A 62135-nucleotide genomic window follows, 5' to 3' on the forward strand; every position below is an offset into this window, starting at 1 on the left:
AAACTTTTTCTGTAATGGATCAGTTAGTAACTATTTTAGGCTTTTCCATAAGGTCTTTATTGCAACTACACAGCCATTATAAGAGCAGCCAGAGGCAATATGTAAGTGAAGGGGAATGGCTATATTCCAATATAGCTTTATTTACAAAAACAAAACATGGGTCTCATTTGGCCCAGAGCCATACTTTGCTGGTTTAAACAGGTGGAACTTTATTATTCTCAGGTAATGGGATACCCACAGGTAGCAACTATTGTGTTAGAGGCTCAATTCAAGTTAAGCCTGAAATTTTTTGGCTTTTCCCTGTGGTTGCAAGATTTCTGCTGTCTTCCAGCTGTTAGGATGACACATAAGATAGAAATAATAGGGAAAGGAAAAGGGCTAGGTCACTGAAGAGTATTAATAGAAGTCCTCATGGCAGTGTTGTATGTCTCATCGGCCATAACTCCTAGATAAAAGGAAGGCTGGCAACACCAGCATTAGACTTTCCAATCTGTATTGTGAGTCATGGCAAAGGCTTTGGGGGAAGCTGGTGTCTATCGCAAATATGATGGTCAGGACAATTCCTGTCCTTAGGGAGTTAATAATTTGCTAGGGATGATGAACAATTACTAGGTAATTCTACAAATACATACAATGAAAAGGGTCAGTGTGGATTCGTATAGGAGCAGACAGAAAGGGTATAGGGATAGCCATGGTGGGGAGTTAGGTTTTGGGGGATGTTAGGGATGCCACATCTAACTTGAGTTATCAAGGAGAGGAATGGCTCTTCGTAGGTGAACGTACTAACTGCCATAGTTATGGTGGAAATGAGGAGCTGTAGACATTCAGAGGGAAAAGAGATCAGGTGAATTCTCTGGGATAATTTTATCATTTTATTTGAGTATTGCTCAGGCTATCAATGGGGGAAGATGATACAGTTAGCATGTTTTCAGGTGGTGGGAATGGAGTTAGCTGAGATATGGAAAGAGAAAAGGAATTGGGGTAGACAGGCCCAGTTCCTTCTGGCACACCAAGGGTCAGTCCTGCATTTGGATATCATGGCCAGTAATTGCTAAGGGAGGAAGAACAGTGCACAGCTATCACTTGACATATGATTCCAGCCAAACAAAGCCAAGCTGGTGCATATTTGAGACACTGAGGTCAGTAAAGTCAGGAAGTAAATTACACAGGTCACCTGGAAGGCAGAAATCCAAGAAAGTTTAAAGCTCAGAGCAGTTACAGAGCAGGGTACCCATTACAGGTAGGGATAAGGGCAGATTTTAAGCTGCTATAGTCTAGGTCCCAGGACTGGCTGGCTGAACCATGTTAAAATTGATATTGTAGTCTGTGGGCTTCTCCCCAATGCATTAAATCAAATATTTATCTTTTATAACAAAATACTTACTATGGGATGTTAGGGAAATACCAGAAAAAATACAGCAAAAAAAAAAAATCAGTGATTTGTAGATATATGATTGTCCTTTTCACACAATTGTCTGCTGGTTTTGTCCATAGTTTTTTATATAACATTTCACTTGATATTTGAAACTCTTTATAAACATAATTTTTAATGATCTAATGTTCCATTTCTCAGATGTACTGTAACTACTCCCCTAATAATGAATATTCAGTTTTTGTATTTTTACTGATTGACATGTGTATAATACCTCAATAAATATCTTGGAATGTACATTTGTATTAATGTTTCTGTGGAAGTTTAAAACCGTGGCCTTTATATTCTTTGATAATTCTCCTATCTAGAGATAGGTTCTAGGTCCCTCCCTTTAAATCTTGGGTTAAAGGGACTTGGGTCAGTTTCAGGGTCTATGCTTTAAGACACTAGCATAACCCACTTCCTGTCTTTGGCCTCCAGACTCCATGCTATGAAGAAGCCCACGCAGCCTGTGGAGTAGTCCATATGCAGAAGTCCACACTGGGACTGCGGGGAACTGAGGACTTCAGAACTAAGCCCGTCCCAGCTCCCAGCTCCCAGCTGGCTCCAGTTTATTAGCTTTGGAAGTGGCTCTTCCTGCTTCAGGTGCCTCAGCTTATGCTGCACGAAGCAGAGATGAGCCTTCCCAGCAGAATCACACATTTGTGAGCTAAATATGGGTTACTATTGTTTTAAGCAGTTAAGTTTTGAAAGGTTTATTACACAGCAATAAATAAACAGAACACTTTCTGTTTGTCTTCTTAGATTAGATTCTTAGTAAAGGACTATAAGAGTATAAATACTTTAAAAGCTGTTGATCCATATTGCTTTGCAGACCTTGAAAAGGGCTGTATCAATATCTACTCCCATCATTAGTGTACCAGAGTCTGTTTCACTGTATACCTGCCAGCACTGAATATGTAAAAATCACTTCTCATTTTTAAGTGTTAACTTGTTTACTTAATATATTTCTATTAGCTATTTTATATGAACCATTTTTCTTTTTGTAGAAATATTTTAGTGTAATGTTCTTTTTATCTCTTACTAGCCTCAGGAACTAGAATAAAGAGTGAAAAGGCAAAAACAAAACAAACAACAAAAAAACCCAGCTTCTATAGGGCAAATCTTCTTGTATAAAAAAAAACATTCTGGTGAGTCCTTTAATAAAAGGATACTACCTTATTATATTTGTTGCACATTTCCCTAGCTTATTTGCTTTTAAAACTTTTATCCTTTTAATTCTGTTCATAATGTTTATGTTAATGAATTTGTAATCAAGCCTATTGTTATTTCTCTCCATGAAAGAATAAGCAGAGAAGATTAATCCTTAGAGAATGGCCAGAAATAATACCTGAGAATCCTGTAGAGACAGCCAGATCATAAAACAAAGCAATCTGTAGACATCACATGTATAGGAGCAGGCAGTGGTAAGCTGCTTTCCAGAGGCACGTGCTTGTGGCTGTGATTGCATCACCAGGGAAGGGCTAGTTCCTTTGGGGATTATCAACAAATGAAACTGCAGAAAACATAGATGAAAAAACATTTCCCAAGTCTATGGATTGGTTATACCAATTAACAGATTATCACCTCTATAATAATCTCTGTATGTAAACAGGCTAGCTCTACGAAGCAAATACTATTGTCCTATATAGGAATCTGCATTTTAATGTAGATAATGTAAAGATTGAGACAAGCCCAAGCATTTATTAACCTTTTATCTATTTCTTTAAAATTATAAACTTAGAGTGTAAATTCTCAAAGAAGAAATTATGCATTTCCAGACATCTACCTATTAATATTTTTGGTAAATTTGTCTTCTTTTCTAAGCGTTTCTAACATCTGAATTCTTTTTTGCTTAAGCAACAATGTATCCTGCACTTCTCACTTAACAAAAGGAAGTGCTTTCATTTAATATTATCTAAAACTATCCATAAACATTTTAACAACGGCATAATGTATATTCAGTTATTCATTTTGTAGCCTATTTAGCTTTTTTTCCTTTTTGTCACTGCTACAGGTAAACTTGTGATGAACATCTTCCTACTTTTCCTGCCTTTAAAAAAAAATTATTCCTTAAGTGAATTCCAACAGTCAAAACATGTGAACTTTAAGTCTCATATGTATAGGACAAATATTTACTTTCTCAGAAAGAAAACATTGCTGTTTTCCATAGATCTAATTTTGCCTGGCTCACTAAATTTCTGGTTTAGGTTTAAGGACTTTAGGTTGGTGTGTCGTTGCTAGCCTCAGACTTTATCAGAAGGAAGGCTGAAAGAGATGGGTAAGCATGGCAGTGACCCAGAGGATGGGTTTCAGATGAAATTGTCTTCTGAATGTTTTGGTGCTTGGAGGGGTTGGGGGGGGGGGGGGGTCGGGCTTATTCAGTGACTTCCCAAAGCTTCCTTATACCAGGCAGTGATTTGGCTGGGTTATACCACTAATATATAGGCTTTTCAGAAGCAACAAAGGTTCTACTGAAGACAGGTATAAATGAACCTGTGGACCTTGTTGGCACAATGAATCAGCCTTTGCAGCACCAGGCCTGCCAGGCTCGTGCTGATGTATTGGAAGCCCCATGTCCCTGCAAGTGCCTGTGGACAGACATATGGAATGGATGGCCAACTACAGATAATGCATCCATACTTACAGAGGAGTATTTGCCTACAGGAGCTGCTGAGGGGAAAATTTATTTTTAGGCAAGAATTTACTTTGTAAGTTACATTGAACATTGTGGAATTAGCCAAATTTGGAAATTTTCTTTAAGTTCTTACTTGGCTTGGCAGCAAGTTTTTCTTTTTCCCATTGTATAGCTGTTCTTAATCTTCACTGTGGACCAAAATTGCCCATGGAGCTTATGAAAATGTGTGCTCAGGCCTTACCCCTAGAGACTGATTCATTAGGTTGGGAGTTGGGATCCAGGAATTTGCTCTTTTGGGTGATAGTGATACAGGTGATTGTTTGCAGGTAGGGAAACACTAATCTGGGGCTGTGAGAGACAGCCAGTTCTGTTACCCAAATCATCCTTCTAAAAAGGATTGTTGCCCCAGCCATTAGGAATGCTATCAGCAGAGAATCTTGAGTTCTGTGACCCTTCAGAGGATTGCCTCTCCTGCAGAAAATTGCCTCTCCTGTGTGCCACTTACATTTGGCGACTCTAGCCAGGGAATACAAAGGCCAATTCATCCAGTTATAGGCCAGTCTGATGGGCCATTTAGCTCCAGAGCACCCTATGGGGTCAGCTTAGGTGGTGGGCCTTGTTTCACAGCTCAACTTCCACCAGAATCGATCCTGAGGGGATATTTTAAGAAATTTCTTGCACATTAGATTCTGTCTCAGAGTTGGCTTCCCAGAGAACTTGATTTTAAACAGGTGTTCATTCAGCTTCTGTCCAGAGGACAGAAGAGAAGAAGGCTCATCAAGGTGCCTTCTACTCCATTTGTAAGCCTCATCTTCCCACCTCCCACCACCTCAACCTCTGCCACTTTGCCCTCTGCTATATGCAATATCTTGTCCTTTATTTTTTGCAGACTTCTCTTTTCACTACCCAAGATTTATATTTGGTTCATTTGCTCATAATTCAACAAAACTTTGTTAAATAAATTTTTGTGAGAATTTTCCTGTTTGAAAATATTAGAGTCTGGAGAAATATGGAATACACAATGAGATTTGTTCCAGGATTCCATCCCCTCTGAAGAGATCATGGTTTATAAGTTTTTTTCTGAATTTATATGAGTCACAAAGTGAACTATTACAAGTCTTGAGTCTACTGGTGCTTAGCTCATCCATCTTTCATCTAACTGTCCATCCTCACTCACGCCACCTACCATCCATCATCCAGGATGGATGCTAGAACAATGATTAAGAACAGAGACTCCAGTGTCAAACCAACTTGAGATACATAGGACTTCAATAACAATTGAGCTAATATTTATAGAGCATTCATTCTCTATGATGCACTATTGGTTTAATCCTCACATAGTTTTATGGGGTAAATATTATTCACACTATAGATTGAGAAACTGAGGCACAAAGAAATTAAGTAACTTCTAGGTCACATAGCTAGTAAGTGGTAGAGTTGAGATTCAAACTCAATTTTCTGTAACTATTAAGCTATCAAATAAAATATAGTACATGTTATTAATAATTATGGAATCACCATCATTATTGTTAGTATGTGGAAAGCAACTACCTTTTTATCAAACATCTCTCAGTACTCTCAGAAACATTCCTAATTCGTAAAGTCAGTGACCGAGGTCTGGTCTAACAAAATCCACTTGTCATTAAGCAGTACATTTGGCCTATTTCCAAGATTATTGGACACGGGGTGATACTTCAACAGGCTTCATTCCCATTACCCAAGTTGTTAAGGTTGCTATTCTGAGAAACATACATTTTTACAGAACTTTGTTTTTCCAAAGCTGTATTTTGACACTGGTTGCTCTCTGCATTCTATCTGTAATTGGTCTCCCATCCAACACCTAAATGTTCCTGGAAAATTGGTGATGGACTGGAGTTTCAGCAATACTTATAATGAAAACACACTTTAGAACGCCTTAGATAGTTGCTTTTGGTTTATATTTTCATTCTCTTAGCCCATGTCCTTATTTATACCAGGCCTGGAAAAAGGGGGAAAAGCCAAATTCTGAAGCAAAACTTTGGAAATGAGTTAAATTCCATCTGCTTCAGCAAAAGGAAGCAGCTGTATTCAAGCAAAGTAAATGATAAAAACTGGATTGCCCTTCCTTGCTAAGGACCAAAAGAGCTTCAAGATGTTTGGGACAAAAATGGAATTATTTTTTTATTTTTAATTTCAGTTTAGCTTAAGGCATTCTCTGAAATGCAGATATTTTAACTTCATTATCCTCCCATGGAACCAGGATAAAATGGTCTTTTAAAAAAAAATGACCTTTAAAGATAGATAGAAGATAAAGATGATTGGATAATTTTTATCTTTTAATTATAAGTGAAAAATGTTTTAAGTAGCTCATCAGTAAGTACTGGAATTGTCGTCATTATAATGGACAATTGCCAATTACTGAAGGTTTACTGTGTGCCAGTCAGTGGGGTACATAGATTATTTCTTTCTACATCATGACCATATCTCAATATCACTAACAACTGACCTGACTTTGCACAATATGATTCTTACTCTCCTTTGTTGAAAATATCGTAGTCACCAGATAATCTCCAATTAATCAGTTTGCTCACATATTAATCCATTTATTAAAGAATTATTGAGCATCTATTGTTGAGTATGCACTAGCACTGTATGAAGTGCTTGTAACCCTAGGGGAGATGGACTTATGCACAAAAAAATCACAGTGCAGTGAGATCTATGCTTTAATGTGTGCACTCTCCAAAAGGAGGAAGTGGTCATTGCTGCTTAGGAAATGATGTCATGGGGGTAAAGGATACCTTATGGAAGAGGAGATGGAGAAGGAGGAGATGCTGAGTTGGTCTTGAATAAGCAGAAGTTTTCTAGCTTTTTCTCAGAGCTTAATTATCTTACTGTACTTCATGGGCCTTGAACACTGCTCAGACATGTTTTGGGGGTACCTGTCCAGCCAATGCTCGCAATGGTAGGTCATGTTTGTATGACATGGCTGTATCTAATCACCCCAGTTGATTGCACCAAGAATGAATCTCTAACCTTGGCTGCACTGATGAGATTCTCTCTTTTTTAGACTCTTAATAGACATACAGGCCATGGTTGAGGGATAGAGAATACTGGAGTGAAAAGATCAAGAGTAAAATAATTTCAGACTTAACTTTTTTCTCCCTTGCATAAATTGTTAAGAGGGGCTCAGGGATATTATAGCTTGACCCCAAAAAAATCAACAAATGAATGATCATATGGTGGTAATATAGAGCATGAGATTTGGCAAGGGAAATGAAGAAATTAGAAGTCATTTTGGATGGTGTGGTTAGGGGATGGAATCAATCTTAGTTGGTGTGGTTAGGGAAGACCTTTCTGAGTAGGCTGTGTTTCAGTTGGGGTCTGAAAGATGAGGATTAATAGGCTATCAAAGAATGGGGGGCAAGTGTAGTCCAGGGAGGGGCAACAGCAGGAGCATAATCCTGAAGTCAGCAGCATGGCTGGAGCAGTGAGAAGGAGAGAGAATCTGAGCCAAATGACCCAGTATCTATTGGCATTTGGTATTCTCGATGCAACCAACAGCCAATAATGAGTTTTAGGCAGAGCACTGACACTAGGTAGTATTTTAATTTATTTCAAGTTCTCAGTGACCTGACAGTGGAGTCCTAACACATGCTGTAGGCTGGTATGATCAAGCTGTTATGCTATATGTGTCTGGACTTCACTTGGCCCAATCTGACCCTTTTTTTTTCTCCACCCATTATCTAGATTTCCAGCATTCAGTGGCATAGGAAATTAATGATAATCATGATAGGAATATTTATAGATTCCTTTTAATGTGTTGGGGTGTAAATATTTTCAATATAACTAATTTTACTTAATCTACATGTATTAGGTCAACTAAATATTAATGTATACTTGGGGATTACTATTATCCCCATGGAAAGAGAAGTTCCATAATTGATTTACATATACACACAGTAAGTAAGTGGTGGAACTGGGATAGAAGTTAAGGTTGGTCTGACTCTGAAAGCAGAATATTTAACCACTCTTTCATCCTGTTTCCTGTTCTGTTGGAGGTGACTGGGACTTCTGAATCAAGTCCTATACTCTCATTTCAGAAGTAAGGTAGTCCGGGCCAATTTTTAAGTGGTCTAGGCAAGGTCGAACAGCGGCTAGTTGGTGGCTTGGCCTTGTTCAAGAATCTGTACTTATTAGTTCTCACAGGCAGCATTGAAGTGCATGTATCCTGGTATTCCATGTACTAGTGCTAGGTACTTACATTATACCACAAGAGTCTTTGATTTTTGTGATGCTTAGAAGAGACCATTTTTGCACCAATGAGAAAATAATATCCCTGAAGCATTAAGAAGGAAAAATGACTATCTGGGAAGGAAGTCAGGTAATATGTCATACAAAGGTAGCTCAGTATCACATGGTCCTTTACATGTCCAGAGCAATAAAGACTTCCTGTGTAATAAACATGTCAATGATTTTGGCCGATCTGCATCTTATTCCAGCAAGAAAACATCTGACAAAATTACAACCCCCATCATCCTACCACTTGATTTTTCATTTGTGAACACCAGTCAGTGGTAATTTTATTTTTAATGCTATATTGCTCCTAGGCTCTATCATCTCCCTATGACGAAGGAGAAGTTAATTATGAAGATCAGAATGATGTTGGGTCAGTCCTTCCCAAAGAGTGTTCCTGGAATACGAGATCTGTAGTATGCTAAGAGGCCTTATAGGGAAAATATTGTCTGGTGCAAAGGGTCTGGACAGGTCTGAGCTTTATTGAATTAGGTAGTTTTTACTAATAGGAACCTTAGGGTCTTTAATATGTATTGTGAATATCAAAGACAGAGGGATAGAAACCTTCTCTCAGGGTTTCTCCTAAAACTTACAGAACTGTATGTGCCATCCAATCTCTGACCTAATTCTCAGGCACATAATCTGCTACAGCCAGGCTTGCTCTGTATAAATAAAGCCTGCTCCAAGTATAATGGTAAGAGTTGATCAGTTTCTTAGCCTTTATCTCCCAGACTTTTTCCCCTCATTTTTCCCCCTTTGTAGTATCGGCATATGACAATTTTTTAACTTAAAAAATGCAAATTGATATACAGGTGAAAAAATATCTAGTCTGTGTAGTATACTTTCAGAAACACAGAAGAGGTACTTTTGCTCAAACATATCTGTATTTTTCTTTAACCCATTACATGACCTGAATGATATACTTAATGATTCCTATATATAGCTTTATTAGTATTGCCTTAGGAAGAATATATTGTACACAGTGATAGCGTCTGGCAAACTAGATTTTCTAATTCTGTTTTCCCCCTGAAGGGTTTAGAGATGGGCCTTTGAGAGGGTGGGAATTCTGATGAGGACTATGACAGCTATTGCAGTTTCTCTTAAGAAACTTCTGGCCTAATTCTTTATCATGTCTACTCCTCCTTGGTCAGGGTGCTCCTTATTACTCAATCCACCTGATTTTGATTCTGGAGAATCCCATAATGTGTAGTAGAGATCTGCAACTCTGGAACTTGATGAATGTTGAAGAGACAGATAAATCTGCATATTGACCTTTTAGGTCAAACAGTGATACCAGTTACCAAACCATAAAGTCAGTTTATTTTGATATCATCTGATTTTACATGATATGTAAAGTGGCTGGAATCATGGTTTAAAAGATGCATTTGAACATTGAGCTGTCTCCTGGGGGATGCTGTTAGGTAGCTAATAGCAACCTAGGTAGTATATGGCTATTTCATTCAGCATGAACTTCTTTCCCTGGTTGTTGGCTCCAATAAGAGGAGATGGGAAGGTGGGTAGCCAATAGGTGTAGTAGGGTAGGAGATTAAAGAGTTTGCTATCCTCAGTCATGGAGACAGTGTATCTCATAACTAGAAGGGACCTTTACATTGAGGTTAATTGCTATCTTTTAGAGATTAATCAGACCAGAGAGAGTAAATGACCTACCTACAGACACTCCTCAGAATTTGGACCAGAGCTCAAGTCTTGCATTCTGTTTCATTAGACTATACTTCCAGTGACCTACAGACTGGGTGACTTTGAAAAGCTGGTGGAGTCAGGAGAAAATGTGTGCAGAGTGGTCTCTTCTCTACCACCTCCATTCTCCCACTGCCCCCTCAGTGTTCTTCTCTTCACAATTTTCCTTCCTTTTCTATTTGTCATAAAATCTGCCTCTTTCCCCCTGTCTAGCTACTTTAGCTTCTTTCTTTTTCACCCATTTCTTCACTCTTTTGTATTCCTTTCTCTGCCAATAATTTTATCTGTTCATTCATTTCTGTCCTATGTCCTGAATGTTTCTCCCCCAGGTGTCAATTCCTACAACTTAATTGATTTGTTCCTTGGTTCCATTCAAAGTGGTTGTAAATGGCCATATATTTGAGCACTGCAAAACTCCAGAGGCTGCAATCCACACAAACCTCAATATGACCAATGTGGTCCTCTGGTCTCATCCCCACACATCCCTTGTGTAACAAAGTGGGGGAGAAGTGAGGCTTCTATTAGCTATGACAACTGCTCTCTATGAAGGGTGGAGCTTATATGGTCCTGCTGAAGAGTTTTTTGGGTTTGGTGAATAAAGGTAAGCTGAAACAGTTTTGTTATCTTGGGAAAATTGAATAGCTAGTCATAACTCAAGGAGAGGAATTTGGAGTTCCATGAAGAAGAGGTGAAATGAAATAGGTTGGACAAGAAAACCATAAAAATGGGGGTGAAGAAACTGGTCTCATAAAAGTAGCTAGCAGAAATTTCCCAAGGTGAGGTGACCACAAGACCTCTTAAGAACTGGAATGCATATAAAAGTTCTGATAAAACACCCTCTTCTGTCTCCCCTCACCCAGGCCTTAGGTTCATTGAGTTATAGTCGTATGTGCTTTGGGGATGTGTTTGATTGAGTGAAAATTGCTTATAAGGCTAAGTTTGACATTTGGGGAAATTCAGTGCCGAAAAAGAGGAAGCACATGAGAAATAGCCTTGAGCAGAGGTGACAGTAGGATGAGACTGCCTGGGAAATCAGAAGGAAAATTTGGAGGGAGGCAGATGTTTTACTAGTCATGGAACAGAGATTGAAGCTGATTGTCTACATTTCAAGGGGCCAGGATTCCTCGGCCAACATCTGGTTTACACATATATGATTAGAACACTGATGGGTTTCCCTGGGTCCAGCTTATAACCACGTAGCATCTGCTTCTCATAAGCTGCTGAGAAAGAAGGTCAAAGAGGCTCTTATCCAAGGACAATAGCATGTTTACTTTTCATTTAGAGAGAAAGCCTTGGAAAAAATCAGATGGATAAACTTGTTAATACAGAAAATGTGAAAAACCTGAGGAGGAGTCTCTTAACTCAAGAGCCCATTGCCAGCTGGCACATGGCAGTTGCCTGAAGGCTTGGAGGGGGCTGGGAGGAAGATTAGAAACCGTGTCTACTCACAACTGAGCCAGGGATGGCAGGTAGTAAAGTGTTGATTTCCACAATGAGAAGATACTTTTCCTAATGAAATAAAAAAGGATTTATTTTTCCTTTGGAATTGACCCAAATGGCTCTATATTCACCATAACCATTACCCTTTCTTTGATTAAAACAAGTGTTGGGGAGCTGACCTGGGCTAGGGTATTGGCAAGCAGGACACAGTGGTCCTCCGTTTCTTTCATTGCAGAGCAATGAGAGAGGTTCCAGCAAAGAGGGCATCTTTAATTGAGAATGCTTACCCATTAGGTACATATACCAGGCTTTGTGCTAAGTAAATTCATCACATATATCAATTAAATTTAATTCTTAGCATGGGTATAATTTGTGGCTGGTGGAGGTCCTGTGGATGTCCCACCTGAGCAAATGTTAACTTTTTAGGACTTTGGAAATGACTGAAGCAATCTGTCACCATCCCTGCTGACTGATTAAGTACCAATTAATTCTTACTGCAGTGTCCTCACTCAAAGAATGATTCAAATACAGCCACATATATATATATGTGTGTGTGTGTGTGTGTAGTCGGTAAGCTGCAAAGGTCTGCTTTAAAAATATGGACTACTTTATTGATTACTCCTGAAGTCCTTGAGACAGATCTGTGGAAGTAGGAAAAAGAAAACCCAATCCTGGGACAAAGCCAGGAAACTTGGACTGTGTAACCTTGGATAAATTAATAATATTTCTTAGTCTCTGATTTCTTATCTGTAAAATAAAGGATTTGAAATCTGAAATCTTGCTCCTCCAGCTGAAAAATGTATTTGTGTTTTAAAGCCCTGAGAGCCATTACTGTCTGTTTTATGCTGATTTGCCTGATTCCTGACACTGGCCCTTATAAATAAGGGATGAAGTATGGATTAATCATTCAACTGAGGAACTGAGGATCAGGACACCTGATGTCCCTGAAACCAGCCCAGCAGTTTTTTTTTTTTTTTCTACTCCTCTTTTTTCAATTGGAAATGGAAGCTGTCCTCACTTTTTCTAAGTAACAATGAATAGGATACATTTGATCTCCTTGAGTTCCACAGAAGAGAGTCTACATAAACAGGACATCACAGCTAACATGGACAGAAGTTCTGAACATATTGTTGCAGAAAAGCAAGTCACAGAATATGTAGATTGTAACACCATTTATGTGACATGTGTAACAACTGTGTGTGTGTGTGTGTGTGTGTATGCCTATACATAATGTATAAAAAATGATTGGGGTAGTGGTCAGAGAGAATTTAAGGCTTATCTATGATTTTTATAAGAGGAAAGTTTTGGTTTTTTTTTTTTTTTTTTTTAAGATTTATTTGAGGAGTAATTGAAGGCAGAGAGGGACAGAGGCAAAGAATCTTTAAGCAGGCTCCCTGCTGAACACAGAGCCCAGCAGGGCCTTGATCCTAGGATCCATGAGATCATGACCTGAGCCAAAAGCAAGAGAACTGGACAGTGAACCTACTGAGCCACCCAGGAACCCCAAGAGGAAGGTATTTTTTATTTAAATAATTAAAAACAATAGAACTATGCTATAATTTTTGCTGGTGATAAAATGATTTGCCATTTTTAGATGGAAACTATATTGGGTCACTGAGGATGGACCAGAAGAAGTTGGTCACCTATGTGAACAGAGGCAGTTGGTGTATGTATGGTGGGAAGGAGAGTGGGTGTCGGAAGCATATTATAACATGGGCATTGTGATATAGAGAAGTGATACAGGTGTGTATTGCTCTATTCTTGAGTACCAGCCTCATATTTTGCTGTTTCTTTGTCTTCTTCTGAGGATTTGGTGCAGGTCATTTTGGAATGTGGGCTTTGGTTGGACTCGCCAGCAACTCATTTGGGATTATTGAAGTCCTCTCAGCCTTGCCACATCAGCTGGTCTCCACCTCCTTACCCCGAGAGCTATAGCTATCTCCTTGAGTGTACCCAGCAAAACTCCAAATGTTAGCAGACAGTGTAGAAATAGTAACCTAAATAGCACTAAAGTGAATCTGCCAATGTCTCCAGATACTTGAACGATGTTGCTTTGAGGAAAGAAGTTGAGAATGTTTTTCTTGAGAGAAAGGGAAGATGACATTGTGTCTATGAAATAGAGGACCGGTGTCAGATGTTAGAGGAATACTGTACCTCGTTATGTGCAGGTTGTATAGCAATTAATAGCTAAACATTTTTCAAAAAATTCCCACATACATTTTACCCATTAAACAATCTTATGGATGAACATACCCAATTTTAAGGAGAGGAATCTGGGATCAGAGAAATTAAAAGATTTGCCTGAAGATATTCAGCATATAAGTGACAGAATTAGACTTCTATCACAATTCACTGTATCCGTCACCAGCCTCCTGGTAGCTCAGCTCTACTGTGGACTCTGAGTTTGGCCTGATGACCCAGCTGCCAGCAAGGGGTTACCAGTAAAGGAATTAGGAAATAAATAGCACCGGGTATCCTGCTGGCCATATGATTGATCCAGAAGAAGTGGCAGTTAATATTCTCGTTGCTATGCATTGCTCCAAATAGTTGAATTTCAGAAAACAATAAACGATTCTCTTGACTTTGATAAGATTTTGATATGGTTCTGCAGTCTCCCCACTCCTTCCCACCACCCCTAGAGTTCCTTCCCTTTGCTTTTTAGATACCTTGATGAGCACAATTTACTGTTTGCCACCACCAGAGACCTGTTGTTGAGTTTCCCAAATAGTTTGGAGTCCCTGACAAAGATTGAGGGCTCTGGCCTTAGCTGTTTCAGGAGGCAGTGGTGTGCATCTGAATAAACTTGGCTTAATCACGGCAAGTCATGGTTGGCGCAGTTTATCAGTGACATAACATCAAATGAATAAATGGCTCCTGGAAAACAGCTCATTCTAAAGCCAGCTGCTTTTATTGCTGAGCTCTGATTTCACTGTGATTAATGAGAATGTGTTCCCTCATCCTTGGAGATCAGAACAGCAGCTTCTCAACCCTCCTCCCTCTACCCCAGCACTATCTTGCATTAATCTATATGACTCAAGATGACTGCGTTTCATGAATACTCCTTGGCTTGGGAAACTCTCCTGCTTGAGTAAATAGGATGGTAATAATATTTGTATCATTTTAAGACTAAGTCTCCCTCTGCTAAGAGAAGTGTAGCTTCAGGATAACACTGGTAATAATCACCTCCCATCCCCCAACCCACACCTCATATATTTTAGCACTCTGCAGTACCCTTAAAGGAATTCACTGGTACTGAAGAGGGGAGACTTTTCCTTCAAGAAGGGTTCTAGTTTTGCTACATAACTGGGGCCTGATCTCCATGTTCTTTGAATTTTTCCTTTGAATTTCCTCTGGGCTTGATCTTGTTGTGCTCTTTATTATGACTTCAGTTATGACCTAATACATTCTCAAATAAGACTGAAACAATATGGAAGCATAGAGAGCAAAACCTACAAGTCCCTCTCGTTTCTCCTTTCTCATTTTTGTTTCTTAGCCCAGAGGTAGCCACTGTCAGTGGTCAGTACGTGTCTTTTAGGCCTTCACTAATACATTGACATACATGCATCCATCTATATGCCTCCCATTTTATTTGTTTTGCAGGAATGTGATCATTCCAAATATATCGAATGCAATATATTGTATTCAGCAATATATTAATACTCAGATTTTAAAAAATAAGGTATTTCAAGAACATAGAAAATATAGACAATAATATAAATATCCACACACCCCCAACCTAAGCTTTTTGAATGGTTACATTTTGCTTCACTTGATTTGCATATTTTAGTGAAGTTATATATTAGCGATATTGATGCTTCATTTGTACCTTTCCTTTTTCTATTGTCACTTCAAAAGTAATCTGTTTTGAATTCAGGGCTAATTGAACTCCAACGTGTGTTTTTATACTTAATATGTAAAAATGTTAGCATTATTTTGAACATAGTTGAAATTCTGTCAGTGGTGAACGGTACGTAGTCTACAACTTTTTTTTTTTTCCCCCACTCTCTGTTACATTTGTTCACATGGCCAAATAGAATTCTGGTTCATTTATATACTTCACGGTGTTCTATTGTGTGAACATACTGCAAGTTATTCAGTCATTCTCCCATCTGGGCATGTCGGTAGGGTCTCCAATACTTGCTCTAACAAACAGAATTGTAACAATTGCTGTTGGTATTTTTCCTGTGCAAGACTTGAGAAAGTTTCTGGAGAGCACTGACCCATGAGTGGAATTGTTGGGTTGTAGCTTATGTGCTATTCAGCTTTAGCAAAGAGTGCCAGATTTTTGAAGGAGTTAAAGGAGATTTTGTAATTTTAAGAATTATTTTTGTTCCCCACATCTTCCTCAATACTTGGTATTTTCAGATACTAATTTTTGCCTATGACTTTCTTGCTTTAACTTGCATTTCCCTAGTTGCTAGTGAGGTTATGAATATTTTTATGTGTATTAGGCATTCAGATTTCTACTTCAATGAATTGCCTATTTTTATCTTGCTAATTTCTTATTTCCCTAATAACACCTAACACAAAGCACTTGTTGCAAGTCAGGCAAAACTTATAGGGCTTTATATATAAAGTCATTTAACCTGAAAAAGAATCATATGAAAGACCTCAGCCAAGCTTATCTGGGCAGTTACGTGGGAGAACAAGGATTCAAACCCATGAAATCTAGTTTGAGAGTTTGTATGCTTAAACTATGCTATGGTGTCTGGGTAGATAGTCTTGTTCTTATTCATATTCTCCTCCTTTATATTTTTCATGGCTATTCTTCGCCCTTTTCCCTATGAGTTTTAGGATTACATACCTGCTAGATTTTTCCAAATTCTGTTAGAATTTTAAATTCCGTGGAAATTATAGTTTGGGAAAACTTAATACTTTTACACCATTGTTTCTTCCCATGAGTGAATGCATTCTTTCTCTCCTCTTAATCATCTTTGTCTCTTTAAATGATTTCAATGATTTTTAAAATAATCTTCATGAAGGGATGGCATCGCTCCATTCTTTAAATTTATTCCTTTAAAAGACATATTTATTTGAGAGATAGTGTGCACAAATGTGGAGGGAGTGGTGCAGAGGGAGAGGAAGAGAAGGAATAGTAAGCGGATTCCCTGTGGAGTGTGGAGCCTGACACAGAGCTCAATGCCACAACTCCAAGATTATAACCTGAGCTGAAATCAAGTTGGATGCTTAGCTGACTGAGCCACCCAGACCCCATTTAAGTTTATTCCTGAAAAAATGTATTGTTTTTGATGCTGCTGTAAATAGTAATTTTTTTTACTAGTTTATTCTTAGTTTCTAAATTTCTATATAAAAACACATTTGCATAATATATATTTAGTTTTTATGTAAGATATTTCCTATTTTTTCCCATTAGTTTTACTAGTTTGAATATAAATCTTTTGGATTTTCTAAAATCTACAATTATAATTTCTATGAAGGAAAGTTTTTTTCTTCTTTTCCAAATCTCATACCTTTATAGTCTCTTATGATCCATGTCTGATATTGAATCCAGGCTTTACCTGTCTCTTAAAAAGAGGGAGAATTTCCCTTTTCCCCCCTCCATATTGTCAGGAATACTTTGCATAATAATATTATCTATTCCTTGGATATTTGGTAGAATTTGTTTGTAAAATCACCTGCGGCTTTTTTCCCCTCCCCCAGTAGGTAGATTTTACTCTTTCATTTCTTAAACTGTTTTAGGTTTATTCTTGTTTTATTTCTATTTTATCTTGATAAATTACATGTTCTTTAGAAAATTGTCCATTTCTTCAATGTTCACAACACAAAATTTCTCACAAATTTTACTCTTAACATTTTAAGCCTATTGAAAAATATATGGAAAACAATATAACAGTCATATAAAATCCCATCAAATTAGGTTCTAACTATTTGCATACTTGTTTCAGATCTCTCAAAGGAAGGAGTGGAGGAAGAACGAAATAAGGAATGGTGAAAATATTATAGAAATTGCTAAAAATAATCCTTTACATCCCATTTCAGTCTTCTTTCCTGAGATAATCATTAATCGGAAGCAACTGCACATTTATGGTTATTTTTAATACCTTTGCTATGTATATGCATAATTAAATAATATATACTATTTTGTGTGGTAAGCCAGACTTAGATATATGAGAGCTAGAGGAAAAATAGTATTCAGGAATTTCCTGGGAACCAAATTCATCACTTAAAAAAAAATCTTTTTTTTTTTTAATTACATATGAATGTATCCTTAACAATATGCCATTCCATTTTCCTTAATTGGGCTTTGGTATTATGCTGTGTGTAGTCTTCTGAAACTTGCTTTATTCATGTAACTTGTATTTCTAAGAGCCATGTATGTCTTCCACATAGTTTCATTGGTTTTTCATTATTAAATATTTTTTGTGTATATACCACAATGTATCCACTCAAAGCTGGAAAAGAACAAATATCTTTTTTTTTTTTTTTTTTTTATGATAGTCACACACACACACACAGAGAGAGAGAGAGAGAGAGGCAGAGACATAGGCAGAGGGAGAAGCAGGCTCCATGCACTGGGAGCCCGACGTGGGATTTGATCCTGGGTCTCCAGGATCGCGCCCTGGGCCAAAGGCAGGCGCCAAACTGCTGCGCCACCCAGGGATCCCAAGAACAAATATCTTTTCCAGCTTTTTGCTACTATGGACAATGCTGCCCTTCCTTCCTCTTCTTTATTAAAAGAAAAAAGTGTTGAATACTAATATGCCAGGTACTATTCTAAACACTAGGGATGGAACAGTAGACAAACCAGACAAAGATCTCTGTCTTTGTAGTTAGGTTATAGAGGGCAAAGAGCTAATAAATAAGACAAGTAAAACGTATATTCTGTTATATGGTAATAAATATTAAGGTTGAAAAAAATACTTGGCAGAGAAAGGAGAAAGGAAGTCCTGGAAACAGAGGAATTATAATTTTGGAAAAAAATGCCAAGGAAGTCCACACTAAGGAGGTGTACTCCTTGAAGACCCAGAGGAGTGGGGAGAATGAACTATGCATATATCCAGGCAAGGAGAATTCCAGGAAGAAGCAGCTGCGAGTTCAAAGGTCCTAAGGCAGGAGCATGTCTGGGACACCCAAGAGCCTGCAGGGAAGCTAGTATGGCTGTTACAGGGTGGAGAGAGAGGGTGACCAGAGGTAAGTTTAAAGAAGTATGGGGGGTGAAGGAGAGGGAGAGAGTTCAAGTCATGGAGGACCTAAGATATACAAGAACATTTTGGCTTTTGCTTTGAATGAGATAGCACATCCTTTCCCTTACCATTTCTATCAGGATCCCTTTCACTACAGTGTTGAGAAAATCAGTAGGGGCTAGAGTAGAGGCAGATTAGGAGGCTATTCCAGGAATCCAAGAATGATATGATATGGTGGCCCTGTCAAGGTATATACTTGATCGTAGGTGTTTCTTACAACCACTTTTTAAGGTAAATATCTTATTCCCATTTAACAGGAAGAAGTTGAGGTTCAGAGGAGGTCAGTTCTTTATCTAACTCTGTTCCACAGAAGTTATGTATTCATGCAGAAGAGGACTTGAATCTATTTCTGACTTTAACTACTTTGCTATATTGACAGCAAGAGTTCACAATCACTGCAAAACCCTATTGCCTAATTTAAAACTTAAAATACTCACAAGAGATCTTGCAATGGACTAGATTATTTGAACCAGGCGTTTTGCAGAATGTGTCAGCTGTAGTGTTTTACCTTTCAGATATTCATAATACATAAGGAAGAGGCATCATCCAAAGGAAAAGGTAGCCCAAAGCCTGTGAAAGACACTATTAGAATCGTGGCTGCTGCACTTGTCTACAGGCTCAGCTTTCAAAGATGACTCAGCAAAGGCGTGACTGCAATTAGATTCATTGAGCAATGTCTGCTCTTTTCTGCTGACTACTCTCAAACTTTCAGGAAGAGCAGTGACAATTTGTTGCCCTCCAGGTTCAATATTTGTAATTGCCTATTGAAAGTAATTGCTGACACAATGTTTAATCAATAGATTATAAACAGGATTTTGTGTTTTAGGATTTCAAAAGCTTCTGTGGTCCTGGGGAGCCATTGCTACAGGGTGTATCACACAGTGTGGTTTTCAGCAGTGGAATTCACATGGTGTGATAAGGTTGAAAGCAGGAAGAAGCTCACAATTACTTGGTGTTTTGTCTTTATTTTATAGAGGAAAAAATGGAGCCAAAGAGAGCCTGTTTAAAGGCATTCATTCTTTTTTAAGATTTTATTAGAGAGAGTGGGCATGCACAGTTGGGGAAGGGGCAGAGGGAGAGAAGCAGACTGCCCACTGAGGGTGGGCCCGGGGGATGGGATCCACCTGAGCTGAAGGCAGACACTTAATCAACTGAGCCACCCAGCTGCCCCTTAAGGTATTCATTGATCTAGAACTGAGCAAAAATGTTTGGAGAGGTGCTCCAGTGTAGTTCAAGGAAAACACTTTCAGACATCAGATAGACCTGTCTCTCTTACTGTCTGGCTTGGGAAAGTCAGTTAACCTTCCTAAGCCTCAGTTTTTCCATTAGTAAAAGCTAGATAGTAACTATCTAGCAGAATACTTGAAAGAATCATAAACATGTCAAAAGCTCCCAGGCACTGCCTGGTACCAGGTAAGTTCTAGCTATACATTTTGTTTGTTTGTTTGTTTTTTGTTTTTAGTAAAATTGTCTTAAAAAAAATTCTTTTTTTTTTTTTTATTCATAAGAGACACAGAGAGGCAGAGACACAGAGGGAGAAGCAGGCTCCCTGTGGGGAGCCTGATATGGGACTCCATCCCAGACTCCAGGATCATGCCCTGAGCTAAAGGCAGAGGCTCAACCACTGAGCCACCCAGGTGTTCCTAAAACTATCTTTTCAAACCTGCTTCTAAATTACTTTCAAGTCTAAGTCCAAGCCAAACCTCAAGCCTCATATACACTGACAAAGAAAGCAACTTTGAGCCATATGTATATACATATATAATTTTTCACCTAGATATTTAGATACATATTTTAGATACATAATAGTGAATGAAATATTTTATGAAGGGCTTAGGGCTCCAAAGAAGAGGGAGAAAAGAGTGACTGGTATCGATTATACTTTCTTAAATTGAGGTATAATTGACATACAATATTTTTTGGTGTGCAACATAATTATTTGATGTTTCTATACACTGTGAAATGATCACAAGAAGTCTAGTTATGTCTTCCTACAAAGTTAATACAATATTATTGACCATATTCTGCATGCTGTACTTCCTTGTGACTTACTTATTTTATAGCTGGAAGTTTGTAACTTAGTCCTTTCACCTATTTTGAACCCCACAATTCCCCTCACCTCTGGCAACCACCAATCTGCTGTCTGTATCTATGTGTCTGGGTTTTGCTTTTTCTTTAGGTAAGTGATATCTCATGGTACTTATCTTTCTTGGACTTAATTCACTTCGCACAATGACCATCCATGTCACAAATGGCAAGATTTCTCTTTTTTTTTAAATGGCTGAATTGTATTCTATTGTGCATGGGAGGAGGGAGAGCGTGTATGTGCACACATATCTTGGCTATTGTAAGTAACACTGTAATGAACATAGGGATGTGTATATCTTTTCAAATCACTGTTTTTGTCCGTCTGGATGTATATCCAATAGTGAAATTACAGGATCATATGATAATTCTGTATTTAATTTTTTGAAGAACCTCCATTCTGTTTTCCACAGTGACTGCACCAACTAATAGTCCCACCAATAGTGCACAAAGATTCTCTTTTCTCTACTTCAGAACATCCCAGTGAAGGGACTAGATAATGACTTTTTTCATAGAGAAACTGTGTAATTTCCCATTTTCAAGGGACTGAGATCTCACATGTGTACCCGGCAAGGATCTTTGCCTTGGTGCCACAAGTATTTGGAGTGTCTTGTTGTTTCTAAATAGGTTTTCAGTGTACTGTAGGGGATTTGATTGCCTAGTCTACCTCATTGCACACATTTCCTTTGGGTGCTAGAATGAGAAATTATCTAATTCACAAGTTCACAAGTTTGAAGTACACTTATCAAGGCTTCACAATAATATCTGCCTTCTTTGTTCTGATATCTGCCTTCAAAACTACCGTTCACCAGAAACACAAAACATAAGCATGATAGTAGTGGATGCGTTTGATTTGTCAAGAGCACACAGTGCTGTTGGAGTAAGACTGAAGAGTACTTAGAACATTTTGTCTTTTCTGCTTTAAAAAAAAAAATACTGCTGAATGAAATCAACTATATAGCTAGCTTAGCTAAAGCTTCAGTATGTATTTCTTGGTGGGGATGCTATGGGTTAAGGGCAAGAAATAGCTTTCTGGATTCAATTTTCCCAGAGTTCCAGGGGCTTTTAGCTATTGACACACACACCAAACCCTCAAGAAATATATGATAAACTAAGAGGTTGATCTATTGATTTACAGTGGGGCCAATGCCTTTCTCATGAATGGACTAATAATGTATATACCAAATAATGCATTTGGTATCCAAAATATCTTCTTGATGTGTTATTTGGCACACCAAATTAATGATCATAAAGCTGTTTTCAAATCGTGGAGTCAGAACAAAAGCAAGAAAATTGTCCTGAAAAATATGCTATTCAGATTTTTAGAGCAACATGATGAATTATGAACCATGCCTGTTCTACAAACAGATAAGACCTAGAAAGTACCTTACCTAGAAAGTATCTACCAGCAGATACTTGAGAAACCTCTGTGCATATCACTCAACTTCCTTAACACAGTCTCTCCTCAGATAGGTTTTGGGACAAAGGATTCCTTTATAATTTTCATTAATTGCTGGCAAGCTATACTGATCTGGGGGGTTTCCCAATTCTTCATCAACAGTGTGTTTGCAAACCACTTTTTAAAAGATTTTTAAAGATTCAATTACTAAGATTGAATTTTAGTAATTTCCTTTCTCAGGGATCACTTTTTCTTTAAATTTTAGGAACCAGTATTTTCTGAGACTCCTGTACTGTCTGATTGACCCTAAATATGCAAGTCCTACATTTGGATGTCATCATGTTATTTATAGGGCACATGCTACAGACTTGGAGATCTAAATACCAAAAATGGTAGACAGGAGGTGGGAGTGAGGCCACATGGCCTTAAGTGAACAAACTAAAGTAACTATTTTACTGATCACCACCCATGTATAAAACCAATAAATATTCTGCCCATCTTCCCTTTGCGGGCCACTATCCCACACAGGCTTCAAAAGTTGGTGAAGAGCCCTCAAATGAGTTATACAAAGTAAAGCAAAATGTATCTCTGAATCTTTTTAAATTCAAGTAAAGTTAACATATAGTGTTACATTGGTTTCAGTTGTGAAATATAGTGATTTCCAACAGTTCCATATATCACCCAGTGCTCTCATGATAAATGAATTCAGTAAAACTGAAGGATACAAAATTAGTGTGTAGAAATCTGTTGCATTTCTGTACACTCATAATGAAGCAGCAGAAAGGGAAATTAAGAAGATAATCGCAGGTACAATGGCACCAAAAATAATAAGATACCTAGGAATAAACCTAACCAAGAAGATGAAAGACCTCTTCTCTGAAAGTTATGACATTGATACAAGAAATTGAAGATGACACAGACAAATGCAAAGCTATTCCATGTTCATGAATTGGAAGAACAAATATTGTCAAAATGTCCATACTATTCAAAGCAATATACAGATTTAATGCAATCCCTACTAGATTACCAAAGGAATTTTTCACAGAACTAGAACAAACCACCCTAAAATTTGTATGGAACCACAAAAAACAAAAACAAACAAAACAAATAGCCACAGCAATTTTGAAAAAGAAAAGCAAAGGTGGAGGTATCACAATTCCAGACTTCAAGTTCTATTACAAAGCTGTAGTAATCAAAGCAGTATGGTACCAGCACAAAAAAATAGATACATATCAATAAAATAGAATAGAAAAGCCAGAAATAAACCCATGATTATATGATAAATTAATCTTTGACCAAGCAGGAAAGGATCTCTGAATCCTTTAACTTCTAAAACCCAGTGGCAATGGATATTCACCACTCTTTCATCTAAAATAAGGTTATGACCATATTAGGAGAGAAAAACCGTTTTGTTGGTGTGCCATGTTTTGCTTATAACAAAACAATTTGTATTTTAAAACATCTTACAAAGAATCAGACATCAGGAATATTTACTTAGTAACTGCTTCACTAACCCCACCTAAACATTCCAGAATGTTCTGTCATAGATTGTTATCACCCATTATCATATATGAGAGTCATCTTTTCACAGTAAAGACTAGAAATGCTAATAAGATGCAGTGAAGGCAGGTTTCTGGTCGGTATGTGAGAACTTCTCCTTTACCTCCCCAGGTGATAATAGAATAATTCTACTGGCTGATTTCAGCAACACCTGGCAATGGGTGGGGTATTTAGGTGTTTTAGTGGAACTCTACCACTTGATGAATCTCTCCTTTCTTTTCCCAGGATTAATCTTGTTATTCTATTCCTTCCCTCTTCTTGTTTCCCTCCCCGGGATTAAGAATGGAGAGGAGTGAGTAGAAGAAAAACAGATGCTAAACTCTTAAGAACCTATTTCCCCCTATCCCTCACTCATAGTACTTGGGGGTCTTGCTGCTAGTTTATCAGAATTGGTAACAGACAAGTTGGGTACTTTTAGGGCAATATGAACACAGGGCAGCCATAGTATTAGAGGAATATCACTATAATACCCCTTTCTTTCCAGGTCAAATGCTAAATTATGTAGCATTATAAACATTTGTGGCTTTTAGTTTTTGATGCTAAGTGCAATTTCTTGGGTGTGAGTAAGTCTGGCTGAAGAATGAAAATTTAATAAAAGAGTTGTGGCTGCTCAGTTCTGCAAAAGGGCCAGTGATGAATATTTAAAGTTTGTAACTGAACAGCTCAGAGACCAGAATAACAGGACTTTTGAGTATAACAGGACTTTTGAGTTCACTTCCATCTTTTTATTCTTGTGAGCATTTTCCTTTCATGAGGATAAAAATGGATTCATTCTTTAATATTTTGAGACCTAATTAAAAATAAGTAAGCATTGTTTTCTCACTGAACTCTGTCCTGTGTAGGCATTTGAGGAATGTGTATTGATGAAGATTTTTTGAAAGGTGATAGGTAAGAATAAATACTACATTTTTAAACCTTTGTCTGATGGAAACCCCTCACATCCTAGCAATGTATTTTCTTGCCCTGCACCATTTTTTTTGTTTTTTGCCTCAGAAATCATAGTTCTCTGTAAAATATGGCAAAGTAGCAGCTCTGTAACAGTGCTCACTAAGAAGACAAGCAGCTTTATTGTGGCTCCTCACAGAAGCAGCCATAAGTAAGTTATAAGTTGGGACTGCAGAAAAAAGTTTTATGGTCTCATTTCCACCCATTCTTCTCTGCTGCCAACTCCATGCCCACTCCCATGTGAGTGCCCCCACTTTTAACCTCAAGATATTGAGCTCCTTGGATAGGTACAACATTGCTAGGCCTCTTGTTCCCTACCCCTCATCCTTCATGATGTCCATTTGCCTATTTCCCATCACTTCACTCAGTGTTTCTGTCATGTTCAAGCTGGGCCTCTGTGTGTTGTCTGCCCATGTTGGGGTTTATTATGCTCCTCTTGTTTGGGGCCAAAGTATCTTTGCTAGGAAAGCATCCCCTATATTATTATAGCCTGGTAGATTTTCCATTGTTTCAAGAAACCCGTATGCTTTTTCCCTTGATGGAGAGATTAGGAGAGGCCCTGTTGATATCAGGTGTTCTGATTCCTCAGAAGCTGAGGTTATTAGATTTACCTTCATTTTATTGTGAATATGCTTTAGCTTCCTGGTCCATGAAGAATTCTGTAACCCAACAGCAGGATGCCTTGGGTAAGGGAGGAGGTGAGGTAAAGAATCTACATTTCTTTCTTGAAGATTTTATTTACTTATTTGAGATAGTGAGAGAAAGCACAAGCAGAGGGACAGGGAGAGGGAAAAGCAGGCTCCCTGCTGAGCACAGAGCCTGACTTGGGGCTTGATCCCAGGACCCCAAGATCCTAACCTGAGCTAAAGGCAGAGCTTAACTGACTGAGCCACCCAGGTGGCCTGAAGAATCTACATTATTGAAGATAAGATAGGCCTTGTGAGAAGCACCTTCAGTCCACAATACAGAACTAGGGAAACTTTCCACTGTGTGCTGGAAAGGAGGATCCTGGTGTGATATTTACTAAGAAATTTTGATTTCTTCAAGTAAACCATTTGGTTAGTTGTGGTTTGGCAAGGTTGATTTGCATACCAGTAAATTCCTTCTAAAAAAAAATGTCCCCCTGAAACATGTATGGTGTTTGTGGACTAGGAGGACCTAATATTTTGGACTTAAAGTCCTGAAGGCTGATGGAAACTTCATGTCTCCTCTCCATAGTATTTCTGCTATTCAGTGCTATGTACAAGTTGACTGGAACTGACATGCCCTTTTCCCTATTACCTTCTTTCCTTTCCCTTTAGCTATGAGGCGGGAGAGTGAATTTGTGTATGTTTGTTAAATTTTCTCAGTGTAATCAAAGCCATTCTCAGATGCTTGCATACCAGCATCCATCAGACCTTTCCCAGAGCTTCCAACTGGCTATAGCATAGCATGCTTTTTTTCCAAGGAATCTCTGCAAATCATACTTATCATAGTGCCTGTGTGTGGTCCTGTTAACTAAAGATGGACTTTATTCTTATGTGTTTGTTTGATGGTTTTGGTAGAACAACTCCAACACTGCCATCCCCTTGATTTCTGTTTTTCCTTCCTTCAACCAATTTTCACTTGGTTATTGGCTTTCTCCCAGAAGAGACTTATTAGCCTGACTTTCTAAAGATTTTGCTCCTATTTCTCTTGACCTATTCCTCCTCCACCAATGCCACTACTTCCCTTTTTTCCCACATGTGTAACATTCATCTATTTCTTTGTCTGTATCTTCACCAACTCAGCTTGAGTTAATATGATTTTTAGAATTGAGAACTTTACTGACAAACTACTGTATAAGCTTTTCTTGAAGAGCTGTGTCTCTTTTGTGAGATAATAATATCTTAATCTTTAGATGCCTGTAAAGACAGACTGGATCCAGTAGACCTAGTCCAAACTATTTTGAAATAGAAGAGCCTACTTGGGTTTTATGGTACTAAGCTCAACCCTTACATGTGCATTGGTCAGTATCTTTATGAGGTTTGCTTTGGGGATCAAAGCTTAATCAGCTAAGTTTTTAAGAATAAAGACTAATAGAAGGAAAAACTAGGACTCAAAGGGGACAAAAGCAGAGCTTCACACTTACTGAGAAGCCTGCAGAGTATAAAATAGAACTTTGAGAATGGTAAGCTTGGTTCAGGGTCAAACAGGATATACCCTCTGACTGAGAATGCTACAACCTTTGCAAATCTGCAGAGGCAGGCACACAAGTGACCTGGAACACAAAAGCCATTGGCGCATCCCCATCACTTTGTGAGAAAGAGGATGCTCAAGATTGGTAGCTGGCATAGTCCATTCTCCTGGGTAGATCTGTTTTTTCTTGTGAGTTAATATGCTGGGTTTTGGACACACATGTTTTATTTTTCCTTCAGTGGCCTACATGAAACAGGGTTTGATGATTCCTTGAAGATGATTTTGATTTGTAACCGTAACAGAATATCCTCTGGGCCCCAGCTAGCCCTCCTGTCAACACAGTGGTGCAGGGCTTAAACTGATAAGGTTAAAGCTCATTGATAATACATTTAGCCTCAGGTGTCAAAATGTCAGGATAATTAGTATTTGAAGATGGTGAGTTTTCCCTTCTTACTAATGAGATTGAAAAAACACTAAATGGGATGTTTTTGATGAAAAAATGAGAGCTTACATGAAAATGTAACAGGTTCGTAATCTCAATCATTTAAACCCTGAAATTGTGTTAATATTGCTTTTTTTTCTTTTTTTGGTACAAGTCATTATCACCATTATCAGATTCATCAAGAAATATTCACTGTGAACTAGCTTTGTGCAAGGCATATGTCAAACACTAGATACAGAGAGATCAGACATACCCCTGCCTTCACAGTGCTTACACTGTGGGGGGGCAGGCCCTGTGAACTGTGACTATAACCTACTGGGACTGCTTGTGAGTGACTTGGGGACTTAGTCTTCTTTGTGTCCATTCCATCATAACTCTTCAAAGAAGACTCCCATTTTTCTAGGATCATCATGATGAATCTATCCTTATCTATACTTCTTTCCTACTGTAAGATATTTTGGTATCTATATATTTCTCTTTGTCCTAGAGGGACAGTGGAAGTTAGAAAGATTAGAGGAGTATGGGATGGTGGGGTGGTATTTATGAAAGGAGAAATGTTATATAAAACAAAGAGAGGGGATCCCTGGGTGGTGCAGCGGTTTGGTGCCTGCCTTTGGCCCAGGGCGCGATCCTGGAGACCCGGGATCGAATCCCACGTCGGGCTCCCAGTGCATGGAGCCTGCTTCTCCCTCTGCCTGTGTCTCTGCCTCTCTCTCTCTCTCTCTCTCTCTCTCTGTGACTATCATAAATAAATAAAAATTTAAAAAAATATATTAAAAAAAAAGAGAAAGTAATGGCTTTTTTTTTTTCTGAATTGTTTGAGGATTATCGATTCTAGCTCATTGTAGGTAAACCTGATTACCCTGGTGTGAGGTCTTAGAGTGATAATAATCACTAATGATTATTATTACTAATAAGTCATCTACTTGAGTGTTCCTGAGACTGATGGTTTAAGTCAAAACAAGAGGAAAAATCTTGTTCTTCTTCTGCTCAAAAGTCTTAAATCACTACTCATTGCCACTAAATTTAGAAAATATGTTAAGAGAAAAAAAATGAAAGCTGATTTAGGTATAAATTAGGTTGTTTATTTCAGATTTTTCTTGCTTCTTGAGGTAGGCCTGTATTGCTATAAACTTTCCTCTTAGAATAGCTTCGGGAGCATCCCAAAGATTTTAGACTGCTATGTTATAATTTTCAATTACCTCTCTCTATTTTTTTTATTTCCTCTTTGATTTCTTGATTGACTCATTCATTGTGTCATTGCTTGTTATTTAACCTCCATGTATTTATGTTCTTTCCAGATTTCTTGCAGCTGATTTCTAGTTTCATAGCATTATGGTTGGAAAGGATGCATGGCAGACCTTCAATCTTTTTGAATTTGTTGAGACCTGTTTTGTGGTCTGACATGTGATCTATTCTGGAGAACGTTCCATGTGTACTTGAAAAGAACGCACATTCTGCTGTTTTAGGATAGAATGTGGGACGTTGGATGGTTGGTCAGCTTTCCCTAAGGCTCCTGACAATGGGTAGGGAACTGGGTTATGTTAAAAAGAGAGAGAGAGAAGAAAGATAGATGAGCATTGATTTTTTTTTTTTTTTTTTGGAAGAGAACTCAAAGTATTTGCTTCAAAGAAGCATCCCTGTATGCTCCGAAGTAGCTCCGCGACCTCCCATTCAAGGGCAACCCAATCCTGATTAACTCTGCAGTAAGCTGAGTTAGTTCTGGATCATAAACTCCTTGAGAACAGGGATAAAGATTTGTTCATAGACTTATTAATTATTTATGCTTTGACTGCTTTCAAAAAGGGCTTGAAATGACTTACAATAAAACTCTTAAAACCATGGTAACCAGAATCATGTTATGAAAGGGTGGGAATAAGATTCATCTTTTTTACCTTTTATATCACCTAGCTTAGTGCTTTACACACATACACAAATTCTTAAGAATAAATATTTAAATAAATGGCCATCTCAACCCTTGGCTGTGAGCATAAATTTTATGAAATACCAAGAGAATCATCTCACATTTAGCAGCCAGTGCTTCCCTGAGGAAAGACATCAGAGTTGCTTATCAGGCTAAGGTTGAGCAGATTTTTTCATGCTAAGGGCAAACAGTACAAATGATGATTGACCTTGCCATTGGCAGCCACAGATAGATGGATTGTTGTTCTTAACACTTTCTTTTCAGTGAGGCACCATTAGCAAAGAACCATCCAGACAGCAGCATCTACAAAACTCTACAATAAAAAATATATGTGTCAATTAACAGGGACAAACCAGTAATGTATACATATTATCTGTATATCCAAGGGGCTCTAGAAAAATCATTCTCACCTGCTAAACTGTAATTTAAAGCATCCCACATTTCCTCCTGTGTTCTTTAACCATCCCTACCTTCTCAAAATGTATTTCCTTGAAATGTAAATGAGTGACAGGCTTAATATACTCTTTGTTGGTGTTTAGATTTTAAGTAGGAGCAAAGTCTTCAGCCAAAGACATCTATCCAATGGGTGATATTCCAGGCACTTGGAGTTCATTTCTGATAATGGAGAACTAAGTCATTTGGGCCAATCTTCCCTCTGGGAATAGTGGAAAAACTGGATGAACTATGGAAAACAACTGTTCTAAGGCTTAACAAATTTGTAAGACAATGACAATTTAGGGATCAAAGATCTGGGAGAAGAACAAAACCCAAATAGATGAGGCTAGGCTTTAAGGGCTGCTTTCCTCAAGAGATTTCTGCAGGAAGAAATTCAAAGGCTGAGAAGCTTACGAAGAGCTTTTATAATCTTATAGGGCTGGTGAGACAAAGACAAGAGGGTTCACCAAAGAGGGAGCTGTGTCAAACTCATCAGGTTTTGTGTTCAAACCTCAAAGGTGCACTCCCTAGGAGGAAGGGTAAATTGGAAGTAGATAGGTTTTTCAGTCCTATCAAACCTTGATTGATTTATGGTAATCTGGAATTATGAACATCCCTAACCTAGATCCAGAAGCAAATTTAAAACTCCTTAACAGGAAGATGCTGTATTGCAGAGCCTTAAGTTTTCTCTACATTTTCCCACATAATATGAGGAAACAAATTTGTGACCACAAACCAAAAGAAACAAGAGACAAAGGAACGAGACCCACAGAGGATCCAGATACGGAGTTAGGAGACCCTATGAGACTTTAAAATAACTATGCTTAATATTTTCAAGAAAATAAAAGGTGAGATGGAGAGTGAGAAAATACGACAATATTTGAAAAGAGATAAGTGGTGTAGAATTTTCCAGAAGTGACAAAAACCTTCAAGCCAACAGATACACACCCCAAGCAGGATTGGTACAATGAAAACAAGATAATCAAGAGGAAAACAGACTAAAGATAATACATTCAATAAATCTGAAAGAATCCAGGGTGACGTGGAGGGGAGAGAAGAAAAGAACACAGACCAGATGGAACCAGTAGACAGTAAACAGTAATATGGTAGTTTAAACTCAAATACATGAGTAATTACATTTGAAGTAAACATGCTAAAAATACTCCAATTTAAAGACAGATTGTCGGGTAGATTTTAAAAACACCAAAACTCAATGACATGTTGTTTATCAGAGATCGATCTCGTAAAATGTATGTATACATTAAATATAAGAATATGGAATTTGAGACACTAAGGAGTTAAGTAAGGCAGGGTTTGGGACAGGAAACATTTAGTATGCCTGAAGGAGCTGCAACACAGAGCTGCTCTTCTACCTGTTGGACTGCATCTATAGCTTAATGGTGATTTATTAGGGCATTGGGGAACCTCTGACTGACCAGATGCTTTGCCCCAGATTGCACTGTGAGTGTTAGCAAGGAATATAGATTTAGGATTCCTCATCTTTTCATGATGACACAATTAAAAAAAAATGTTTCTGAAGTCTTATGTCATTGGATATTAGGCAAGAATGGAGGTAGCCGTGGAAAGATGGGGGATTTCTCTCTTCTCAAAATCTCTGAAAACAATGGGGTGAGCCTTAAGCAGTTAGATTTGGGATTAGCCAGGGGAGTTAACCATATTTTTTCAGGTTAAAAGAAACAGTGAATGTGTGGGTGTTTTGGTGATGAGTTTATTAGAAGAGTAGATGAGGAAGTGAGAAAGCACAGGAAATCATCTCAGTAGGAATAGGAAGAAGTAGGCCTATATTCAGTGCCACTTGGGGGTCCAAAAAGGGTCATCTAATTTTCTCCTTAGAATTATTTCTCCAGACTTTTAAATATGTTTCGTCTTAATCCTTGCCATGGAGAGAATGCCTCTTATTGGAGGGTAGGGGAAGCAATTTCAATTGTTATGATTGCTGTTAATAATAGAAACTAGTTTTTAAGATTTACTTTTTTTTTTAAATTAAGATTTACTTCTATAGTTATTACTGTGATATCAGCCATACAGTTTGATATAATTCTTTATAATCATTATAATAATTGTCCATGGTAGTAGTATTAGCATGATAATTTGTATCCTAATAGGGCTCTGATATCCCTCCTACACACTACTGCTTGTTTTGTGTGCCTGGGGATAGAGGACATGAGAGGAAAGACAGCTTTGGTTTTAATAGAACTTCCTCTCTCTTCAGTTCCAGCTCATCTACACTTCAGTTTTAATTAAGTTCTGCTTTCATGTCAGTGAATGCTCCATCTAGTTTATTAAAACCATAAGGTTAGTTCACTTGGGGATTCTTCTAAATTGCGGTTGCTGGTCTTGGAATCCAAGACCATTTGGAACAAAAGGAAATCCTAGATCTTTATGTTCCTGGGAGGTAAGGCTACCCACTGCTTCTATACCTTCTTTCCACACCTCTAGTATTTACCACAGCCAGGCCTTCCTTGTAAGTTTGTTGAATTGAATCCAGAGACAGAGTGTCTGAAAGAAGGAGCCTTTGGACACAACATTAATTTCATCCATCCCATTAAGTCTTATCCCATATTTTTAAGGCACTAATGCACCATTTGAAGGAAACCTTCAGAAAATCTTACGAGGTAAAAATATTATTTTAGTAATAAATCCTTCACTCCTTCTTCCAATACATAATTTGTACACAGACTTTGGGTTGAAATTTTAGAATTTCATAAATTGGATTTCCCTAAAGTGGGGAGCACTTTTAACTTGAAATGTTTTCCAAAAGATGTTCTTTCCTTCAGGTCATTTACTTATTATATTTATCAGTATTTTGGCAAAAGACTAAACATTTTGAAATTAGATGAAAAATAGAAGGTGTGTTGCTCTTCTTTTTTTTTTTCATATTAGATACTGAGATCCAATAAAGAGAATAAATTTTTTTTTTTTTTTTTTTTTTTTTGTAAGAGAGCACATGAGCTGGAGGAAGAGGACAAGAGTGAGAGAATCAAGAGCCAAGATCAAGAGTTGGCACCTACTGAGGCACCCAGGTGCCCCCAAAACAATTTTTAAAGATTTTATTTATTTATTTAGGAGAGAAAGTGAGACAGCCCAAGCAGAGAGAGCAGCAGAGGAAGAGGGAGAAGCAGGCTCCCCACTGAGCAGGGAGCCTGATGTGGGGCTTAATCCCAGGATCCCGGGATCATGACCTGAGCCAAAGGCAGACGCTTCATCAGCTGAGCCACCCAGATGCCCCCAAATTATTCTTCATAATCAGGGTAAATTAGTTGATGTATGTTATTTACATTGGATCCAACATGATTTCCTAATTTTCCTATCCTAGCTGCCCACAGGGAACCTGAGGTTTTTAAATATGGACCAATGAGATATAATATCACTTTTCCAAAGCCATCTGTAAATGAGAGGAAAGAAAGCCACATTAAATCGAATCCTAGTCTCTCCAAGCCTGCTCTGATGGTCTTTCTGGTCTTTCTGGGATTGTGGGTTGCTACTCACTGAGGTGTCACAGCAAGGACTAGGTACAGCCATGTCCCTTTGTATAGTTCCACTCAAGACTTGCCACCAAATCTGATTAAGTCAGTTTCTTGTCTTCATTATCATCTTCAAACTGGATCTTCCTTTCTTCCTGGGATATATGATCTATTAAAAACACTAGTTAGATTCAATAAACACTTATGAGGTTTCTGTCATGCAAATAATGGTGCCTATAGATGGGAAAGCGCAACATGATTAAGACTTGGTAGTTTCCTTTGTTGAACCATTGAATTTCCTGTATGTGAAAATGAAGGAAAAAGATTTAAGCTTTTTAAAGGCTACTTTAGCAAAAGGATCCCTTTATTCATATTCTTTGGCTTTCTAGTGAGAAAACAGTGATAGTTTCAAGCTGGCTGTATCCCACAAGCCAAAAAAGGAATGATTTCATCACATCACTAGAGGGTAATTCCTCCCAGGGCTGTCTGTCACATGTACTCTTTTGCTAGAATAGCCAGAGCTGTTGGCGGGGCGGGGGGGGGTAGTGGCAGGAAGATGACTATGACTCGAATGGTCACCAGTAGGGTGAAGCCAAGTCAGATGGGGAAGCAAAACTCTGGAACTGTGAGGTTTAAGATGGTGAATTTTTGAGAAGATCTCCCACTGGAAAAGATGATTGTGATTTCTGAGCCAATATTGGGAAGAGTGTCCAGCATACTTTGAGTAGGATTGAATTTGAGTTCTTGTTCTACTGCTTAAGAATTCTGGGGACCTTGCAACACCTGGGTGGCTCAGTGGTTGAGCACCTGCCTTTGGCTCAGGGCATGATTCCAGGGTCCTGAGATCGAGTTCCACATCAGGCTCCTGCCGAGAGCTTGCCTGCTTCTTCCTCTGCCTATGTCTCTACCTCTGTCTCTGTGTCTATCATGAATAAATAAATAAAATCTTAAAAAAAAAAAAAAGAATTCTGGGGGCCTTAATCTCTTCAGATGTGAAATTGGAGTAATGAATGCCTAAGGATTATTGGAAGTTAAGAATAGTGTATGTAAAGTGCCTAGCATAAAAATAGCCTCAAATAATGTGGATGATGACAGTGGCAACTATTGATAATATTAGCTTTAAAATGCTGAAGCAGCTTACATCAGGACATCTGATTCCCATGGATTTATGCTTGTTCTTTCCTGGAATTAAACTGGACTTTCCCACAGGCACAATTTACTGTTTATCACAAAGAACCTCATTTTGCTTTCCTTTCCCCAATTCTTCATGACTTATTCACACCAAATTTATGAATCTCAGTGCTATCTTTGGAAAATAACCAATTCCACAACCTTAGAGGTTGAAAGTTTATTCAATTAACAAATATTTATTGAGGTCCTACTATGTGCTAAGTGTCGGTAATTCAGTAATAAATAACAAATGTAACTTGGTTTGTGCTCTAAGGCACTTATAGCCTGGTAGTAACCCTCTGGATATGAGACTAATCATTCAAGTGAATATAAAAATACAACCATAATTGCTATAAAGGGACCACATGTTGCTATGAAAGTTAATATAGTTTGGGAATGGGAGCTGGGATCTAGGGAAGGGAAAGTTATAAATTAGTGGGTATTTTCAAAGTTACAGCAGAATTCCTGACATGAGTTACTAAGAGGAAAGGCAAAGCATATTCACTAAACACTATTCCCTTGACAACTGCTTGTGATGTCATCTGATGTTTTAATTCCTAAGCAGACTTCTCTCAGTAAAACCTCTAAATGTTAAGAATTATTCACTAGTCCACTACCAACATATATCACTCTCCCCTATTTTATGGAGAATCAGAGGACAGACTCCTATTACTCTTATTTCTAGGTTCTAACCTATAAAGTGCATGACCTGCAGAAGATGGTTCTGCTGTTTTCATTAAGGGAAATCCTAACAGTTCTATCATATTGTATCCACGATGCTTGCTGGCTTTTAACTGGGTTAGCTTGGGAAAACTAGTAAATTAACCTTGATTTCTTCAGCTTTAGTAACCCTATCACGAATATTTAGCATAGGGAATTGTTTCAAAAGGCTTAGTGTTCTGACTCCTTCACTTATTATCAACACAGTTTCTGATTTTGATGGACTGGCCTTTGTGTACTTTCCAGTTTATGAAAGCTATTTTTCCCCTAGCATTTGGGATATATTTTTATGCACAAGTGTGGCTCCTTCAAGAGCCTCCTGCAAAAAAAAATAATAATAAAAAGGAAATAAACATTTTTTGGCTTCTTTTAAACCCATAACATTTTCAGACCCCAGGGCATGAAGGGAAAAACTAAGCTGGTTCAAGCTAGCAGGCAACCCATTCAACCCTGGTGGTAGAGATTTTGCTTTGTTCAGCATTGCATCACAGCATCTTGAAGAATGTCTGTTCTTGTAGGCACCCAAATAATTGAATGATTAGCAAGCTCCAAATTTGATGTGATCATAGGCTCATTGGCACGTTTCACTTCTTTCCTTTCGAATTGTGAAGACCTCAAAATATGGCACAGAAATTTGCACTTTTCTGTCTCAGCTGTGTTGTATTTTCTTCTACCTATTCACCGTTGATTTCATGTGTGAATCATGTCAGACTTTCCATTGTTGTTGGCTGCTTTATCAACTCACTCCCTATTTCCTCATTACCCTCCAGTTTCTCAAATTGAGCTGAAACTGGGCAACATTTCAGACTGGTTTTACTGAGGTAGAGAGCTTAGAGAGTATGGCTCATAAATACTATATTGTGAGCTAAGGAGAGTGAGTAGGAAAATGCATAATCAGGGTGCCGCTGGCTGGAGAAAACTACTCAGTGCCTTTGAAGACAGCTCTAGTTAAGGTTCAAGAGCAGCCACTGCTAGCATAATTACTATCAATGAAAGTGGCAACACCCGTGGTGAGTTCCCAGAATAGCTGAGATTCTAATTGATAACACACAGAGAACACAAGCAAATCAGGAAAAAAGGCTATTAATTTTGAGTATAAACTACATGAAATGAAAATGAAGACAAGGAAAATGTGTTTTAACAGAAAGAAAGGACTCTGCTCAGAATCGGCTTCTTCCTTTTATGGGTAATTTATTATATTTTAGTATAGTGCTGTTTTACATGCATTATCTCATGTGATCCTTTAGCAGTGCTATGGCCAAGGATTGTTGGGTCTCCATTTAATTGATAAGGAAATTGAGGCTAAGAAATCTTAGGTTAGTGGACAATGGGAACAGTCAACCTAACTAAAAAAAAATCCAAATTTTAGCCACTTTGCCATTCTGGGTACCTTATCTGGGTCACAGCCACAGTAGTATTTGATCACAGCTTACCTTGATCACAGCTATAGTAGTACTTTTCTTTCAGTTATTTCTTGTTGCTCATTGAGGATGATGTAGTTGTATATATTTTTGGTTCTTTTGAATTCATAGTTACCTTTGGACTTAGCCTAAAACTGGGTACTTGGGCAGAAGAAGTACAAGGTCATTTTTACTAGTTAACTTTGACTACCTTTCTCTCAATAATTTTGGGTAGAGAACATAGCACTCAACTCAGAGGAAGGAGAACTGAGTTTGAATGTAAACAGAGGTACTAAGATGTAACCTATGAAAATATCTTGAATGGTGCCTGGCACATAATAAGACCAGGAGAAGGTGAAGTAGTGATAGCAACAGGAAGGAAGAGAAACTGGAACATATGTCCAAAGATGTAGGACTCCATTAGGTAGGAGTCCATCAACCTTCTCGGTCACCCCTTTACCTTTGTCCTCTGCAACTTCTGCTTCAAGTTAGTCATAAAGACAATTGAAACGTGAATTTCTCTCCCCATCTAATAAAGATTCACAGTGAACTTTAATTTTGAACCAAACTCCAAATGAAGGTAGTGGTCTATGGAGCAAAGTTCCAGGTTTGTAATCTGCCCCTCTTCCCTGATAGGGGAACGCTCAAGAGAAAGAGTGAAAAGAGGACAGAGTGGGGGACTGAGGGCACCCGAAGAGAGTAGAAGTTTTGCTGACTTTTGCATGATCAGTCCTAAATGGATACTGTGCTTCAAGGGCAGAGGGAGATGGGAAACATTTTCCGGAAGTTTTCAATGCCATCAAGTGTCTGAGGCTCTTTCCTGGGTATTTGAGAAACCATGAAAATGCTCACCTTATTTTTCAAATATCTATTAGGTTATAATGAGCTAGTTTAAATATGGAAACAAAGATCATAAACTTGTGTCTGACTCCAAAGTCAAAGCTATTATGGACTCCCTTCTGTTCCACTCAGCCTCCCTCCTTGCTTTCTAGATGCTGAGCTGAAAAGCTCAAGCTACATACTAGCCACGGGGCAGAGGGACAGTATTGTTAACAGTGCCACATGTGATAGTCAATTGAGTCAATTCTTCAAATTTCTCAGTATGTTTGGAGTCTTGCCATAATAAAATGTTCTGGTTAACTGAAAGGTACTAGCTGCCCACAGATGGACTGCCAATTTTTGAAAAATACCACAATTAAACTTAATTCAATTTTTTTCTTTGACGATAGAGCTTGAAGATCATGCAATTAGTGTTTCTGTCATCATTAGGAATATAAATACTCATATCAAAAAAAATCGTGGAAGTAGTGGCTCATGGAGAAATGTATACTAAGGGAATACTTATACTAAGAAATGTCAATGAACTAGTATTTACTCTCTGAGTGTAGCTAACATTGGGGAGATTCTGCTGGTGGCAAAGGATGTGATGCTCTAGAGGGGGTGGGCAGAGGAAGGCTCTGAATTGTTGCCATCATTGAAACAGTGCCTCCTTGAACTGATTTGTAAACTAACAACATTGACTTCAGCCATCTTATGTTTCTGGGTACTGTGATGAGTTACAAAAATCCACTGTCACTTTACAGTGCTCTTCTAATGTTTACACTTTAGTTGTATGGCAAACACTGATTCAAAGGCCTGGTTTTGAGTCTGTGTTGGTGCTGGCTCATTTAAGGGAACAAATTTTCATTATGGCTATGGTAAATTAAAATCTAATTGAATTCCACAGACATTTCATAGTGTGTCTAATGTGGGCAAGGATCTATAGTAGGTGATGGAAAGTACAGAGATAAGGTTGGTGCTTGGTAATCCAGGTTTCCTGGTTCCAAGAAGCTCTTAGCAGATTATATTATAGACAGATGTGAACAAGCTCCTGACTGTGAAATGTTGACTTTCTCTCTGTCTTAATTCACATCCTCCCAAAGCAGTCCCTGCTGGGAGTAGTTTATGTGGGAAGAGATCTCAGGAAATACAGCTGAGGAGATGGGGAAAGGAGAAAAGCCCCCCCCCCCCCAAAAAAAAGGATGTTGATGAGCAGGTCCCAGTTTGGACAGGTGGGGGTGGATCCCACTGGAGATCTCTGAAGTACTCTCTGGTACATATGCCAGAATTGTCCTACCCGAGGATGGGGAGTTTAGAAATTTACTGACTTCCATTTCCCATCAGTTAGGGATTGGCCCTGAGGTCAGCAACCCCACAGCACTTCAGGTGCATGACGCTGAGCAAGTGCTCCGGGTGTTTGAGAAAGCTTTTTGACAGAGAAGCAGAAGGAAATAGGAGCTGTGGCAGGCTGGAAACCATTTGTTGGTGAACTCACCTCAGCCTAGGAGAGTGCTATTTATTATAGCAGTTACATGAGTTCACCACAGAAAGTTTGGAAAATAAAGAACATTTCATATCCACTTCTCAGAAATAACTACTGTCATCATTCTATTGGACTTTCTGTGAAATTTTTTTTCCTACTGTGTGTGTATTCTATATGTGTATATGGCAGGGTTTTCCTTTGTTTTATTTGAGACTTTGTTTTTCTTACCTTTTCCCCATCTTCAAGGAACTCAATCCCTAATATTTACCTCAGAGTTTGGAAGAATTGAAAGTAGACAGTATGAGGTTAGGACATCTTCTTGTCTTTTGTAAAGACCTAAAAATGTTGTGGAGATTATTTTGGATATTCTGGAGGAAAAGACAGGGCACCAAGGAACCCCTGGGTCTTAGTTTGGGCTACTATAATTGAATACATAGACCAGGTGGTTCATAAACAACAGAAATGTCCTAGTTTTGGAGGCTGAAAGTCTAAAATCAGGGTGTCAACATGGCTGAGTTCTGGTGAGGGCCTCTCTTGATATGCAGGCTGCCAATCTCTAGACTACTCCTATAACAGAGAGTTGTCTGGGGTCTCTTTTATATAGGCACTTATAAAATTCCATTTCTTGAGTGCTAATCCCACTCATGAGAGTTCCCTCCTCATGATCTATTCACCTCCCAAAGATTCTGCCTCCAGATACCATCATTTTCAGGGGTAAGATTTACCATATGAATTTGGGAGAGGCACAGACATCCTGTCTATAGCACCTTGACAGTAGCAAGGGAAAAGGAGATTCAACCCAAGATTGGAGGGATGCTACAGGCCTGAAATTCTTAGATGCATCAGACCTCTCCCCAGTCTATGGCTATGCTTGGGTAAATGACCAGAGTAGAAAGACTGACCTGGGGCACAGTGGCTCTCAGCCTGACCAGTGCTCCCAGGACCCCACAAGAAACAGATCTGCCTTTCTTAAAGTCTCAAACCTGTTGGGCAGTGGTATATGGCGATGGGAGTGAGTGACTAATGCAGGCCATGAGTGATGACCTTGGGGCTCCCTGGTGCTTGGCTCTACATAATGCTCTAAGACTTTGCCAAAACCTTGAAGAGGGGGACTCCCAGAAATGACTGATATGAATTATATCACCACCCCTGTGGATGTGGGATTATCATTGACTTTAGTTTGAATAAGAAATACAACTAAGGAAGGATTTAAATTTTAGATTTTCTACTTTTCCTGGGAGATTTTCTTGTGGCCTCCATGGCTTCTGTCTCCCAAGTCCAGCCTACGGCCTCTGATCCAGACGTGTAACTCTTTAATCACTTTCCACCAAGAAATAAAAATTACTTATCCTGCATCATCTGATCGACTTTATTAAAGACTGGGGGGTCAGGGAGAGATCACATTATGTGGAGTCTCATGCCATTTCCCCAACTATCTTTTTTTCATTCTATGTCTCCCCTTTCCTCTGGTAGCAAGAATGAGATGCTGTGGCTGCCCTGCCTCTTTAGGCTGGTGTTTGTTCCTATTTGGTCTGTTCTGATTAGTTATTAAACATATTGTCTTTTCTTTTTAAATATTTATTTATTTATGAGTGAGAGAGCATGCACGAGTGGGAGGGGGAGAAAACCTCAAGGAGACTCCGAACTGAGCCCACCTGATCTCATGACCATGAGGTCAAGACCTGAGCCAAAACCAAGAGTCAGGTACTTAACCAACTGTGCCACCCAGGCTCCATATTGTCTGTTCTTGATCATCCTTCTAAGAAGCAAAACAAATTTCTCTTTTGCATTTTATGTTACTAATGACATTTTGGAGCTTAATCATGCCCTTGAGAGTTTCCTATTCATTCACATAGTTCTTAATATAGGAAATAGTTCTAGATATAGATAGTGCCCTTCTTAAAAGGCATTCTGTTGATTAAAGTTATATTTATCCTATATAAAACAGCCTCTTTAAGAATTTTCAAATTAAATGATTGAGAACATTATGGCAGAAACACCAAATTCCATTTCATTTTTCTCTTGGGCACTCAGGAAGATTCCCTGGCTCCCCTTGTACTTAGGATGTAGCTATGTGATTAGTCTGAGTTCTGAGCCATGAGCAAAGATGATACATGTCACTTCCAGGTGGAGTATTTACGAGGCAGTGTGCCACTCTCCAGCTCTCTCTGCTGCAGCACCTGTGGAAGCTATGTGCTGAGATAGTAGAGCTGCAAAATGGAAGCAACCTGGGACCGGAGGTCCTCCTTCTGGAGAATTGCTTGACTGAATTAGACTTTGTGATTTAATTGAGAAATTAGTTGTTATCTCAGGTTACTAAGATTTAGGGTTATCTTGTAATAGCATATCCTAAAGTAATTGTTAAGCCTAAATCATAATTGATATGACCAACTCTGGAATCAGCCTTACTAGACTCCATTCCATGCCCTACCGCTTTCTAGCTGTTTGACCTTACAACAAGTTAACCTTATGAAGCTTCAGTTTCTTCATTCTTCTGTAACAGTACCTTATGTATAGAATTGCCAGGAGACAACCAATATGAGGTACTTAATATACTATCTGGCACATAATAAAAAATGTTGAAAAAGTAATAGCTTTTTGATGACAATTATGCATAAGGATGATTAAAATCTAAAACAAAATTGTTAGAATAAGCATGTAAGTACTCCCAAGCAATTTTAATGTCCATTTTTTGTTTATATTTAGAACCAATTATTCATCATAAGAAATAGCATTAGGAAAATTATTGGTTGAGTCAATATGTGTTTACTGAGGTCAGTAATAAAATGTTTGAGCCTGAGTTTTTCACATTTGTTGCCACAGAATTGCACGTAGCACTCTCATTTTAATCTTCTACAACTCACACAATTTTGTATCTTTATCATTTCTGAGCCAAGCCTGTTTTTGCTCCTTTTTCCCCCTCTCTAAATCTGGTTTGTTTTCACCATATCCTCTTTCCATGAAGAGATAGCCTGTTTTGCCTTTTTTATGTGAGTGCACATGGCAGTACATTCCTGACTGTCCATCTCCCTTTTTTACGTTGGTGGTAGGGGTGATCCAAGAGGGTTGGGGAGGGACCAGAGAAGATGCTCCATGGTTTAATGCTTGGGGAGGCTGGAAATTAGGCAGCGACCATGGTGAGGTGTAAAGGAGATGATGAGCTAGGTTTGTGTTTGTCATGTATGAGACATGTGCACTCTGGGGGTTGGGATTTCAGGAACATCAGCACAGAGCAGTTTTGTCACTGGAGTTCGTGGTGGTCCATTAGGATGGAGATAGTCCATGGCCTTTTAGAAATAACTCGAATTTTGGAGAGATTGCTCCTGTAATTAGGAATTAACTCATTTCAGAAGCTAAAAACAAAGGGATTAAGAGAGAACACAAAAAGATTCCTTAAGGTATGGAAGAAGGAACAGGAACCAATTAAGAGGATAGAGGAGGACCATTGTAAGAAGACATTGCTCTGAAAGCTAAGGAGGGAAGAGTTCATGTCTGGCACACAGGCACTAAATATTTAATTATTACAATAAATGGAAGGGCATTCAACCGTACTAAATGGTACAGGCTAATTTAGGAAGAATGCAGCCAGTCTCTCTCCTGGCTCTGGTTTGCATCCCTTTGTGCTCATTTGTTAATTTTATTTCTTGTTTGGTTTGGTGTTTCCCCCCAACTTAGTTCTAATTTATTTTACCTTGCTGCATTAACCCGTTTTGGAACAAAGTAAGATATTTATAAAAATATTTGTCCCCCAAGTAATTCTAAGTGAGCAAGATTTGAAAAAAAATAAAGAAAATGTCTACTACAATTCTAACCTCACCAAGAGATTTCTACTGAAAATGACATTATTATAAAGCTCTGAGTAAGCACATTGTCATAAGGATTATACCCCAGATGCATCTGGATAGCGGTCCTCATTATAAAAATAGATGTTCATTCATATAATATTTCTATATAACTTCTATTCCAATGAATGAATATGGTACTATTACATAAGGGTCTATATTTAATACCACGTTAAGAAAAGATGAGTGTGGATGACATTATATATGCACATATATATTTATATATAGAGAGAAAGATGAAATTAATAAATCTACATACAGAGTATTTCTGGGAGGATCAAGATGTGGCTGTTTATCCATACCTTGAAAATTTTCTTTCCTAGATATTGAAGAAGTTAGGATTTTTATTTCAGCTACTGCCAGTCCCAAAACTTTCCTAACTCTCCACCCCACAAGCTGCCTCTCCTGCCTTTCTTTTGATTTAAAATCAAAGATCCTGCCTCCAGCCAGCTGAGTCTACAGACTTAGTCATTTCCACCCCTTGCTGCACACAAGTGGCAGCTCCAGGGGGGCAGTGGCTAAAGGCTGCGGAAAGTGTAGCTCTCCTGCTGGAGGCTGCTGGCTATCTACCTCCAGCTAGAGGCACTGGGCATTTTGCTGCCAGAGGCCAGTTTCTCTTTCTGAAGGCTTTTCTGCTTCTTTGGCAGCAAGACTCAGAAGTTGGGTGAATTGGTAGTGGGCCATGGGGCGGGTTGGAAGGGAGTGGGACTCTCACAGAACCTCTTAAGCATGAGGCTGTTCTTTTGACTTGGCTATTCCCATTTATATCTCATATAAACAGCAAAAAAGATGGGCTGGAGAGATCAAACTAGGAAGAGCATATTCCTTTGATAGCAGATACTTCATCTCTATCCCATGTTTTCAGAGTACTGTTGACAGATATTAGCTTAAATAAATGTTTCTAATTCAACATATGAGTCAATAGTAATGCAAACAGACATGGCTGATAAGTGCAGTAGATAAGGTGAAATTATTATTATTTTTTTAAATTTTTATTTATTTATGATAGGCACACAGTGAGAGAGAGAGGCAGAGACACAGGCAGAGGGAGAAGCAGGCTCCATGCAGGGAGCCGGACGCGGGATTCGATCCCGGGTCTCCAGGATCGCGCCCTGGGCCAAAGGCAGGCGCCAAACCGCTGCGCCACCCAGGGATCCCGATAAGGTGAAATTAAAGGTATTTTGTGAATCTTCAAGATATGTATATACTCTCATTTCATGTTTTTCCCATTTTAGGGTGGGTAAAAAACAGATAACATATAGGAAAAGCACCCAAAATGAAAGAAACTTGTGTGAATTATTGCTAGTGCCACATCATTCACATTTCATAAACTTGGATCCCTTAGGTCTTGCTTTTTACGATCTTTCTGTGTTTTAGAATTTAGAGCTGACACTTATGTACCACACATACAGTTTCATTCACATTTAACACTAGATAAGAATTTCTTTTTAAAAACCAAAATTATAAGTAAATATTGTATATTACTGAATGATTTAAGCTCAAAGTTTCAGAGTTCTTTAGTATTGGAGCTTTGAATGTGATAACTGAGCAATTCCTGTTGCTATTTATGAAAATTCCTTAGTGTTGGCAATGATTTACCTGTTATTTCATGTTTTTTGTACTTAGTAATCAGTGTTTAGCTTTCACGTAGTATCTTTGGAACTAATAAACCAATGTCAGTACCTTGATGGGTGGGCTGTTTCACTTTTAATATATGTAGTTAATTATAGTAGCCTAATTGAAAACCAATAATTGCCATATTGCTTAATTTGGCAAGTGGTTCTCTTATTACCTCTTGTCGGAAGTGTATCTTCTCCAGATCATTTCAACTGAATTTTTTTTTACTGACCTCTGGATCTTTTGCTGGCTGATATCACACCTGTCATTTTATGTTGAGTCTACATTTTTTCAAGCTTTTAGTGTATTTTTATTTAAATAAAAGATATTAAGTTTAGAATTTTCATGAGTAAGCAGTCTTATATATCAATGTGAAGTAAGAGAGAGATGAATTGGAATCTCCCTGTGGTGCCTAGGATGGTTTTGGAATCCCAAAGAATTTGAGTGATATAACTGCTCCTTTTGTCTATACCTTCCAGGATTTTTGAATATTTTTTCTTCCACTGCACTTTTAACTTATTCTGCACCTGGTAATCTCTCTGAATTCTGATAACAGTTGATTATATGTGATTATCTGAGATAATCCAAGTAGTTAATCTTATAGATATATTTTATATTGAATGTAATTTTGTGATTAAATTTTAATTGCTGTATCTAGAGTTGTGGGAATTCTCAGTATTTCTTCACAAATAATGTCACCAACACAAAGAATGTTAGGAAATACCCAGGTTCTCCTGCTTCACCATTTCTCAACAAATCCATTTTCTTTCATTTGTGTTGGCAGTAGGTCATACTAGTCTCAGAAATAATGCATAGAACCAGTCCAATTCTTTTTATTTTATTTTATTTTTTTATTGGAGTTCAATTTGCCAACATATAGCATAACACCCAGTGCTCATCCTGCCAAGTGCCCCCCTCAGTGCCCATCACCCAGTCACCCCAACCCCCCGCCCACTTCCCCTTCCACTACCCCTTGTTCATTTCCCAGAGTTAGGTGTCTCTCATGTTTTGTCACCCTCACTGATATTTTCACTCATTTTCTCTCCTTTCCCTTTATTCCCTTTCACTAATTTTTATATTCCACAAATGAATGAACCAGTCCAATCTTAAGTGACCTATACTCCTCTTCCTTTGTCTTCATCCCCATCTCAACTCAACTTTGTGTGTGTGTGTTTTTCTTTTCAAATTTTTAAGTTTTAGTTAACATATAGTGTGATGCTGGTTTCAGGAGTAGAATTTACTGATTCATTACTTACATATAACACCCACTGCTCATCATAACATGTGCCTTCCAACTCAACTTTTTATTGGAATAGGGGAGAATATCAAATGTTGTTTCTTATGTGTTTTGACTCCTGAGCTAAAAAGGCTTCATAAAAAATATAACAGGTTTCTGATTGCAAGAAACTATCTTGACAAAAGGATGCTTGCCATCAGGTTGCTAGGAGGGAGTCCTTGAAGTAATAGCTGTCTTATCCAAAACTGGCCAATGGACAGCAAACCAAGGGAGTCCTGGAGGTGGAATAGCCAGATACCCAACTGGGGTCACATTGCAATGCCACTTTGGCCCAAGTGCCACTGCTCTTCCATCATTTCTCATCAATTTTACATCTAAAGGTCTTTCTGTCTTGGTGGTAGTTGCTCAAGATTCTGGGTCCCAGGAGCCAAGTATCCAATGGACTGATCATAGATCTGATGAGTTTCCATAGGTGCTGGTACAGGCAGGTGTTAGAAATTACCCTTCCAAAAGGCCCCACAGAGAGATGGAGTGCTGATTGGAAGGGATGTAGATAATATGCTAGATAACCACAAAGAAGTTAATAAATATCTGATAATCTTTAGAATCAAAAGTCTAGCAAATAGTACTTGAGGAAAAAGCCTAAACTGTACCACACTGAGTATTACAGCTAGCTGCCCAGTGGAGATTCCTTCTCAGGGGCTGACCCAAACTCAGAGCTGAACCCAAATTGCAGTTGAGGAAGGTGGAGAGGAATCTTGACCAACCCACATGTGCAGGGTATCAAGTTCCTGCTCACCCTTTTGAGTCATGCATCAGCTGGTCCTTCATAGAACCAAGAGCCCCTTGCTCTGTTTCAAAGCCTTACTGCCTCCTCTGCAAGGACACACTATGAGGTCTGGTTTCCTACTATCCTAACTCTCTTGCTTCATATTATTATCTCAGGCATCCTCCCAAAGACCATCTAATCTGCACATCTGTGCTTTCTAGTAGAAGGAGATTAAGGGACATGTCAGAATTCTTAAGAAATGTTAGAAATATGGAAATCTAGTTAACTCAGATTTCCTATTAGGAAATATAAATTTGCCTCCTTTCAGCTAGGATTCCCTAATCTTTGACAAGGGGCACCTGGATGGCTCAGTTGAGTAAGTGTCTAACTCATGGTGAGATCAGGCCCTGCCTTGGGCTCCCTGCTCAATGAGGAGTCTGCTTGAAATTCTCTCTTTCCCTCTGCCCCTCCCCCTGCTTGCACCCGTGCTTAGTGTCTCAAGTAAATAAATCTTTAAAAAAATCTTTGATGTAAACACTTTAAAAATACTTTTCTTTTTTCATTTCTACCAATCTTGTCTTTGTGCCTACACATTATACGCATCAGCCTTAAGATCAGCCATCTGGCACCTCATGTCTCAGTTGGCTAGAAAAACTGAACAATGTATGGCATTGTTCCATGTAATAAAAATGAGTAATTTATTATTTAAAATTCAAATAATTTAATATGCTTTCTAAGAAATTTTCTGGTTTAGACAATTATGAAGGAAAATCGAAGGAGAAAAACCACAAATAGGAAATGTTTCTGGCCTAAAAAGGAGAATAAAAGTTGAGCTTATTTTGAGTAGATCTCTCTAATGATGAGTCAGAAAATGGGAGAAGGGCTTTTGATCTTCCAGTCTGTTCTAGTCACTGTAGCATTATCTCAGATTCTGAGACTGCATGGCATTATTTTCATTCCTTAAGGCTTCCAGAGCATGATTCTACTCCTTTGCTTCTCTGAGGCACTGAATTTTGGTTCCAGCATCCTCTAATCTCTGTCTGTCTTTGCTATTATCTATTGACCATCTAGTTTCTCCTCTTCATTGAGTTTTTAATTCTGACTGTGGTTTCTCTTTGCTCCCAAAGTTCAGTCCTTATCCAGGGTGATTTTCAGGCTCTGTGGATGACCCATCCAACACCTTGATCTGTTTTTTTTTTTTTTTTTTTTCTCTCCAAGGACCTCTACCTCCTTTAAGTTTCATCCTTGCACACCTATAGTCTGGAGCCCATCATCAGCCAAACCTGTTTCAAAGTCATAATTTAGACTCATCATGACATTTTTTATTCTATTATATTAGGACTTCTCATTCATTGTCCCCTCTACTCTCTGCCTTTCCCAATACTCTTTTCTAGCTTCTGTGCAATATTCTATCATTTCAACTACTCTCTTCTTATAATTTAACCTCCCATGTCTTGTGTTCATTACACCCTCTTGGAGAAATCCCCAAATCCTAGATGAACCACTCTTCTCTTTTCTTTTCTTTTCTTTTCTTTTCTTTTCTTTTCTTTTCTTTTCTTTTCTTTTCTTTTCTTTTCTTTTCTTTTCTTTTCTTTTCTTCTTTTCTTTTTTTCTTTTCTTTCTTTTCTTTTCTTTCTTTTCTTTTCTTTTTTATTTTCTTTCCTTCTTTCCTTTCTTTTAGATTTTATTTATTCATGAGAGACACAGAAAGAGAGGCAGAGAACATAGGCAGAGGGAGAAGCAGGCTCCCCTCAGGGAGCGATGTGGGACTCTATCCCAAGACCCTGGGATCATGCCCTGAGCCAAAGGCAGACAGACACTCAACCACTGAGCCACCCAGGCATCCCCACCCACTTTTTCATGTACTTGTATCTGCTCTCTTGGGTATTTCTTGAGAAAATGATTGGCACCGCTATGAATTTATGGTCATCATCTTAATCTGAGTGTACAATACTAACCAGAATATTCTTTGAAAACTGCAAGTCTGATTATATTCCTCCTTCTATTTTTGTAGTTTAATAGCCTTCAACTACATATATTTGCTCCTAAAATTAAATCTAAAACTTAAGCAACCTTTGCCTACTTTTCCTATCTCAGTGCCCCCTGCTCCCATTTAGCCACTTGGCTACCTACTGGGTATCTTTTAGTTTTCCTGTCTCTAGGTGTTTAAACATGCTCTTTCCTACAACACTCTTCACCATCCTCTTCTACTTTGCTAACTCCTATTAATTCTTCATGCTTGGTACTACTCACCCCTTCTTCAGATAAACTTGATCTGACCTCCAGGCAACTTTTGCCATTATACGCTTCCATAGCACTCTCTGCTGCCAATTTCATAGTACTTTTCAAATCTTTAAAAATGATGCTATATTCCATGCTAGCATCAAATCTGGGACTCTTACTGTAGTTTCCCTAGCATTTATAATAGAAATCTTTGCTGAGTGAAAGGATGGATGTGTGGATGGATGGTTGGACAGATGAATGAAATACTCACCAATATGAATAATTCATGCCATCCCACTCTATTAATATAGTTGACTTTTATATTACTTTTGTTGTTTCTCCATCTTTCTTTTCAGTTTCTGAATTCTCATTTTGCCAGTCTATGAAGTGTGAGATAAGCTGAGATAGACAAAGGAATTGGAGATGTGATGTCTGTTTTTATGTTAGTAACCAGGATTGCTTTAATTCCTTGCAAGTCTTCTACTGAGACATGTTCTTCTGACCTTGGACATAATCAGATCTGAAATACCTTTGAGTCTGTCCAGTGATTCTTAATGCAAAGCACCTTCTATCTCTTTGTATGTGGTTGGCAAACTAAGGGTGAGTTTTTGAAAAGTATAGTTGATAAATCCATCCATTTCAATTGTGGTTTAGATTAAATCATTTCCTGAGGGTTTCATTTTTACTGCTGGTTTCATTGGCAATTGGCAAATTTGTCCTTATATTAAACTATGTAAAAACAGTTCTAAAGGAATTGGCTCCAGAGGCCATTTTAATATTTTTCATATGAGAGACCGTTATTGGCCACATTTAACAAATTATTGGCCAACATCTCTACTTAATGTACATCTCCAATGTTACCTTTGGAGCATTTTAAAGAAAAGAAAGCTGAAAAATCTCTTAAGTATGATATATAGATTTCCTTTTAGCCTCTTGGAAATGACAGTGAAAAAGAAATTGGACAGAGAAACAGAAAAAGTGTGGGAGGATAAAGACATTATTTTTCTTTGTATTTTTATTAGTTGGCCAAATATCTTAACCTGACATTCTAAACCCTCCTTCAAAATGATTATGGAAGTTTAACCGTAGATGAGTTTTCAGGAAAAATTGGGGCAGTGGGGGGACTGATCAATATTACCTTGAGGCATCAGGCTAAACATATAGAAATTTAGAGGCTGGGAATCAGTTATGTGATGTGACTTCAGGGGAATCATCTATGAACAGATTTCTCCCCCAAAATACCACCATCAAGAACCTATTACAGTACTAGGAATTTTGCCAATAGTTATTCATTCCTCCAGGATTAAGGGATTATATACTTAGCAGTCTTCTTTAAAAATGCGGAGTTTTTTCCTATGATGTCTTAGAAGTGTGCACAAATGTGCATGCACACCCCACTTCCCAGTTATGGATTTGGAATTAGTTAATCAAATAGCTATCTTTATGGGAAGGAAACACCTATAAGGGTTTCCTGATAGGTGAGACCAGCATATAACAGTTCTTTAGATGGAAGCAAAAGAGAAGTTTTCTCTGTTAATAATAACTTATTGGAAGGACACTGGTGTGCAGCATTAGAGGAAGAGGCAGCCAATCAGGCCTTAAGAAGGACAAAAATCAGAGTAAGTCTGGGAACTTAGGCAAGATGATACCTCCTTATGCCTCAGATTCCTCACTTAGGGACTTTGGAGACAAATATAGTGCTAACTTTGTGAAGTTGCTAGTAGGATGAAAGGAGTTAATACTCATGAAGTTCTTAGAACAGGGGCTCACATATAGTAAGCACTCAGTAAAAGTGATCTCTTAGTCTGGATGCAGAAAGTCTCAGGGTCCGCCAATGGAAAGACTGGCTAATGGAGAAATGGCATGGGCCAGGAGAGATGGTGGTGGAGGTGATAAGAAATAATTAGAACACCACAGGTAGAATGCCAACAGTATTTGCTAATGGATTAAACATGAAGTATGAGCAAAAGAAGAATAAGAATGATGTCATGGTTTTGGACCACAGCAAATGGAAAGTTGATGGTTGTCACCTATTGAAATGTAGGTGATTGGGACAAAGAGGCTATCTTTAGATATATTAAATTTCAGATGCTTATGAGACTTCTCAGAATAGTTATCAAGGTCAACAGGATACAGAAGTCTGATGCTCACTAGAGAGGTCCAGGCTTGAGGTCCAGAATATATATAGAAGCTGAAATAATTCTTTACTAACTACTTGCAAGGGTCTAGTTGTTATTAATTAATTTTGTTTGACATTACTGATTCTTTATTCTCCACCCCCTCCTCCCCCCAGCCAAAGATTTAACTGGTTGGGTTTCTTTGTCTAATGAAATGATCTAGACTTTTATTGGAGAGGTTTCTGGGACTTTGATGGAGCTATCAGTTGTAACTTTGCTGGAGTCTTTCATTAGCATTTCCTGTTGGATGTGGTAGATAAAGGTGGTACTGTTTGGATGTGTCTTATGCAATTTTGTAGAGGAGAACTTGGCAAAATAGGGCCATAGGAAGTACCTTGGGGGCAACAAGTACTGGGAGTGGGGAAAGGATGAAGACAACAAGAAGAGAATGTTCTAAAGACAGGTTTTTTTCTGCCCTCCTGATCACTGCTCAGTGTCTTTAGGGAACTGAAACAGTCTCATATTACACTCAGTATTCTTTCTCTCTCCCCAGCCCTTGTACTCAGTGGGAGACACGGCCGAGGGATCACAAGAAGACCTGTCTCAGTCCCCTTCCACTTCAGCACACAAGGTCAAAGCATGTCATGCATTTCTCTTCTGCTATTAATCTTCATTACCCAAACAGTCATTAAATGAAACTCAGCCCACGTTTTTTTTTTCCTGTTCAGTTTTTATTACCACCACCTGACTAATTATTAAAAAGCAAGCAAGCATCAATTAGATCCAGACACATACATGACAATTACACTGGGGAGACACGACAGGGTTGAACAACACATCCCCCTGGAGTGCATAATAATCTGGCAGAGACCAGAGCTCTATGTATAAGCAACAAATGCATCTAATTGACTTCCTGGGAAGCGAGGTCCTCATGTCAAAACATCTGGGTACAATTTTCTGGGCATTTAAACAGCTCTGACTCCAAAGAGACATGGAGTAGGCCCTGGGCTGCATCTAGACTGGATTTACACAACCCCCTAGCACCTTATCCTTGGTTCTTGCCCCACATATGCCTTTTTTCTTTAGCTCTTGGTCCAATTCACCTGTTATAGTTTGAAGTGATACACTTTTCTTCCTATATTTCATCAGCCAATCCTGTACCACACTGAATTTCTGGCCATCCCATGGACAGGAAAGGAGGGTCAGTAGGCACCTTACACATGTTCTTTCCCCCCTTGTTTTCCTAAAAATGTGCACTCATTCTTCAACTCCTGGTCTAAATGTCACTGAGTTAATGTAGTTTTTACTGATTGCTCCCAAGCATTTAGCTGCCTCCCATTTTCTTTTTTTTTAACTTATTTATTTATTCATGAGAGACACAGAGAGAGGGAGAGAGACAGAGATAGAGACAGAGACACAGGTGGAGGGAGAAGCAGGCCCATGCAGGAAGCCCGATGCAGGACTCGATCCTGGGACTCCAGGATCATGCCCTGGGCCAAAGGCAGGCGCTAAACCCCTGAGCCACCCAGGGATCACTCCAGCTGCCTTCTACCTTCTATCTCTGAACTAATACTTACCAAATTTGTGCTGTAATTTAACTACTCAGGCATCTGTCTTTTCAACCAACTTGTAAGCCACTTGAGTTTAGGGAATATGTGGTTCTGGTTTTGTAATCTAAGATCCCAGTACATGAGCCATTCAGTGAATTCTGTAGCATTAATTAACTAGCTTTCACTAGGTCAACTAAAATAATTATGTTAGAAAATGTGGCTGAAATAAGTTTTTACTCAATAGTTTGTATTGTTTTCCTGTCAATGGCTTACTAAGAAATATTGGTAAGCTTCATATCGTCCTCATATTTGCACTTGTGATACATGATAGAGGAATGGTTCTCTGCATGATCAGAGGAACATTAGAATCACCTGGGGGTTTGATGGGCACACAGATTCCTGATCCCTACTTCAAATTAGAATCAAATCCTTAGAAAGTGGGAACTGGGAGTCTGGATGTTCAAGAAAATTCCTTCAGTGAGTCTTATGGACCTATACGTTTGAAAGCCACCAGAGTAAAAGAGAGTGGGAGATAAGATAGTCCTTCATAAATGCAGCCAGGATGCACTATGACATAAAACCATCAGAGGCCAGAAATTGAAGCGAAAAACCATATTCCATTCTGTGACAGAAGAAGAATATCCTTTTATCCCAACCTTTCTTGTCTGCATTCTCATTCCCCACCACTTCAACTCTGATGCTGTGCATATATCCTCAGGTCTATGTGCTACATAAAATTTTTCATGAAAGAAAAATGAAAGAAAATGAAGTTATACTTCTGGGATTCTGGAGGTGGAAGGGTAACCCAAAGAGGCCTCTAAGAAAAAACATTTCTGTAAAGACTGGTTTTATCTCACATATTCATGTTGCCTGTACATCTACTCCATAATGTACATATTTGTTTTAAAATAAAAATGTTTTAAAGCACTATTGAATAAAATTTAAGCTTCAGGAGGTTGCACCTCTTTGCCCTTTTCCATAACTGCAGAGTTACTTTTTTCTCTGATTGAGAAGGCATCAACTTTTAAAATATCAATGGATAAGGATTCTGGTAAGAGGAAAATAGTTATAAAACTAATGTAACTATAGGAATGTTTGGGTGGTTCAGTCGGTTAAGTGTCCAACTCTTTTTTTGGGGGGGGGCGTACAGTATACTTTATTGATAATACATGACAAGATAGGGCTCCCCAACCCCCCCCCCCCTTCCTCGGGGTCTGGGATGTAAATTGGAGGTCAGGAGATTCTCAGTGTGTTGGGGGATTAAGTTGGGGCAGGGACTCCCCAGCAGCTGAGGGCCTCTCTCTTCCTCTTGTTCTTGCTGGGGCTGGTGATCCAGGAGGCTCTTACTCCTTGGAGGCCATGTGGACCATGAGGTCCACCACCTAGTTGCTCTAGCCGAATTCATTGTCATACCAGGAAATGAGCTTGATGAAGTGGTCACTGAGGGCAATGCCAGCCTTGGTGTTGAAGGTGGAAGAGTGGGTGTCACTGTTGAAGTCACAGGAGACAACCTGGTCCTCAGTGTAGCCCAGGATGCCCTTGAGGGGGCCCTCCGATGCCTGCTTCACTACCTTCTTGATGTTGTCATATTTGGCAGCTTTCTCCAGGCGGAAGGTCAGATCCACAACTGACACATTGGGGGTAAGGACACAGAAGGCCATGCCAGTGAGCTTCCCGTTCAGCTCAGGGATGACCTTGCCCACAGCCTTGGCAGTGCCAGTGGAAGCAGGGATGAAGTTCTGGGCAGCCCCTCGGCTGTCACACCACAGCTTCCCAGAGAGGCTGTCTACGGTCTTCTGGGTGGCAGTGATGGCATGGATGGTGGTCATGGATGACTTTGGCTAGAGGAGCCAAGCAGTTGGTGGTGCAGGAGGCATTGCTGACAATCTTGAGGGAGTTGTCCTACTTCTTGTGGTTCACGCCCATCACAAACATGGGGGCATCAGCAGAAGGAGCAGAGATGATGACCCTCTTGGCCCTGCTCTTCAAGTGAGCCCCAGCCTTCTCCATGGTGGTGAAGACCCCAGTGAACTCCATAACATACTCAGCACCAGCATCACCCCATTTGATGTTGGCGGGACCTCGCTCCTGGAAGATGGAGATGGACTTCCCATTGATGACAAGTTTTCTGTTCTCAGCCTTGACCATGCCGTGGAATTTGCCATGGGTAGAATCATACTGGAACATGTACACCATGTAGTTGAGATAAATGAAGAGGTCCTTGATGGCAACAATATCCACTTTGCCAGAGTTAAAAGCAGCCCTGGTGACCAGGCACCCAATACCGCCAAATCTGTTCACTCTGACCTTCACCATCGTATCTTGGGGACACGGCTGGCACTGCACCAGAAGATGCGGCTGTCTGTCGAACGGGGAGGAGCAGAGAGCCAAGCGTCCAACTCTTGATTTTGGCTCAGGTTATGATCTCAGGGTTTTGAGATCAACCCCCATGTCAGGCTCTACACTCAGTGGGGAGTCTACTTGAGATTCTTTCCCTCTCCATCTACCCATCCCCCGATCATATGCTCACTTGAACATGCACACACACATTATCCCTCTCTCTCCTAAAATAAATAAATCTGAAAAAAAGTTAATGAAGTGTAAATAGAACAGCAAAATCCATATAACATAAATGACCAGACATGCTGATCTTTGCTAAACAATAAAATATCAAAAAAAGAGCCAATACTTAATGGAGAATCAGATTTATTAAAATATACTGTTCATTTAGCACTATTCACAATAGCCAAGAGGTAAAAGCAACCCAAATGTTCATCAGCAGATGAATGGATAACTCTGTGTTATACTTACAACAGAATATTATTCAACCTAAAAGAGGAAGAAAATCCTCACATGCCACAACATGGATGATCTTGAGGACATTATGCTAAGTGAAATAAGTGTGTCACAAAGTATCTGGTTACTATATGATTCATTTATATAAGGTAACTAAAATAGGCAAATTCATAGAAATAAAGTAGAATTTTTATTATCAGGGACTGGGGGAGTTGTTTAATAGGTCTAGTTTCAGTTTTGCAAGATAAAGTTCTGGAGATCTGTTTCACACAATGTGGATATATTTTACCACTACTGAACTGAACACTTAAAATGGTTAAGATGGTAAATTTTGGTTTAACCACAAAAAAGTGTATAAATTCACTTCAAACAACAACCCTGTGAGGATAGACAGTATTAAACCACTTTAAAGGTGTGGAAATTAGATTCAAAGAAATAGTGATTTGTCCAGTACCCATCTATGTTAATAGCATAATAAGGATTTGAACTCAGTCACCGAACTCCAAAGCCAGTGCCCCTCCTAGTCATCTTGCTCCACAAGAGTAATCAAGCTCTTTACTGCGGGCTGTTCTGCCACTTGGAGGTCCTACACCATGAGGAAGTGCTCCTTCCTTAAATTCCTTTGTATGTATCTGGTTTTCTGCTTTTCCTCTGAAGACATCTTTGTTCATCTCACTGGGGGAAGATTTTGTATGCTTATGGATATTTAGGCTTGATAACTTCAAACACGTAACCAGAGTTTTCTACTTTGTTTTGTGTGATTTGGGTGGCATCATAAGTGGGGACTACACTCAGTGTCCCTAAAATGATCTGATTTTACTTATTTAATATTCTGGAATTCTGTGTTAAGATTTCATTTACAGAAAATGAAAGGGTGCTGCTGCTGGGAAATTAATCTATTCCAACTACCAGAATGACTCACCAGAGAGGAACAATTGGTGAGTGGTACAGCCAGGAAGAGAACTCCGATCACTTTCATGGTTTCTACTTGAGTTTGCTGCTTTTTGAGATTCTATTTGCTAAACACCTGTAATGCTTTGGTCTTAAGTGTGGTACTACCTCATTCTATTCACATTGATTTTTTTTAAAGATTCTATTTATTGATTCATGAGAGAGACATACACACACAGAGGCAGAGACACAGGCAGAGAGAGAGAAGCAAGCTCCATGCAGGGATGTGGGATGTGGGACTCGATCCCTGGGACTCCAGGATCAATGCTCTGGGCCGAAGGCAGGCGTTTAAACCGCTGAGCCACCCAGGTGTCCCCATTCATATTGATTTTGCCTGTATTTTCTCCTAATGTCTTTGAGGGCATGTCACTTATCTTGGTGTCTGCCTCTGGGTAAGGACAATGTTTGCATTGTGGTTCATTCATTCATTCATTCATTCGTTCATTCATTCCACATTGCAGTTACTTGATATGTACCTGCTAATTACATTAATATGGTAATTACAGTTTCAAACCTATATAGTCATTAACCTCAACCTCCTGTTGTTATGCTTGTCAGGGGTAAGAAATACAGGCAAACCTTGAAGGTCAGAGACTTTTTATAGCAGTTTCATTTGTTAAAAAGTATGATTAATTGGAATATGTTCCCATGGTGAAAATGAAACTTTGCTGCTTGTCTGTATGGCTCTTTGATGAAAACAGAGGGGAGTAAGTGGAAGATGGGGACTCTGGGGAATCTGTGACAAAGGGCTCCATCTGGAGAGCTACATTTTGGATATGTTCCACCTGGTAAACACCTTGTCAGGTGTTTCAGATTCAGTGAACTCAATGTATTTTGCTTAACTGCCTTTTCCATTTGCTTCTCAACTCCTTGTGTACTCAGTGGCAATTTAATCCATCTGCTTCATACTCATTTACACCTAACTCCTCTAAATGTTTGGAGGGAAAGCTGAAAAGTCTCTTCTGTATTTAGTTAATACAGATTGATTTTTCAGTTCCAGAAAGGAATGGCATAAACAAATACCAGGATCGTTTAGTCTGATTCATAGTATGGGAACCCTCTATTCAAGCCCTAGGCAACATTGTGATTAAAGTATCTAACCTTTACTATCTCTTGGTGTCCTCCTCTGGGCCCCTTGTATGTCTGTTTTCACGTAGTACTCCAACCTCATGATCCCCTAACATAGTTCCCCATATGCTTTACTCATTGGCAGACTATTCATTCAATAAAGGATTCCATGATTAGGTGTTCATGGAAAATATTGGCTTGGAACCAGCAATACTCAAATTTTATTGAAAGTTTACCACATGTCAAAAACAGGATTAGTTCATTATACTCTCATAACCACTCTGAAAAGAAGTAGTATTGCTATCCTCATTCCAAAAATGGAATTTTAGGCATGGAGAAGTTGAGTGACTTGCCCTGGTCATACTGCTTGCACATTGTGGAATAGAAATTGAAACACAGGCTATCTGACCTTAGGCATATACTCTTAATCCCCATGCCTCCTGCTTCTTGTTGACTTACAACCCTCTCAGTGTGTTTGCATTGCAGTGGTACTTCTAGGATCCTTAATCTTAAAGAATGACTCTGATGGGTGGGAAGAGGAATAGGCCCTGAAAGCTACAAAACAACCACCCAGGACTCTTGAACCATAAAAGTTGGGTAGGAGGATGAGATAATTACTCCACATTCATCTGGGGCTGACTCATAAGATGCAAAGATACAAAAATATTTTCCTTTGTGGGTACAAATCGACTTATTTGAAGAATCTGCCCTGGTACTTTCACTGTAGACAATAAACATGAAATCATTTAAAAATGTGCACTGGATTTCCCAGGTGGTTTGAGGTTCTGCAACCTGAATTTGCCTGCCTTCCTACCTCCCCAGAACATCACTACCCATCTCCAGCCTCTACCCCAGCATGGTTATATCAATGCTGTAGTTATCAAAGTAGGTCTCCTTAGTCAGCATCACCTTGGAACTTGTTGAAAATGAAAATACTTAGGCCCCATCCCAGGCCTACTGACTCAGACTCTGGAGCTAGAGCTTAATAATCTATGTTTTAATCAGTCTCCTGGGTGATTCTGATCAATGTTTAAGTTTGCAAATCAGTGTCTCTGTGGCAGGAACAGTGACAAAGGGTGTACCTTACTCTGTTTTCTCATCTGTAGAAAGAGAAAACCTATTCTACCTCTTGATTATCTTTGGAATTGTGAATTTTGCTTATGGAAAACCCTATAAACTCTAAAGAACTTAATCACATGAAAGTATCATGCAAGCTGGTAACAGCTTAATGAGTCCTTGCCTATCTTCTGTTCCCCTCTTCAGTCCACATGGGATTTTGAAGGGCATTGAGGTTTCATACCAAAACATACTGTATGGTATGGGTCGGACACAACTGCTTTTTCAGAGTGCAAGATGTTTTTTTTTTCAATTGCTTCTAGAACTCTTGAGAAGCCATGGAGAGTTAATCAAATTGCAGAGTAGGTTGCTAGAAGAATGATATCTGCTATATCACCAACGTGTCCTTAACCTCTGAGGCCCTTACTTTTCTGATTGCCTGTAGAGTGGGGATTGGACTCTATCCTAGCAAAAGAATGTCATTAGTTGCTCAAGGACAACCAGTGAATTAACAACCATGGCAGAATTTCTGGGAAAATAACAATCTTATTCTCTGTTCTCCTTTTACATCTAGGAAATTCTCTGAGTTAAAGGTTCTCATTTAATCTGGGAAAAATGACAAATGAGAGCTTTAATTCTACCTCTAGCACTTACCATGTTACATGATAATGTGCAAGAGGAAAGTAACTTCTCTGAGACAGTTTATTTTTTTAAAAAGATGATAAAATATTTATAGACTGGAAGGTTATAATGGTGAAATAGGATAGTGAACATAAACACCAAGCACAGTTCCTGGGTGCTTGGCACTCAAAATATTGGTTCTCTTCCTATCTTGCCTAAGTGGGAGCCATTCAGTGTTGAGGAGCAACTGACATATAGGTGTTGGTGATGACCTGGAGGCCAAGTGCACTGAAATTTGGGGGATTTTCACCGTCTTTACCATTTCTCATAGTCCCTACTCTTGACTTCCTTTCTAAAGAGAATTCTAGTGCTAAGAAATCATGTTTAAAAGCCATTAGTTTAAGCATAATAACCAGATATCTTTGAAAAGGGGTAACATTAAAGATTAACTTGTGTTGGGAAATATGGCCTGTATTGAAGGAAAGCCACATCAAACAAATAGGGAAGAGACTTTGGCAGAGGGAAATAGGGATTCATCTATCTGAAAATTACAGTTTTGTGATGGAATTTCTCTTCTCAGGTTATATATTGAATATTATAGCATCTACCAATTCCAGGAAAGGCTGTTAGAAATCATGTCCCTAAGGGAATTTACTGTAAGCAGGAACAAATGGCACATGCCAGATAAATGAGTTTACTCATTTTCCCACAGGTTGATCTTTTATAAGGAAGAGTCCCATCTTGGGAGAATTCCTTCTCAGGTTTCTAAGATTCCCAGGTATGATGAAGACCCCTAATCTACTTCTGCCTTTACTCAGGGATTGTTCTATGGCTGAATGGAGGAGGAATCAAATTTAGAACTGCCTAAAAGGAAATCCAGATATAGGCTATTATTAGATGAGAAGTGAGCTGAGGTGGTATCAGCTTGTAAGGTACTACCAGTTATACTTGGATTTAAGAAAAGATCTTAAATAAGAGCATGGACCTAAAACCATGAAAGCAGTAGGAATAATGAGTTTTCAAAAATTCTACTGTTCAGAAGCCAAGGTTACAACCATGACTTGTATATATAAGGAGGCTCACTTCATGTTACAAAAGAAATAAAAATGTGTTTTTAGGAAAGGACAGGACATTAAGGAAAATAAAGTTAATTGTGTTTGGAGAAACTATCTTAAAATTTCTAATGATGCTGTAAGATGGGGAAAATGAGAAAATGCAGAGTAATTGTGTTTGGGAAGGCCTCTCTGGCTGCTGAACTTTGCCACCTGACATTTAAAATCTTTCATCCCCTGGTCTCACTTTACCTATCCAACTTTGCTGGATCTCAGTGATGTACTTCCAAAGTCTTTGCTTGATTGATGCAAAAACTGATGACCAGAGATTTTAAGAACTAGCTCACTCTTATGCAATTGGTTAATGTTAGAATTGATCATGGAAGTAAAATCTTCTATGAAATATATTGTTAGTAAAACTTGTATTAAACAGTGCATCTCCATATGCAATTGAGTGTGTGTGTACTTATTTCTGAGTTAATAACTATAGTTGATTTTTAGTATCTTCTCTCTTGAATATATTTTCTTCAATATGCTTTAAAAAAAAAGATTTTATTTACTCATAGAGACACAGAAAGAGAGAGGCAAAGACACAGGCAGAGGGAAAAGCACGCTCCATGAAGGGAGCCTGATGTGGGACTCGATCCTGGGACTCTGAGAGATCATGCCCTGATCCGAAGACAAATGCTCAACCGCTGAGCCACCCAGGCATCCCATTCTTTAATAGGCTTATGACTGGGAAGTCTACAGGCACTATTTCAGCAACAGGCAGAGCAAGGGGCTCAAAGCAGAGTGCTCTTGTTCATTAAATTTCTTGATCCTGTTTCTTAAGTATTGGCCTTATTACCACCCACTGAAAATGAGCTTCCTACATGTGGCCAAGAAACACAATCAATAGCAACACCAGTCTTTGTTTCTACTCCGTAACCCCAGGAGGGGCAGAGTTTCTCCAGGAGGTTCTAACTGTTCCTTCTTGAATCATGTGACCTAGATGGAATCATAACTGTGGTTGGAGAGAGCGGGACCTGACACATTATGTACCTCTTGTGTCACTTAGGGCACAATTCCATGATAGATAACCCTTCACAATACTTTATAACTTCTTCTTCTTTTTTTAACTAAAGTCTTTTGGACTTTTCTGTTCTCTTTCCAACATCCTATAGACCCTCTCAATTTACTGTCCTCACTACTTTCTACTTCCACCATACTTCCTCTTGTCTCTGTGATGTTGCTGAGATTTCCCTCTCTGATCTAAAGGAACATGTGACCTACACAGAGACCAGGGTTCTGATCCAACCGCTGCCATTAACTAATCTTTAGTCTTGATTGTAACACCATCTCCTTGGGCCTCAGTTCTCTTAAATATGTGAGTACATGGGATGAGGAGGGATTCAAATGACTATTATACAGACATAAATAGGAGGACACTTCAGATAAGGTATTTCCCATTTTCCCATTGGGAAGCATCATAGGCACACAAAACCAGTTTTGTTCAATTATAATAAGTACACTTTTCAGGATGCAAATGAATGTCAAAATATATTTTAGTTATGCAGACATATTAAAATAGCATATTTTGTACAGACTGATTAGTCATACAGCATTTTTTCCTCTCATGTTTCATAAATTTTAAATATATAAAATATTCAGCATTGGTATCATCATGAGTGGAACTACTTTTGAACCATCTCAGTTTTCCAGGGTATGCTGTCTTCACTTGCATCTAAGACATAGTCCTTTTTGAATCTGTGTATGATGATTTAACTGGCATTGATTGTCCCTCATCACAAATACCCTTTCAAAACACTTTACTATACTTGATTTTTATTTCTTTTCTGTGGGTTTGATAGCTACAACATAACTTATGTTGATTTTTCAAATGATCTTTATTTTTTAAATTATTATTGGTGTTCGATTTGCCAACATATAGCATAACAACCAGTGCTCATCCCACCAAGTGCCCCCCTCAGTGCCCATCACCCAGACACCCCAACCCCCGCCTACCTCCCTTTCCACTACCCCTTGTTCATTTCCCAGAGTTAGGTGTCTCTCATGTTTTGTCACCCTCACTGATATTTTCACTCATCAAATGATCTTTAAACTTGTTTATAATGATATCTAACACAATTATGAGCTCTGTCCCAGGAATAATTACTACACCTTTATTAGATTTCTTTTTTTTCATTGTCCACAAGATAATCTGTCATGTGAACTCTATAAACATTTAACTAACATAGGTTATGGGCATTTCATGCTAGCATGTTAGCAAAAGACACTTTATTCCAAATTTTTATAGAATGTGCTCCCCTTGAGATTTTTTTTTTAAGGATGTTTTTCTCTTTACTGAGAAAAATTTTGGGAAAAACCTTCACCTTAATACTTGTGATGGAAAGGGAGGAAGAAGAGGGACATTGATTAAAGCTAGTTCTAAAACTGCATATGGTAGAGGAGAGACTGGTATGATGCCAGAGGAGGACTCAATGGTGCAGAAGAATTAATCTAGCGTGACCTGCCTGTGGACTGATACAAAGGCAGGTATGGGCTGTTT

The 62135-nt window shown here is 38.7% G+C and overlaps 1 long non-coding RNA gene across 2 annotated transcripts; it reads left to right on the plus strand.

The window, feature by feature from the left end:
• Positions 1-23703: 23703 nt before the first annotated feature.
• LOC125752792 (uncharacterized) lies at positions 23704-51910 on the plus strand. 2 transcript variants are annotated; one of them, XR_007403114.1, is made up of 3 exons: positions 23704-23819; positions 43540-43706; positions 51047-51910. It is a non-coding gene; the product is annotated as an uncharacterized LOC125752792 (long non-coding RNA). The 2 variants fall into 2 exon arrangements; XR_007403113.1 differs by lacking the exon at positions 23704-23819 and adding an exon at positions 35885-36172.
• Positions 51911-62135: the final 10225 nt, after the last annotated feature.

This window comes from Canis lupus, chromosome 17 (assembly GCF_003254725.2).
Source record: "Canis lupus dingo isolate Sandy chromosome 17, ASM325472v2, whole genome shotgun sequence".
Classification (NCBI taxonomy): domain Eukaryota; kingdom Metazoa; phylum Chordata; class Mammalia; order Carnivora; family Canidae; genus Canis; species Canis lupus.